The sequence below is a fragment of the Dipodomys spectabilis genome, unplaced genomic scaffold (assembly GCF_019054845.1).
Source record: "Dipodomys spectabilis isolate Male_0828 unplaced genomic scaffold, ASM1905484v1 ptg000073l, whole genome shotgun sequence".
NCBI lineage: Eukaryota > Metazoa > Chordata > Mammalia > Rodentia > Heteromyidae > Dipodomys > Dipodomys spectabilis.
The window spans coordinates 3,896,127-3,968,215 of record NW_024870750.1 but is presented as its reverse complement, the minus strand read 5'-3'; positions in this window follow the sequence as shown (position 1 = coordinate 3,968,215).

The window sequence follows — 72,089 nt, the reverse complement described above, 5'->3', positions numbered from 1 at the left end:
AGTTAAATATTTTACTACTTTTTTCTCCCATCTTATCTCTCTATGTTAAGCATATTAGTGATGGAGAAAGGTGTTTTATTTTCAGCTAATCCTACTTTTCAAAAGAAAAATAAAAGCTGGGAGCTGATAGCTCATGCCTGGAATTCTAGCTTCTCATGAGGCTGAGATCTGAAGATTGCAATTCAAAGCTAGCCCAGGCAAAAAAAATTCTTGAGATTCTTATCTCCAATTAATCAGCAAAAATCCAGAAGTGGAATATGGTTCCAGTAGTAGAGCATTCTTGAGAGCATAGGCCCTGAGTTCAAGCCCCAGAACCTGCACAAAAATAGACTTATACAGATAGATAGACAGATAAATAGACAGCTGGACATATGCACTGACAGATAGATAGGTAAAAACACCATAAAAAAGTTGTTTTTTAGAAGCATACACTTGGACATAATAAATTATACAGGACTCTAGACATTTATACAATGGGACCAAAAGAGGATATTCTTAGCAGAGGATCACAATAGCTCAATAGCTATTACATACGGTCCTATAAAATATCTATCGAAATGAACTTCAAAAAAATAGAAACAAGGATTTTTTGTTATTTTGCTTTTTGTGTTTTGTTTTTCCTTTGTAGCTGCTTTTTTTCTGTATCTTTTGTCTTGTGTGTAAATTTATCTGTTTGGAGGAATGTAAAGGGGGGTACAGAAATGGTGGGGCAGGGGGTGAACAAATGCAACAGTGATACTCACTAGACACTACGTTGAAAATGAACTGCACAACTTGAGGGGGAGTGGGGCCTGATGGGAAAAATTGGGAGAAATTGAGGGAAGAACTGACACTGTTCAAAAAGAAATGTACTCACTACCTGACTTATGTAACTATAACCCCTCTGTACATAACCTTTACAATAACAATAAAAAATAGTGTTGAATTCATTTTTTAAAAAGTTGTTGTTTAGAATTCAAATTCACAGATTACTATAGCTAGGTTGGGTCCAGTAGAACCAGGCAGAGGTACACTGTGCTATCCACAGGCCAACAGTGAGAACAGCAAGACACCCATAGACAAGGCTCGGGACTTAGCAGCCTCTGTGAGAAAGGCTCTAGCACTCTGGTGATGGCAGCTGAGAGCCCAGACAATGTTCAATATGCAAACAGCACAGTGAATATCTGTTTAGGCTCTGGATTCAGACCCAGCTAGGTCTGAATTCTAGATTGTAGAAGTTGTTTAATCTTCTCAAGTTTGGTTTTTTTTCTCCATTTGTAAAATGTAATTCAAAATGGCTCCAAACACATGTTATTATGAGGATTTCAATATGTATCTAGCTTACGTCCACTCCTGTGCAAGCCAGACTTGGAAACAAATTCTAAAAGCTATGCTGTTTTCCATAAATAGAAACAAAACTGGAGAGAAATAAAACAAGTTGGGTGCTTGTGATCTCATGCCTATAATCCTAGCCACTTGGGACACTGAGAACGGGAAGATTGTCGTTGTAGGCCAGCCTGCACAGGAAAGTTTGCAATACCTCATCTCAACCCATAGCTGGGGGCAGTGATACATGTCTGTTTCATAGGACACTGATTGGGAAGATCACCAGTGCCAGATCAGCTTAGACATTTCTGGGTCCGTGGAAGAAAGCTGGACATGGAGGTGTGTACCTCCATCTCTGCATTAACAGGAAGCCGCAAGTACGATCTTGGCTCAAGTGAGAGGTGAGGCACTATTTTTAAAATAACCAGTGAAAACCAGGACTAGAGGCATGGCTCAGTACTATCTCACCTGCCTAGCCAGCACAAGACCCTGAATTCAAACTCTAGTACTGTCAAAATAAAACAAACAGGAGACCAATAAAAACATAGAAATGCTAGCAAATTTTTAGCAGAAGCAGTTGCCTGCTAGAGAGTCTGACACTAAGTACTGTTTTCCATTAAAAAGAAAAAGAAAAAAAAATGTCTTAGGGGCAGGGCATGGCGGTACATACCTGTAATCCCAGGAAGAAAAGATTGGAAACGTTGCTGTTTAAGTCCAATATGGGTGAAAAATTCAGGAGATCCCTGTATCAACTAACAAGCCTAGCATGGTAGTTAATGTCTATAATTGCAGTTACAGGGGTACAATAGAAGGATTGCTAAGGCCAGCCCTGAGCAAAATCAGAATGCCTGCCCAGCAAGCACCAGGCACTGAGTTCAAAATCCCCGTATTGCCCTAAAGAAAAGAAAAAAGAAAAAAAGAAATTTTCTTAAAGAGTTATTAGCACCAAACTAAGATGTTTTTCTCTTTCTTAATATCTGAATAATAATACTTTTTCCCACTCTAACAAGACAAGTCTATCATATCTCTTTAATTTTTCCTTTAAAATTTATGAAAACATTTGATGTTCTAATAGGTTCCATGGGTTTCCAAGGAAAAGTAACCTCTTTTCCAAAAATGACAGAATGATAGCAGACAAGCATTTACAAGCCTAGTAAGTATGAAGCCATGAGTTCAAATCCTAGTACTGCCCCAAATGACAGATAAACCAGAGAACAAGAAGATGAAAAGAAATAGATCTTGTAAGACATACTAAGTATAAGCTATAAACTGAATGTGCTCCTTACCCCAAAGCTAAAATGTTGAACCGTCAATGTGATGATATTAGAGGTGGAGCTTCAGGAGAGAATGAGCTCTGAAGGATGTTTGCTCTTGGGAAAGAGATCAGTGCCCTTATAGTGACACAAGGTAGGTAATCTCTCTCTCTCCCTTCTCTACATAGGAATTCAATGAGAAAATCAGCAAGAGTGTTCCAGCAGATGCTGGATCTGCTGCTATCTTGATCTTGACATTGCCAGTCTCCAGAAATGTGAGAATTGATTTCTGTTGTCTAAGCCACCTGGTCCATGGTAGGTTTTTATTAGTAGTAGTAAAGAGCATCATTGTTAAGTAATTGCACGAAGGTGTTATAATTCCCTAGGTCAGGTTGTAGGTACAATGCTTCCTGGTTAATGTCACCTCTTCTTTCATTCTCCCTCATTTTCCTCTTGTCCCTACCCTCAACATGGTAGGTTTTTATAGCTGCTTAAACTGAGTGATACACTTGACTAAATAAACTCAATCTATAAAATACACTTTCCAGTCCAGCTCTCTCTACAACTGTGTCATAATCTGTGGCTCTAACACAGCCAGTGTGTACTTCCACAAAGAGCTTGCAGAAGTTCAAACTGAACTTTTGTTTCTATGACAACTCACAGCTAAAACAATTAGGTATGCAGAAGGTCATTACCAGGCATGCTTCAGACACACATCAAACCTTCAAGGCTGTGCTGGGCTGTAGTATGGCCAGGTGATCAAAGACCAAGGCTACAGCACGCAGTCAGAGGGGGGCCCCAGGCAAAGACAGTAAAAATGCACACATGCATGTATTCACATGAGTAAAACACTGATGACAGGGAGTCCACCGAGGATATGTAAACTATTCAAGCTATGCCTCAAGTTTACAAGTCAACCTGGAGAAAATAGAAATTCCACACTTTTCTAAACTTTGTGCTTGGTAGACAGACTAGTGCATTAAGACGCACATCTGTGAAAAGAAAAATAACATATTGAACCAAAAAATAAGTATGGAATCTACTTTATCAGCATTTTTTTACATTGGCCCTTAAAATCATATCTAAATATAGGCCTTTCATGCTGAAGTGGAGATGGATGGCCATCTAACATCCTGAGTCTATTTCCTGATGACACTTCAGTTTCTAGAGTAGCCTTCTGTTTACTCTTTTGAAACAGATGTAGGTAGATGCCTATTCCAAAACAAAAAATTTCTAATCATCACCAAATTATTCAACCAGATTAGCCAGATTGCTTTATTTTATTTTTTTGTTAACTACAAGTTCAGAAAATAAAGTAGAAATACTATGATACTGCAGGATGACTGCTTTCATTTCAAGCACTTAAAGAGAGGTAACCTAAGTATCATGCCAGAAAAAATTCAAGAGGCGTATAATTTTTCTCTCTTTGTCTTCTCCCAAACTGAGTATTCAATAAATGCAACTTTATGCAGTCAGACATGTGGAATAAATGGTGCCAGCCAAATGTAACCTGGCAAAAAGCCTATGAAAGCATTAATCAATAAGAATGGCTTGCTGCTAGCACAGGATCACTTCGGCCTCAGCATTGTTAACCTCTGCAGGGCAATTGAACTGCAGGGTACTTCATGTCTAAATTACTATTTCTTAAACGCTTGGAAACACTTTGGCTTTCTTCAATAGGCTATCACTTTCCTTTGGAATCTTGTTTATAGTCTTGTTAATAGACTTTTATTTTCCCTCAGATGTCTTTTGAAAAAAGAAAAGAAGAAAAAACTTCATGACCTCTGTACAAATTTCACAAATTCTAATTACTCAACTACAAAACCAAAGCAATTTTGCTATAATGTCTTTATGATGCCTTCTTAGAAAACCACTAATAAATCAAATGATTTTGAGGGGGGAAAAAAGTGCATCAAGAAGCTTGTTAAAAGAAACCTTTGATCAATCCAAGAACTTTTGACAACACAGAAAATCATTGTCTAATGGACTTGTTTTCTAAATTCAGACCTTTAGTAATGGAATATATTTTAAAGGAGACACCTATAATTTGGGCTTATTAGGATATCATACATCTCTTTGCTTGCTTTTAAAATAAGCTTTAGGAATATGAAAAAAATTGAAAACTTCTAATATTAGAACTTTTAAAAGGATAATCATGAGCAATAGTTTTTAAAATTGAAAGAAAAAATTGTTACTATAAACTGTAAAGCTGTGATTACAGAAAAAAACTACAGCTTACCATTCTTTATTGTGAATTTTATGACAGTTTTTGAAATTACTAAACCAGAAGTCAGGTGCCAGTAGCTCATACCTGTAATCCTAGCAAATCAGGAAGCTGAAATCAGAGGATCACAGTTCAAAGCCAAGCCTGGAAGGAAAGTCAGTGAGATTCTTATCTCCAATTAACCAGGGAAAAGCTGGAAGAGAAGCTGTGGTTCATGTGCTAAAGGACCAATCTTGAAGGAAAGAGCCAAGGAAGAATACAAGGCCCTGAATTTAAGCCCCAGTACCAGCACATAAACATATATTACTAGACCAGAAATACCATAAACCCTAACCCTTCATTTTATCAGTTTTTGCAGTGTTAAAAGTTGAAAACAGATCCAGAAGTCATAAGACAGTAAAATTTCTTGCTAGAAGGGACAATCAGAGGAAATGATCATCTCACAGGTAAAATAAATTCAAGGGTCCCTCAAAGCTGAGCGTAGGGCTGGGAAGGTAGCTCAGTGGTAGAGCGCTTGCCTTGTATGCATGAGGCCCTGGGGTTCAATTCCTCAGCACCACATAAGCAAAAAGAAAAAAAGCTGGAAGTGGCGCTGTGGCTTAAGTGGTAGAGCGCTCGCCTTGAGCTGAAGAGCTGAGGGACAGCGCCCAGGCCCAGAGTTCAGGCCCCACGACCGGAACCAAAAAAAAAAAAAGCTGAGCATATAGCCAGGCGCACGGGCCTCATGCCTGAAATGCTAGCTAGTCAAGGATTGAAGGATTGTTGTTCAAAGCCATCTTGGTCAGTCCATGAGACTGTTATCTCCATTAAGCTAGCAAAAATCCCAGAAGTGGTAGAGTGGCACCCTTGAGCAAAAGAAGCTCAGGGACAGTATCTAGGCTCTAAGTTTAAGCCCCAGGACTGGCACAAAAAAAAAAAAAAAAAGTGTAGCACATGATCTAACAATTCTACTTCCTACTGTATATTAACAAATTAAAAAACAAATTAAAACCAGGAACCTGAACTAGATAGTTATGCATCAAGTTCATATTAGTATTACTTAAAGTAGATGAAAGGGGAAAACAACCTGAAAGTCCATTAATGACTGAATAAAGAAAATATAATATATACATTCAATATTGTATTATTCAGTCTTAAAAAGGGAAGAAATTCTGAACTGGGGATGTAGCTCATGGTAGAGGGCTTGCCTACTATAGACAAGGACCTGGATCAATACCCCTTATCACACTAATACTAATATTACTACTAATAATAAGTGAGTAAATAAGTATGTTTGACACCTTTTACAACATGGATGAATTTTGAAAACATGATGTTAATTGAAATAATTTAGAGCCCGAAGAATAAACGCTATAGGATCCATTTACATACAGTAGCTAGAGTAGCTGAATTTCTAGAGGCAGAAAGCCAATGGGGGCTGCCAAGGGGCAAGTTACTGTTCACTGTGGACAGAGCTTTAGTTTCTCAAGATTCAAAGTGTTCTGGAGGTCAATGATGGTGATGGTTGCCCAATTATGTAAATGTACTTCAAGTCACTAAACTGTTCACTTTAAAATAGTTCAAAGCCGGGGGCTCACACCTGTCATCCTAGCTACTCAGGAGGCTGAGATCTGAGGATAGCAGTTCAAAGCCAGCCCAGGCAGAAAAGTCCGTGAGACTCTTATCCCCAATAAACCACTAGAAAACTGGAAGTGGTACTGTGGCTCAAGTGGTAGAGTGCTTGCCTTGAGCTGAAGAGCTGAGGGGCAGTGCCCAGGCCCAGAGTTCAACCCCCATGACTGACCCAAAAAAAAGCTCAAATGGTAATTTTTAACTTGTGTGTATTTTACCACAATATTTTTTAAATTGTGGTGTTACTATTGTAAGGATAATCCATGATGTCTAATTTAGGAGTTTCATATAAAACAAGCTCCAGCTCTCCAGTGTTCTGATTGGTCCCTGTCAGCCTGAAGTCTGGGACACCAGTACTGCCCTGTGAAGTTGGAGCAGCAACCCAGAAAATAAGCCCCATTTTCTATTTCATCCTAGTTTCTTTCTTTCCAGATCTTTCCATAATTGACTACTTTGAGGTAGTAAGCACCGAAGTAGAAGAAATTTCATGTAGTCTAGTTTATTTTACAATAAAATTGTCAAAACAAGAAACAAAGCCCTCATAGAAAACAAGAAAGGTTGAGTTTAGAAAATCAAGAATAGAGGATTTCTGCTACAAGAGGGCAGTTTGGAGAGCTTTACTTTACACAAAATTCTCACTAGACATAACCTCAGATAAAAAAGGGAACCAAGCCAGGCGTCCGTGGCTCATGCCTAGAATCCTAGCTATTCAGGAGTCTGAGACCTAAGGATTGCAGTTCAAAGCCACCCCAGGCAGGAAAGTCCGTAAGATTCTTATCTCCAATAAACCACCAGAACACCGGAAGTGGTAGAGTGCTCCCCTTGAGCTGAAGAGCTGAGGGACAGTGCCCAGAGTTCAAGCCCCACGACCAAGGGCGGGGGGGAGGGGGAAGGGAACCAAAGTAGACATAAAATGTTAGGTCATTTACACTTTTAAGTTTGAAGTTCAACATATTTTATATTGCATAAAAATATAGACTTCACCAAGAGCTTAAATTTTGTAGAAAACAGAAATACCATGTCATTATATTCTCATATCAAAGAGACGTAAGGAATTTGTCAAGCAGAGTATTGTAATATTGTAGCTGAGAATGCAATCTAATCATCACTAAACATTGAGGACCCCTCAGAAATATATCGATTGATCCATATTTAAAGTTAAAACAGAGAGAAAAGAAGTTGAAAGCGAATATAGCACCAACAATTCAGTATCAATTCTATATACTTAGACATCTAAGGACTGTGATTGTGCAAAATGGCTATAGGCTCTTTGCATAAATTATGAAAAAACCTGCAGTCCAACAAAATAGTATGTAGTTGAAAACAGAGGAAAGAAATTGCAGTACATGCTGCTGTTAAACCCCCTGGAATACAGAAAAATGAGACTGACTACAAATGTGTAGGTCTCAGGATATTATGATTGAACATTAAACTGTTCACAATCTATCACTTGGCACCAGAATCTCAAATTATGTGAAGAGCAATTTTGAGCCAGTAATCACAAAAATATGGCAAAGAACATCTGTACCTGAGGATTACATTAAGTAATCTCTCAGCAAGAACCAACTTAGCTTTAAGAAGCATATCTGAAAATGGGAATTACAGGAATATATACAATATAAGTAAGTACAGGTATGAAATAACTGACAATACCTTACGAAAAGTTTATAGGTAAGGTCCAGTCAGGTTTTAAACCTGAACATTTATTTCAAGTATATTGCTATTGGAAACATTGCAACAATAGCAAAAAAACAAAAAACAAAAACCCTTAATTCCTAAACTCTCAAGATATCCCTGGAAAGAAATCTCTATTTCTCTACAAACATTAATTTTTTAACTACTAACTTGTAGTTGGTATGGAAAAAATTAATGTTTATAACTTACAACTTTAATGGAATTAGAGGACTCACATATGTTTTAAGTATATGCAACAACAAAACTATAACCCTCAAAATTTTACCCCAAATACAATTCTTAATTTAAAGCAATTACTCTGAGGAAAAGGAATTTAAAAGTCTCAAGCAACAGTAAAGCAAAATCAGACATTTGTTTAAACAGGATATTCCAGACAAAATAACATAGCCATTCTTGGCAAAATAATAAAATAAAAAAGTTTGTTTAGGATACAATACAGAATTATATGGAGGAGAACATCAATAAAACATCGGGTACAGCATTTGATAAAATGTTATCTAAAGCATATTTAAATTATTTTGGAATAACAATGTCAAATAAATTAAAAATTGGCTAAGCTATTTTAAACAAAGGAAATTGATAAATGGCCCCATATCCAACTGAGGCAAAATATTTGGCAGAAGGTCTAGTCTCTCTGGTCCCAATAAAAATTTTATTAATGGCTTGGAATAGAAGTGAGCACTAGGTTATTGATATTAGTAGTTCTGTTTTGAATAAGCAAGCATTGAGTTCACATTCATGAAGATGTGGAGGGATCAGAGCTACAGCCAGAAAATGGTAAGAGTCAGCTTAGAAAAAAAAATGCAAGCTACCATAGCATGAGAAAATAATTTGAAACTAATTTAATTCCATGAGAAAATATGGCAATTAGAAATGCCAAGGATTCTATAAGGAATAATAGACAGAATATTAAGTAACCACTTAAAATACGATAGGAAAGAAAATTGAGCCAAAGGCTCCCCAAGCCATTTCCAGTTTCTCCTTGTGGTAGCCTGCATTAAGGAGATATAACTGATTAGATAAGGTGAGATTGACAGGCTTTTCCTTCCTACACAGCCTGACCACTTCCATCACTGAACAGCAGGAAAAGAGAGAGCAAAATATATAGCAGAAGGAAGGCCATCATTGCTGAACCTCGCTTCACAAAGAGTCTGAATCCTTTCTGTTTTAATTGAAGTTAGATGACAGCAGAAACTAAGCACATTGCTACAGATGGTTAAGAAGTAAGGTGAACTTCATGCAGAAGCAGATGGACAGTAGGCAAATCCACTGAGCGAATTCCATCACCTATAGGCACTGAAGATGTTGAACTATACCTCTCTCTGCTGCCTCCAGCTCTGTCTCCAGGTAATTCTCTTGGCCCTTAAAAAATAAGCTACATTTTGAACAAAGAGTTGGTAGTAAACTTGTAGAATACTCTTAGTGGAAGGGGCTTAATATATATATTGGGGAAAATAATATGCAAATTCTTTGGATTCTTTCCTCCTCCTCCTCCTCCTTTTGCTTCACCTCCTCCTTCTCTTGCTTCACCTCCTTTTACTCCTCCCAGCACTTCCCCCTCCTCCTCCTCCTCCTCCTTCTTTTTCTTCCTTTTTGCCAGTGTGGGCCTGGGCACTGTCCCTGAGCTTTTCTCTACAGCACCACTTCCGGATTTTCTGTTTATGTGGGACTGAGGAACTGAACCCAGGGCTTCAAGCATGCTAGGCAAGCACTCTACCTCTAAGCCAGAGCCCTTAGGTTCTTCTTAATAATTAACATGATCTGGGTGTTTCCTATTGTTGGGACACTTTTCTAAGTACTTTGCATGTATTCTCACATTTAATGCTTGAAGGAACTATTGAATGGAAGTGTGGTTATTATCTGCCTTCTGTAAAGCAACCATGGCCACTTCTAGAGAGGTGAAATGACTTCCCCAGCAGCACACAAATAGTAAATGCTAATAATGCCAAGCAAAGTCTTCACCAGTCTACTGAGGAAAATAAGAACAATGGCAGTCAATAATGTTTATAGACTAAATGACACCTGGCCCATGCTCAGTCAAGTCTGTCCTTTGGGAAACGACACAATGAGAATCCAGGGCATAACATCTGTTGACAACTGCTTGGTGGGTGCCAGGCACAGAACTGGACTCTTTACAAATAGCTCATTTGTAATCATTACAACAACACTCTGAGATTAATGGTATTTTCTTCATTTTATTAGTAAAGAAACACTAGCCTGTCCCATGTGGCTATGTCCCTTGGACAGCTAAGCCTTAAAATGTGACATTTAGAACTGAGCCTGGGGAAGGAATATGACCAGGAAAAATTTTGTGGGTCTTGCAAAAGGCTTGAATTGCTTTGTAGTTGACAGCCTTCAAATTCCTCCCCTATGTCTGTTGGCACTCCAATCCCTTTTTCCTGAAGAGACTCTGTGTTGTGTGCACTTGGAGAGAAGGGAGAGAATTCTCCCCTGCATCATGAGTGCCAAGAGGAGGGACTTCCTTCTGCCTGTGGGCAGGGAAGGCAGGCCCTGGGTGAGCTCAGCCCTATGAACATTTCTCTTCCAGATCTCATGCTTACATGTGAGCATGTGGGGAACGGATGGGTGGTGGGGGGTGGACACTTCTCACAGTTATCCAGATGGTCTGCACAGTGGGTAGCAGCCATGGGGTCTGGGATGGCACCTAGTTGCTTTGCATTCTCCAGGCTCTGGCTTCTGTAAGCACAGAATAACCTTTACACACTTTCAAATAAACAGAGTCCATATCTGTTGACTGCAGCCAAGAAACCAAAAGGTATGAACTGCGATAGAAAAGTAAAGGTGGGTGTTCACTGAGCATTTAAAATCTAGAGAACTCTCTCAAATGGAAATGCCTTGCTGCAGATTCCCAGGTACAGAAACACCACTCCCTGATGTGTGGCTGAGTGTTGGTACCCATTTATATAATTATCCTTGAATTCTTTAACTCCCTCCTTTCAGCCTAAAAGACACAGAATGTTAGAGGACATAGTATGGCCATCAAATTTTGCAATTTGGGCTGCTTGTCGTTTTGGCATTTGACCTTCCAAAATGAAATATTTTGGCTGGCAATGCTTGCAATGTTGTCCTAGATATTGCATGCACTGATACTAATGATAATGTTTTAAAATACGTCCCATAATTATCTTGCATGAAAAATGATTGCACATTACTAAGTGAAGTCATCAGATTTCCCATGCTCTTCTATCCTTTTACACAGAGGCACTCAGAGACACATGTCACAAGAGCACCTACCCTCCCAAAAATGATTGCACTTCTGGCATGGTTTTTTCACTCCTTTACATTAACAGTAGATGCTTCTCTAAGCAGAGGGAAGAAAAGACAGTCCTTTCAAAGCATTTCATACCCTGAATTTTTATTGTCAGTATGGCAGAAGAAAACCAGCCTTAGGCAACTCTGAAAACGTTTTTCCCTATGAAGAAGTTGGGAAAGGAGAATAAGATGCTTTGAAAGGAAGATGCTCTGGAAAAAGAGGCTAAAACTATGAGGCAGGTCAGGAAGAGGAACAAAGCCCCACATACCCACTGGAGGTATCAGGAAGAAAATCCAAAGCCACCCCTCAGGGCGGCTGCTATCTCCTGAGATGAGAAATATAACTTGTTTCTTTCTGAAAGTCTTATGCATAGGAATAATGCTAGAGCATGTGTCCATGGAGAGTTGTAACTGAATGTCCTTATTTTCTATGGAGTCTCAAATAGGCCAATAGAAAAATGTTTATATAAACAGAAAGGAATATCATCTTATTCTACAATGAACCAGCCAATTCAAATTTTTGTGTGAGTGCCAGTTCTGGGGCTTGAACTTAGGGCCCACGTGCTGTCCCTGAGCTTCTTTTGCTCAAGGCTAGCATCCTACCACCTGAGTCAGAGCTCCACTTCTAGCTTTTTTTGGTGATTAATGGGACATGAGACTCGTGGACTTTCCTGCCCCAGGCTGGCTTTGAACTGCAATTCTTAGATCTCAGCCTCCTGAGTAGTTAGGATAACAGGTGTGAGCCACAGGCGCCTGACCCCACTAACTTATTTTTATTTATTTAATATCTCAAATGCACTGAACATAGTTCAGTCCTGATTATGTGTGGCTACAAGCCAAAGCACCTACAAATCACCATACTACCATTCATCTGTTCATAGCTCTCGTTACAAAACACAATCTTTTAGGCTATAGGAAATCTAGTGTAGCCCCAGTTGTACAAAGGTTTCCCTTTCTTGGGAGACCCAGGAAAAATGAGTCCAAATCTCCCGATTCCATGTCTGAGATAGGCCAGATCTCACTCTTAAGATTTCCCCCAACGCTTTATAGGGTTGACATAGTTGACATAGCTACAGAACTAGCTTTCTCACCTCTATGGGAACCACAGCCTCCTTGGGCCCTGTCCTCATTACTAAAAGCTTTTAGAGGAAGAGGAGAGGGTATTTACATCTCTGAAATACAAATGGTCAAACTTGTACTACCCATGCTAAGTGTGCCATGGCCTCTTCCCTCCAGGCCTCCACAGATTTCTCACCCAACAATCCTGTCAGGAGTTGTTGCTCTCTTGGCATCAGGCAGCTTCCCCGCCTTTGAGTCTCACCTTCAACCCAAAGTTGTCACTGACCAACCTCTCGCCATCCCTAATGCTTTCCAGTCTCTCTGCTAACCACTATTCTACCCTATACTTCCATGAGACCAACTTGCTCACATTCTAAGTATGAGTGAGATCATGCTGTTTGCCTTTCTGTACCTGGCTTATTTCACTTAAAATAACGTCTTCCTATCAACCACAAACAGAAAAGATGTTTAAATGAGATTCAGACCCTCGAGTTTCAGTCTAACCTCAGGTAGCCGTCTCAAGCCATTAATAACCTAGCTATGGCCCAACCCCCATTCATTATTAATTACAAGACAAAGGTCCCATGTGGTTTTCTCCATGTATTTTGAATCCTTGATTTTCCATGTGGTACCACACAATTGGTACACTCCTGATAAGGCACACCCACTATTCTTACCACTGTAGAATATAATTTTTTAAAGCCTTCTGGGAGAGTTTATTAGGAACTGAAAAGTGGTAAATATTTGTTGACAAATATTTATTGAGAAAGAGAAAGAGAAAATACATAAGATAATGTCTTCAAAACAATAGCAACCAGGCTTCAAATCCCAGTGTGCTGCCTTTTAATTTCAATTTGACATGCACAGAATTCCTTCTTTTCCAATGTCAAATCCTGAATGAAACATGCAATAAAAATCGCTGCCTGAAACATGGTGATAGCATTTAATCCTCTGGCAACACATTAGAAAGGCTTTCGGCTTGAAACCCAGGACTGCCACACTGCAGCTTTGCTTGTGAAATTATTTATTCATGCCTTGGTTTATAAAGTCCTTTTTTATAAGCTTTCTATCGGCTAATAATGGGCTGGAACCCTTATGTTCACAGCCTGACAGATTCCACATTTATGAGCCTGGGAGTCCAATGCCTGGCGGAGTAGCTGCGGAGAGGGAGTCATGCTGGCCAGCTGAGTGCGCTTCCACATCAGGAAGCTGCAGGACTGCGGACTGGGCCGCCACGGTGATGGGGGGAGGGGACAGGGAGGGATGATGTGCCTGGCCGACAGAAGCACTCAGTAGCTGTGTTTTCAGTGTCCAGGGTAGAGTGGACAGAAAGGGAGAACATTCCCAGGATATGGGATACACCTCACCATCAGATAGCAGTGGCCATTTATCAGTGGTCATATGCACACTAGCAGGGCTGACTTCCCTTTGTTAACGGAAAAAGGTGAAAAGAAAAATACTGGTTTGTGTAAAAGGACATTATATAAAATATAGAATATATATAATAATATATGTGTTATAAAATATATAAAATATTATGTATAGCAAAATATATGGCATATATATGAGATGAAGACACTTTGAAGCACTTTAATATAGAATACATACATATTTATTTGTATGCAATTTGTCCCTTAGGAAGGGGAAAGCTGTAATAAGGACAGAAGCTCATTACCAACCAGTCTAATTCAATCACTACAGTAGGACCGCTAGTATATAATGCTTGATTAATTTAAACCTTTATTGACCTTCCTTAAATGACTAATTCCTGCTACCATATTTTTTCATAATGAACCCTATAGTACACACCTGGAATCTCAGAAGTCAAAAGGCTAATTCAAGAAGAGCATAACTTCAAAGCCAACCTAGGCTACATAGTAACACCTTGCTAGGAGAGCATGGAATGGCATATCTGAAGCCTCAAAAGAAAATAACTGCCAACCTACATTTCTAGAGCCAAAAAAAAAAATCCTTGGTCATTGAAAATTAAAGGAGAAATAAAGCCCTTCTAATTGCTAAAGCAATTCATGCCCACCAAGCCAAAATTGCAACAGGTACTTAAAAGAATACTACACACAGAGGAAGAATAAGGACAGATATAAAGAGCTCAAGAAAGAACGAATTTCATAAGAGGAATAGATGAACAAGTGAGAATTGGGAAACCATAAAACACATTCAACTCAGCAAACGAGCAAAATGTTAAAGTGAGCAAAGGTGAAAGAAAGGAACGAGCAGCCCTCAAGTCAATCACAAAAATGATCAACACAATCACAGGAATCAAGTATCTCTCAATCAAGAGACAGAGACTAGACTAGTTGATTAGATTAGAAACAAAATCCAACCATTTGTGGTCTACAATACACATACCTCATAGGCAAAGAAACACAGACTGAAAGCAAAATAATGGCAAGCCATTTACAATCACAAGTTGAAAGCAAGCAGAAGCCTACATGCTGCTGAGAGGCTGTCCTACGGATGCTAAGTCTTCATGCAGGAGAGACATCTGCACATCCATGTTTATCATAGCATTAGTCACGACAGCCAAGCTGTTATAACATGTAATAGATAAAATTATTTTATGTAATATATAACACTATGCATAAGTATTTATATATATAATATGTACGTGTTTTATATATAGCAAAAGATGTTTGTGTGAGGGAGGTAACCAGTGGGAAGGAGGAGGGGAAAGGAACGGACAGGGAAGGTATGCATAAGATAAAATGCATTATATGAATGTAGGAAAATAGCATAATAAACCCACCAAAAATGGAGGATAGGGGAGAGGTTATAAGACTAATAGAGAAGGTGAATATGATCAAAATCCATTATATGCTTAGATGGAAATACCACAATGAAATAAATCCTTTGTACTAGTAACATATACAAGTTAAAAAAAGAGAAAAAAAAGTAAGCACACAAAAGAAAAAAATTTTTAAAAAGAATATCTATAGTACCAGAAACCTCTTATTTTCAGCACTTATCACAGTTAAATTTTTTAGTGTGTGTGTGTGTGTGTGTGTGTGTGTGTGTGTGTGTGTGTGTGTGTGTGTGTGTGTGTGTGTGTGTGTGTGTGTGTGTGTGTGTGTGTGTGTGTGTGTGTGTGTGTGTGTGTGTGTGTGTGTGTGTGTGTGTGTGTGTGTGTGTGTGTGTGTGTGTGTGTGTGTGTCAGGGTAAGGGAGACAAAAAGAGATTCCATGAAGTCTCCATGAAGGATTGTGGAGTTTCTCCCCACCCTCCTTGATCTAGCACACAGAAAGAGTCTGGGAATTCTTAAAAAGCACTATGAATTCCATAACATTAAATGCATTTTTAAATGTTTTAATTCAAACTTTCCACTAAACGTTGATGACAAAGAACAGTCAAAAACATGCAGATTACCCCAATAATAATGACTTAAACAAAGCAAAATTTCTTTGCAGAGTATTCCAAATCATGCACAATATTGAGATCCTTTTGTTTTAATGAATATTAAAATAATCATGATTATATTAATGTGAATACCCTCAATGATGCCCCTCATCAGAATTTCACCAGTCTTAAACTTTGCTGCCAAAGAAAATACATTGCTTTTTTCAGAATTTTTCTGTGGGAGTAGATCACTTTACCACCAGGCTCTCCTGGCCGCCACAGAGCCATGCTGTGGTCCACTGGCCTTTCTGCTCTTCCATCATGCCATGTCTCATGTCACTGCAGTGTTTGCCTTTGTACCTCTGCTCACAGCTGGTTCCTTTTCCTCATTCTGGTATCTCTACAGAGGTCTTTCCTGCTCATTCTCATGATGGTTAGTACTATTTAGTCTCTATTCACTCTTCGTTTTGATTTACTTTCGGGCACTTTTCCTCATCTCAGCTCATTTTATTTGTGAATTCCTTTGTTTACAGGCCTACTTTAGGGCTTCTTTAAAATAATTCTAAGGCCTCTCAGCACCCTAGGGCCTAGCATTGTGCCTGGCGTTATAGTAGGATCTCAATATTTACCAAAAGGATTCATTTATAGGAAAACAGAAGAGGGAGGGAGTGAATCACCTTTACCATGGAACAGCAAAAAAGTCTTTGATAACACTTTTGAATGGGATGAGTTCATAGTAAATGAAGCTTGATATTAAAGTATCCATTGACAGCAAAGATGTCCCAGCTGTATAGGAATGTAATTGCTTAGGTTAGCATTGCCAGTGTATTTCAGAGTGAACATGTGTGGGGTTTTTTTTGTTGTTGTTTATTTCCATAACTGTTCCGTAAGTAAGCAGGGCAAGAAAGGCAGATACACATGTGTCTTTCCAGATGAAGGAGTTGAGTTCAAAGAGGATGTTTTCCAAAGTCATGCAGGTCACAAGCAACCAGATTTCATCTCCAGCCTTGTCTCCTGTAACTCCTGCTAGAGTAGCCAATGCCTGATGGTTTTATTCACAAACAAGTCATTCAATATTTGTTCTTTTTATTAGACTATGTTAGGCATCTATGACTATAAAGGACTCTCTTAGGCACTCAGGAGCACACAAAGACATCCAGCAACTATTTTTTGTTTCTCTGAAAGAGCAAATACACAAAAGGCTCACCCATCTGAATGTATCTGAGTGAAGGAGCTAAGGCACAGAAAACTCAGAATTAGAAAGGTAGGAAAACCTGGTTTGTGTAACTGTGGGATGAGCCTTTATAATAAAGGGAGTGAATTGGTAGCTCTCCCTAGAAAAGTGGATAGGGATTTCAGTGAATGGAATGAAATAAGGAAATGTGATGTGTTGTCAGAAACTAATAGTTAACTGAAGGAAATGTTAGGATGGAGGGGAAACATCGAAGGTAAAACTGGGATTAATACTAAGTAGCAGCAGCTATTTGGTGCTTTTAATAAGTCGAAAGAGTCCTTTTGATCCTTGCGAAGTGCTAAGACAAGTTGCCATAGAAATACACAGTCATGTGCCATAAAAAAAGCTGGACATCCAGGTGGCAAGCCGGGACAAGGAAATGGTATCTTGGTGCCTCAAAGCTCAAAGTCTGCTGATGAGAAGAGGTTTGTGGCTAAATTTATTAATGTTAAAAGTTCAAAATTCTAAGCCAGGCACCTGTGGCTCACACCTGCAATCCTAGCTACTCAGGAGGCTGAGAACTGAGGATCATGATTTGGAGACAGCCCAGGCAGGAAAGTCTGTGACACTCTTACCTCCAATTAACCATAAGAAAACCAGAAGTGCAGCTATGGCTCAAAGTGGTAGAGCACTAGCCTTGAGCAGAAAAGCTCAGGATCGGCATCCAGACCCTGAGTTGAAGCCCCACAACCAACAAAAAAAGAAAAGTAACCAAAATAACTATCTTTAAAACAATGATTTTTTTTCCTGAACACCTACTGTGTGCCAGCAACTTAAATACTTAATTTCTAATCTCACAAAGACTTTGTAGAGCATCGATGGAAAAAAACTGAGGCTGATAGGTATTAAGAGACTTCATAACATCAGGCTGACAATAAGTGGGAAAAATGATCATGGAGTCAGACTGCAGTCACTTTGTTCTTTTTGTTTACTATGCTTTCTGTAATATTGTAGAAGCTTTGTAAGGCTTTGCTTTTATCTGGAATAATGACTCATAAATATGACATACAAAACACATTCAGATAATATAGTATTTACTGAATGGATATTAAGAAATGTGACAAATGAATTAAAATTTAAAAATACTATGTAAGACAAAGCTTGTGTAAGTAAAGAAACAAAGACAAAAATAGTTCTTAGCCAGTGGACCATCTGTTAGTCATTTATACCTGGCGCTGGTATAAATAAAAGAGAAAATGGATCCTTGGTTGTGTTGTAGTTCAAATATTTGTGTACTACTATTATCATCACTATAAAAGTAAAATAATTTTAGTTTGACTAAGCCAAAATGAATAAATTACTTTAATTCATCCTGTTGGAGTAAAAGGTCTGAACTGATGTAAAAACAGGATCAAATGCCAAAATTCAAGCCTGGAGTGGGGGAAAAAGGTACCAAGGAGCTGTTGCCTCTTGAAGATTCTTTACAATTGAGAATCACAACTGTGCAATCTTCATTTCACTGTAATTAGTTTTAGGTCACCTTTACAACCTGAAGTGAATACTTTGTGCATTACATAATTCATTTCAATAAAGCCTTCTTCACTGGCTATGTTATTTGGATAGCATTGAGGCAGGACCTCCCAGGGAGATGATGTGGTCTGGCAGTTAAGAAGACAGACTTGGGTTCCCAATCCCTACCCACCATTTACTAGCTGTGCAAGATTGCAGGCATTAGGTAACTTTCTATGCCATCATTTATTTTTTCATCTGTGTAAAGAATGATAGCAATAGAACCATACCGATGGAGCTGTTGTATATATAGCTTAGGGAAGAGAAGACTTGTGAAGATCTTTTTTCAGTGCCTGGCAAGAATAGGTCTTCAATACACATTAGTGATTACGCTTTTTATTATGGAAAAGAAGAATGTTATAGCAGAAAGCATATGAGATTTGGATTTAGACAGAGCTGGGATAGGATGCACAAGGCCACTTTTGCTTACTTAATTATTTATGGAACTAAACAAATGCAGAATGGTCTTCCAGGAGAGAAATCTTGAGTAGTTGGGTTATTTATTGAAAAGGAGTAGAAGGACAAAACACAATGGATATTGAAAAAGAGGTCTTTTTTCCCTAGGAAAACCATGATAATATGTAAGTTGTCATATTAAGTCTTGAACCGCAGCAAAGATACATAGTTTCTAAATTAAAGCAAAAAGCTCTACAAAAAGTGGAATGGATCAGAAAGCTGTCAGAAAGAAAAGAGATATTTTTATTCATAGAGCTAGAGTACACCATAAGAATCACAGCCAGTTGTATAAGTGGTTGAACTTTTATGAAATACTCTGTAATCTCAAGAAGTCTGAAAAGAATGTACATTATGAATTATAGCCAGACACCAGTGGCTTACACATGTAATCCTACCTACTCAGAAGATTGAGATCTGAGGATCACAATTCAAAGCCAGCCCAGGCAGGAATTAGCCAGGGGGGAAAAAAAAAGCTAGAAGTGGAATGAAGACTCAAGTGGTAGAGCACTATGCTTGAGGAAAAAAAGGTAAGGAACAATACCTAGGCCCTGAATTCAAACCCAAGTACTGAAGTAGCAGCACAATAAATGAATGAATACATGAATGAATGAATAAATAAAAAATAAATATTACAAAGAACATGAGAATTTACCCTACTTGCAAGCTAACAAGTGAGCCTTTCACTATATCTCAGGTGCTGGAAGAAGACAACCATCAGGGGTGAATGACAGTTATCCCTCACAAAAACAGCAATAACCAGATTCTTGATATTCATTCTCCTCAGTTCTTCAAGCCCCAGTCTCCCACTTCTGAGGCCATTTGAAGAGGGGAAGATAAACCTTCTCTTGAGTTACATTCTAGGAAAAGGCTCACCCAGGACAAGTTGTAGTGATGATGTGTCTGGCAAACAAGCCTGTCCTATTTTCATGAGGAAGGCTCCATTTCTCACACTGTACAGTATGCACACCTCCCTTTTGCTCACAAGAGAGATGATGCCTGCCAGGCTGATCACTGTACAAACATTGAAAAGACCATCTGGAACAAAATGCAACCAGTATCTCCACTTATAAGACATGCAAAAATGTGAGCGAGCCACAGAGAATGGTCATTCTGCAAGGCAGCAAGAGCTTTGGAACAAGTCACACTTAGGGAGAAAAAAATGAGCCACTCAGAATAATCTCTTTGAGATTATATATCAGGGCTTCATTTTCCTACCATAAGTTCCTAGGACCTAATGCTAGATTGATGACAATGGACAGCAGTGCCAACAATCCACTGAATGTCAAATTTGGAGCCAGAAAGCAACCTTTTCGATCTGCCAGATGGTTTGGGGCCTGAAGCTCTGCATCCTTGCAGCTGCCTAGATTGTGTTTCTTGGAGTGGCTGAGTGATACCCTAGATAATGAGAAAGAACTGGCAATTTATTACACCTGAACCCTCCTCTCTACGAACACGTTGTAAAAAATCAGAAGACCACTGTGTCAAATCCACTGTGCCTACTGCACACCGTGTTGTGGGAGGAGCAGTGTCACAGTTACTGAAGTCCCCACATGCTGCAGTGGCTCATTGAGTTTGGGAAGATGGCAGAAGAAACAGGGAGAAGGCAAGATCCCTCAGCCTGCTCTTCAGCTCCTCGCTCAAATGGAAGACAAGGCTAGTGAGAAGCAGTTTTGTCCTGTGGGACTCCCTCTCCCAAATCCTGTTTCAAGGGACTTCCCCAGCCCATCCCTTGGGATCTCCTCTTAGACCATCAGCTATTGAAACATCTTAACCTTAGCAAGGATTTAAGTAATAGCTTTTGAGGAGATCATTTGGGTTTTGGTCTGGGGTTTTCTGTTGAAACTGAGCCTCACTATGTAGTTCAGGATTGCCTTGAACTCAAGAAACTCAGTCTCAGCCTCTGAAAGGCTGGAATTACAAGCATGAACCACCATACCCAGTTAAGACTTGATTTCTAAGTTGTTGTTTTTATTGTTGCTGTTATAACATACTCAGGGCCTCGTGCTTCCTAGGCAAGTGCTCTACTATTGAGCCATATTTTCATCCCTGATTTTTATTGATTATTTTTGAGACATGGGCTTGCTTCCCACCCAGACACATGCCTGGATCATTATCCACGCATTTTAGACTTCCCAGTATTACAGACAAGCACTTGCCAACATATTCCCTCTAGTGAGATGAAGTCGTGCAAATTTTTCTGTCTGAAATGGCCTAGAACGGTGATCCTTGCAATCTTAGCCTCCCTCATAGCTTAGGATAACAGGCACGTGATAGGCTGCCTCGTTACTGGTTGAGAAGAAGTCTCACAAACTTTTCTGCCCCAGCTGGCTTCAAACTATGATCCTCCCACTGTAAGCCTCTCTGGTAGCTAGCAAACCACTAGCACCCAGCTCTAAGCTTATTCTTCTAATACAGAAATGTTACTCTTCAAATAAAAACAATCATAGAAATCTTGCCATGGCATTTTCCAGGAGCCAAGTGCTATTCTAGGTGAAGTTGTTATCTTTATATTAAAAACAGGCAAGTACAGAAATATTAAATATCTCATCCAAATGACTGGTGTTCAAAGTTATACAAATAATCACTGCCAGAACAAGGATTTGGGCTCAGGCAGTCCAGTGGCAATGCCCAGGCTCCAAGCCATTAACCAAGAGAGACTATGGAGAACAGAGTGCTACCCATAAGTGGCTGGCACCACCCTGCAAGTTAAACAAGTAGTACTTACTGGTAAATGAATGGCCTTCCAATGTGTTCAAAGAAATAGAAATGGAATTCAGTTCGAATGGATGAAAGATATACCAACAAACAAACACAGCCAACTGCTCTTTCAGCCTAGACACAAGAAAATAAAGACTCCCCACTGAAAGGGACTGGCACCAAAACCCTTAAAAATAAATACGTACTGAAGTAAAACTGACTTCAATTTTTCTCAAAGGTTGAGAACTGTATTCCCTAAAATCAGGACACATTACTTCTCCATCAGGCACACGGTAATTGAGCCCAAGGCTCATAAATCATCATCAAGAGGCCAGAATGCCATATTGCATCTGGCACATTCCCATCTGAAGAGGCAGCGGCGGGGAACTCATTGTTCCTGTTTCAAACACAAGACACCAGTCAGCTCATAGAAAAGAGCTGTCTCAGAGCCAGGGTCCTGGATCAATCCTATGCCCTAAAATCACCTCACTTCAGAACATCCTACACCCCAAACACTGATTCTCTTTATTTTCCTAGACTAATGTTTTAAAACCTTTCTTTGTCTCAGTTATACCTGTGTTCATCAACAAAGTCAAGAAGTAATTTGAGGAAAACAATCAAAAGCTGCATTGCTAAGATGTCGTGACCTTCTATGCCATGTATTCACTGTTTCTGTTTGTGGGCCACCATTTACCTGGCAGCAGATGGAGAAATGTTCTGACTGCCCACATTCTACCATCATCTCCTGTGTGTGTGCGCGCACATACAAACGTACAAGCTCACACACATTACTTTAAATCACAGAATTCAAAAGGGCCCTGTAAGGTTTAGATAATTCGGACTACACTGCTCATTTTCAGGGGAAATAATGATGTTCTGGGCCATTTTACATTTAGTTAGTCATTATATTGTTTGGATTTCTATCTTAGTCTGCTTAGTGCTGCTTATAAAACACTCAGGTTTAGACATTTACTTCTCAGAGTCCTAAAGGCTGGGAAGTCCAGGATTGAGGATTTGATCTCTCACCAGTGAGTTCAGTGTCTGGTGAGGAGCTGGTCTGCTTCCAAGATGATATTTTGAGTGCTACATCCTCTCAAAGCACTAAAACCCTGTCTGCATACAGGGAAGGGAAGAAAGGACAGAAGGGCCTCACTGGTTTCCTCCATACCTTTTTAAGACATTAATCCTATCCTTAGGGTGGGGCCTTTTGCCCTATGCACCTCCAAAAGGTCTCACCTCTTTACTTCTGTTGCCAGTGAGGGGGTAGAGGGTGTTCAGCCTCAATGTGAATTTTGGAATGGTCACAAATATTCAGAGCGGACCCTCCATTGCCAGCCATAGAACTTCCCCTCCCTGTAGCAAAAGCAAACAAGCCAACAGTTACCACAGAGATATACAACCAAGGCATTGATTTTTCTTGAGCGTGCCTTAGGAAACTCAAACGTAGAAATGCAACCAGGCAGCAGAACCAGATGGAACCGAGGGTGGAGCCCTGCTGGAGCAGGGCTTCCTCTCGCTCTTACACCAACACTGTGCTCGCTTATTTCTCTCTTAACCTACTTCCCCTGGTCAATTTTACTAATACCATTGCTGACTTAGCCTAATTCACATATCAATCTCTTGATCAAATCGCCCATAACCTAGGAACCTACAATGTTTAATGTCTTCTACTGAAGCAAAGGGTTGGGAGGAAATTTTCCCAGAAAATGAGTTTGGGACAAACCATTCCACACAAACCCACGCTGACCTTAAGAACGCCTTACTCTTGGTTGAGTTGCCTTTTCTGCTTCACCTCTCATCTTTTTGGTTGCAAATGAACAATTCAAATACTGTGTATATAGAATCTCCTTTTATAATGTGCTGGTAGGTGGCTAATTTTTATTAAGAGGCCCTATATGTACTCTATGTGCTTAATAACAACATGATTGCATTTAATCTTCACAGTAGCTTGGAGGAAAAGGTAATCTTAACTCCATTCAATAGGCTTAAATTATGTGTTTCAAATAGGTGAATCCAGCAACTTAAGAGTTAAGAAGGAAGAAGATGAGAATGAACACAAAGCAACACCATCCCAAGTTGGAAGAAGAGAACAAATAAACTCTCAACTCTGATTTCCCAAGTGAAGGTATTATTTCCTCATTCTCCATCATATAAAAGTTAGCATCAAAGTAGTCCTGAAAATTCTGCTAAATTAAGAAGTTAGAGCAGTAGTCCAGTCATTGCCTCTTCATTCACATGCGGCTTCTCTGGGCAAGACCAGCTCCTCTGAGCTTATGAGCAACAACTGAATAGAAAGAAATGAGAGAATAACAAATGCTAGCATCTTAGAAATAGGTACAAAGCCAGCCTTTTTCACAGTGAGATTTGAAGGATGTAGCTCAACGTTCCCAGACCCGAAATTATTCATTGTTCCTTTTATCCTTACTCAGCCGTAGTACAGAGTCCTTGAGAGGTATGCCCAGAAAGCACATTCCTGAAGTCCCTGGTCTCTAAGCTTATAAAACACTTTGAGATTCTGATCAAAATTTTCTAAAACATGTTCATCTACCAAAAATACACCAATTTTTGCATAATTATTTTGGAAGAGTTGGTCCGGCCCACCTGCCTTGAGATAAAGTCTTAATTGTCACTTAGCAACTCAGCAGGAAGCAATAGCAGGCAGAGAACATGGAGCAGAAGGCAACAAATGAGAAGACGGAGTCCACTGGACCACCCCTGAGGGTAAGAGTCAACCAACTGCCATCCCAAGTTGTAAGAAGAAACTCTGAGGCTCCCAAAGTTACAGATTGGGATGGGGAGGCGGAGCAGTTGGGAGTGCTCTTAGGAAAGAACTTTGAAGTGGCTACAGATCAACTCCTTGGAAATCTTTTAGAACCAAATTCTGCTCTTGTGACGATTTCTTAAATTATACATTCTCAGACAGTGAATATCTAAGATGTGGCTAGAGCTATTTAGAAACACTTTGGAGCATGTGAGCATAATTTCACCCTACATTATAAAGAATTCTTATGAAATGACATGATTCATCTTTCTGAACCCCAAGCAGGAAAAAGTGCCCTGAAACTTATTGGTAAGCCCCGATTATTTTGGCTCTGGCTTGGTTTTAACAAAGCCTTCAGAAATTAAAAATAGACTTTAAGGCCACGTTAATTGGCTGAAACAGTTCCTGATGTGAAGAAGGCTTTTGTCATTGGATGGCTTCACTTGGCTAGGCACAACATTCTTTTTATCACTTCAGCATTTTTCTGTCTGTGTAAATATAGCATGTTTCTGAAATTTTGCTCCAGTGTTTCTTCCCAGTGCCTCCAACTTCAGTAATATTAAATCAAAAAGCTGCCCTTTGAAAACGAAGTTCATCAGTAGCCAGAAGGCTTTGGGAAGCTGGTGAAATTGCAGGCTTTTGAGGCCAAACAAACTATTCTTTTTCTTTCCTTAAGCTAAGACCAGGATACAGCATTCCCTTGAGGAATCCACCACTTGGCTCAGTCTTTTTGACAAGGGTTCGTGATACACAGAGCAGGGAACTGACCCAAGATGGATCACCTCCCATGTGTGTAAGACAACAACAAAGGTGTTCTGTGAATCCATTCAAGAATAGTGTAAGGGAACTTGGACTCCCCCAAGGATTGCCATTCTGGCCAGCTGGGTGCTCCTTTACAGGTACCATGGATCAGGCATCAACTAGAGGTCCCCCTGGTAGATCAGGCAAAGACTGCTCCACAGCACTGTAGTCCCCTCTTTGTGTTATGCTCTGGCAGAGAGATCCCTAGGCAGTTTGTCACTGCACCCAATTTATCACAGGACATAATAGCCCAGCTTGTGCTCACAGCTTTCTGTCTCCCAGGCTCAGAGCCGCTTCCAAAGGCTAAGCCCTGAATTAAAGTTCCTAACAGCCCATAGGCTGGATCCAATCTCCTTCTCTCTGACAGGTAAGGATTTGATATAAAAATTATTCCTCCCAGAGGGTATTTCTCACAAGGTCTCCCTCTTCCATCATCAGCTCAACTCATTGCTGTGGATACAGCTAAGCTCCAGCTGAGTTCCTTGTGCCTGGACAGTCACCTAAACCCTAGGGAAAGTTCTCTTCCCTTGGAGGTGATCAGGCATTATCTTTAAAATAAAGTCATCTTGATGGGAGCAAACAAATACTTTCCCTTTTATTTAAAAAGAGAGAGAGAGAGAGAGAAAGAATTTAATTGGGGTGAGGGAAGACCACCCAGGACAAGTAAATAAGCTAAGGCAAGAAGAACAGAAAAGGAAAACAGGAAGGAAACATAGAGTGGTAGGTTCATGCTAACATGGGGTTCCCTAGTGATACAGTTGACAAGGGTCAAAAGCAGCTTTTCATTCCCACAATGATGCGATCGTTCATGCTCAGTTACACCAGAACCCAGGCTCCACTCCAAAGTTGGGTTCTGCATGAAGGGCACATTTATGTGACGTGACCCGCTTGCAACTGTAATCCAGGAAAGTCAGGGGAGGAATAATGATAGGGGAAAGAAAATTCATTACACCATTTACCCCCCTTGGCCTCAAAGTCCCAGCTGTTTGATTTTGCTGATCATAACAGGCTGTTGTGTGGTGTTGGGGATGGCTGTAGCCCGTGCCAGCGTTGGGACGTTTCTATGGGTTTAATTATTCTCTGGTAATAGCATCTCCCCATTTCTATGAAGAACAGATGATCAACAATACCAACCCAGGGTATTGCCTACCATGCAAGAGGGAGATACAGCTTTCTTGCCAACACAGTTTATGAATGTCATATCCACCTTGTGATGTTCTCACTATAAAGCTTTACTATCAATAATAACTGTCTTTCCATGACAAATATTTAAATCAGTGCTTTCCGTGTGAAGCAGGAGTAATTATTATCAATATTTGGGTGAACCAGAATTCCAGTGATAGCGACAACAGCTGCACTCAGCTTTGGCTCTGAACTGAAACACAGAAAGCTCCCCAGTGAGAACAGGGTCAGGGTTTGCTGAATTCCACTCAGCTTTGCAGATACAGATTATTAAAAGATGAATCGTAAAACTGGCACAAGAATAGTCATGCACATTCTTTCTAGCCAGCACTGTCCCTAAGGTACTGATAGTCACAGAGCAATCTTCAGATCAGAAAAGGATTCAGGTCTAACTCAAACAGACAGTGTTGGTAAACCTGCCATACACAGTTAGCATGTGTACGTCCCTTGACAAGGACTCCCTTACTTACCACAGCCAGCTATACAGGATGGCTGAGGGGACAGTGACAACTTGGAATGACATAAGAATCACCCCGTTCTGTTCCATGAAACAGGACTCGAGGGGACAAAAGCAATAGGCTGGGTTTGCAGACGATTTAACCAGAAGCCATAAATGGACAGCAGAGCTCTCCACATTTTCCTAGCCAGACAAAGGGTTTGGGTTAATAAGTTCTTGTAGATTCTAGGTGGAAGTAAGTAGAAAATACTGAGTGTATTAGGATATTGAATATTTCCAGTAAAACATACACTTTCTATTTGTTCCCCTTCAGATTGCTTAGTCAATTAGGATTCTCCAAAGAAAAAGAAGTAATCACACACACACACACACACACACACTCAACACACAAATTTTAAGGAATTGGCTCATGTGACAGTAGGGGCTAGCAAATTACAAATGAGTAGAACAAGCTGGGAATGGGGCAGCAAGTCAGCAAGAGTTGATAGTACAGGCCTGACGTTGAAATCTGTGAAACAGGCCAGCAGGCAGGATACTACACCAGAATTTCTGCATGGCAATCTTAAAAATCAGAATTCTTAGGGAAATGTCAGTCTCTCTGAAGGCCCACGCTGATTGAATAGGGCCTACTTATATTATGGAAAGCAATCTGCTTCACTCAAATTTTACTGATTGCAAATGTCAATCACATCTAAAAACGACATCACAGAAACGTCTACACTGGAGTTTGACCAAACCATGAAGCATATTACAACCTAGCCAACTTGAGACATAAAATTAACCATAATGTCACCATTGCTCTACATGTAATGGCTGAAGATAGGCTGTGTGTATTATGAGAATCTGCAACATTCCAGCTGAGAAGAGCACCTATCTCCTGCCTCGCGTTAGCACACAAAACATCCGCCAGGGGACAATGGCAGCAGGTGTTCCCTGTTGGATGTGTGTACACAGGACTCCTATACCAGCCTCCTGCGACCCCTGCTACTGTGGCTGACCCTTTTTGTACTTAGCAGCAAGAAGGCTTTGACTTATGTCCTGTTCACCCCTTTCAAGATTATCGTATTTGTCACAAGTCTACTTTGAGCCTCCACTTTCATTGCTCCTAGAAACCCCTTGAAAGCTAGAAATATGCTTCTCTCTGGACATAAAGCTACCCTTACCATGGGTAGAAAGGGCTAGAGGATGGGAATCTGTCTGTCTCCCTCCCCTTCACTCAGCACCTCACCCAGCACACCAGGGGATATAAATGCCAACAGACTTTGCTGAAGCTTTGGAGCTAGCTAACGGATGCCACAACACAGGAATAAAAGTAATGTGGAACATGATTGTTTGCTGGCCACCACCACTAACCAAGGTAAGCCTTAGAGATTCTCCTTATTATACCACCTGATTTCAAATCTCAGTTCCCTAGGATAAAGCTTCTCTTTTTCTTTTCTTCCGAGGGTTTTAGTTACTTTTGTCTGGCTATGACCAAAATACCTGGGATAACAACTTAAAAGAGGAAAGATTTATTTTTGGTTCATGGTTTCTCCTGAGGTTTCAGCCATAGTCTTCTGACTCCATGCCCTTAGGCAACTCTTCCCATGACCAATCCCAGCTCTGTGTGTGTGTGTGTGTGTGTGTGTGTGTGTGTGTGTGTGTGTGTGTGTGTGTGTGTCTGTATCTGTGTGTGTGTGTGTCTGTATCTGTGTGTGTGTGTGTCTGTGTGTGTGTGTGTGTCTCCCTAGAACCAAATCCAACTATTAAGTAAACAAAATCTTCCTTTCCCAATATCACTAGCAATGAAAATAACCAACATAAAGATAGTTTCTCAGACCATCAACAGGAAAGTCCCACAGGCTAGACTCAGAAGTTAGTGTGTAGTCAGTACATGCATCTATTATACTGGGCCTTCAAATTTCAAGGAGAATTTCTTTCTGGCTTTATTTATGAATCAATATTCCCATGTCAAGAAGCTGTGGTCTGAAAAAAAAAATTAACCAGAGTGATTGACTACTGCTTTTACAGAGGAAAAAACCTCAGATTATAATCTAGGAAAATGCCTTCTGTCTTATGAATTGTATTCACAACCTTCTTGATATACATGAAAATTCCTGTTTTTTGTTTATTTGTTGGTTTGTGGGTCATGGGGCTTGAACTCAGGACCTGGCCACTGTCTCTGAGCTCTTTTGCTCAAGGCTAGCACTCTAACACTTTTAGTCACAGTGCTATTTCCAGTTTTCTAGTGGTTAATTGAAGATAAGAGTCTCAGGGACTTTCCTGCCTGGGCTGCTGGCTTCAAACTAGGATCCTTAGATCCCAGTCTCCTGAGTAGCTATGATTACAGGCATGAGCCACCAGTGTTCACTGGTGTGTGTGTGTGTGTGTGTGTGTGTGTGTGTGTGTGTGTGTGTGTGTGTGTGTGTGTGTGTGTGTGTGTGTAGGGGGGTGCATGCATGCATGTGTGTGCATGTGTTTATGTCATTGAGGAATACGAACAGTACCTTTATCATTCTTCATTGTGTCCAAGTACCTAGCAGCATGCTAATGGTAAATGCTTAATAAATATTTATCAAAACAATGTGCTCCACAATTTGAAGGATGACTTTTAGTTTATTCATCCAAAATTTAGGGAAATGAAATTCATCCCACTTGTCAATTATAGTCTAAGGAGATTATCTAGCAGGAGGCAGCTTTCTTGAAATAAGATTCCACACAGAAATCCATCTGTCAACTAATGATACAGATATTAAGAAATAAGAAGTCTAACAAAATTATGAAGTCCAACCTCCTGCCTGTGTAGAGAAGCAATTGAAATGCCATTATCTGCTTATACCACAGGACAAGAGTCCTTCAACCCCTTCTCTTCTCCACCTGCAGAATCTGTTGAGAAAGCAGGTCCTCCCACCAGGACGTAAAAAGACACTCACACACTGTTTACTCTATAAGACTTCCTGCTGGTCAAATTCTCCTCCCAGAATTCAAAATGTTTCTAGACACAGTTGCTTTTATCCTGAAATAAGGCAATAGTTCATACAATGCAAATAGTTGAGCTAGAATAAACAAATCTCAATTTTTGGAATAAGAATTTCTTTTATTCTTAATAATTAGACCAGAATTGAGGTGAGGCTTATATATTTATCATCTATAGGCATTTTAAGCAAATGCATACTATAAAACAGGTATTATATTAAGATTATAGAAAACCACATTAATCCTACTTGTGAGAACTAATTTTTTTAATACTTTCATAGTACCTATTTGCACATAAAAGGGTTTGGGCATTTTTTAATGAGTCAAATATTTATTAAAGTATGCCTAACTGGATTTCTTCATCAATGCTTTGTTGTATTCTTTTAATGGTTTCTGTAATGTTGAACCAAAAACATGCTAACACTGAAATATTCTTAAAATATTCTGTGATATTTCACTTTGATAATAGTTTAATTTTAATTAAATTAGCGAGATAGTATTCTATGGAAATACTAAGTGGAAAAAACAGCTTTTGGCCACCATTAATATTTTGTAACAAAATACATTTTAAAATAGAATGTTTTCTTCACTTAAACATGCAACTTTTTTACAAGTATCTATTTTTGTCCTTTTTCCTTGAACAGGACCATAGTAGAAACGGTAACATGAGTGACACAATGAAGAGAAAGTAAAATAAAGGAAATGTTTGTTTATTCTCATTATCTCTGTTCTGATATTTGTCTAGTATATCAGCTACTTGCCTTGTGGAATTTAGAGCCTAAGTCACAGGGTCATAGAAAAGAAAACACGAGTCAGACTATGTATCTGGCAGAGAGAGAGAGAGAGGGAGAGAGAGACAGACAGAGAGAGAGAGAGATCTATGTTGTTCTTAGATTCCCTGGAATACAGTCCTCTGACGTTACTTAGCATTTATTTTATGCAGACTGAAAGTTGAAGAAGGCACCTGATAATCTAACACCAGAGTTACTGATTTCTAAATTTAAACACTCAGTGAGCATTTATTATGTCACTTGTTATATGCCAAGTGCTGACATATAGAGAGAGAAAAAGGCAGCCTTCACCCTGATGAATTTACAGTCTAGTGAAGGAAAAAGACTTGAACAAATCACGTTAGTGCCTCATAATCAGGATTACAACAGAGGTGGATACAACGGAGGACCAGATGGCTCTGGCTGGGCACTGAATAAGATCATGTGGACAGAATGGCAGCTCATCTTGCTGTCTGAAAAATGAGGCGTTACCCAGAGGAAGAGGATGAAAAGGAATGCTGATGAGAAGAACGGTAGTGCAGAGACATGCTAAGGGGAGAATAGTGTACAAATGATAGTCAGTAGGTCAGTATGCTCAATATTCCCAGAAAACAATGTCATGAAGGAATAGGTGAAGCTGGAAAAGTAGACACAAATCATAAAGGCTTTTTCACACTTAGGATAATTCTGATTCTCATAGTTCAGACCAGTGACTTCAAATCTATATTTGTCAAAGGAAATATCAATAAATGGGTGAAAACATTTCCTGTAGAGAGAATATCTTCCCTAACCAGATTCTCAGACCTTCCAACTACCAAAACACAACTGTTTTTGCTGTTTCCGCCTCTTGGTATGACCTGACACTTGAATCCAAAGATCAGGACGCCGCATTCAGACCTCAAAAATACAGAAGTCAGTCTGAACTGGAAAATCTCAAGAGACAGGCGTCATGACTCAGTCTCCCTTTTCCTCCTACTCATCTTGACCTTCACATTCACGATGTAATCTACTTTGCCCATATTTCTCTACTCCTCCACTGAAGCTGCACCTACTTTAAAATTTATGCTTCCTCCTTTATTTTCAGCCTCAGTTAGAAACACCCACCAACACTAATACCTACAGTGCTCTGCAGCTTGTGAGCAGATTGCTCTTGCCTAGCACAGAATAAGCTATTTCTATAAGTCCCCTCTTCCATACTATCTACAGTTAGCTTCCATGTAACCATCTCTGTGCTAAAAATAGCTATAACTCTAACCCTTCTTCTCAAATCTTGTTTTTCTTTTTTTTTTATAATTCCCATTGTCTTACTGGATCTTCTATGTTTCTATATCAGGCTAAAACTAATAAGTAGATTAATTAGCAGTTCTTATGATTCAATGTTCTGTACATATATTCCTTCATCTCAATTAACCAATTCTACAATTTGGTTACTATTGGAAATAGAAGTCATGCCCCCATGTCACTTGTTTTTTTCCAATCACTTTATCCCATGATAAAAAAAAATAAAAATAAAAATAAAAAAATACCAAGCAGCGAGTTATTTCCATGGAGGAATAACAAATCCTCAGCATCTGTGTACAAGTCAAGGTCAGCATTCTTCATGGCCTTACTCCTACTCAGGCTTCCACTGCTTCAAATATCTCCAAGAAATCTCAAGAAAATGTGTTAGGAGGGGCCCTGGAGACCAATAAGGGAGACTTATTCTTGGAATAAGTGTGGATATCTGTCAGAATAAATCACTGCCCTTCAGGGTGAGAAGAGTTCAATGTAGTCAACTTGTGGCTGTGAGACACAGGGTGGTCTCCACCAGTCCTTATCTCTGCTGCTGGAAACTGGACTTGTATTTGGGCAGGGCAGATCTGCCATGATCAATAGGGATCTACCATGGTCAGTGGGAGTCATCACTGTTGAGCCTGCGTGTTGCTCCATCTCTAGCACCATGATTCCATGATTCAGTTTTGTGAGGGTGAGAGATTTTGAGTTCATACAGTTAAGCTCTGAGCTTTCATGACTGTATAGAAGGTTTATTTTTTTTTTTGTATAGCTAGTACATGTTGGGTGATGTACACGAAACAAAGTCATGCTTCATGTAGGTTACCTTCTTCAGTAAGGATAGGAACTCTACTTCCTAGAGTTGCAATATTTAAAGGAATTAATCAACTTTGAGCACTTGAGATAATACATGACACGTAGGCAGGGATTGATATGTTTGTTGGTCGTTGCGGTGGTGCTGGTGGTGGTTGTGGTGAGTGTATGTGTGTGGGTGCATGTGCACTCACATGCCAGTCCTGTGGTTTGACCTCAGAGCTGGGCACTATCCCTGAGCCTTTTGCTCAAGGCTAGTGCTCTACTCCTTAAGCCACAGCTCTACTTCTGGCTTTCTTGGTGGTTAATTGGAAATAAGGAGTCTTATGCACTTTCCTGCCCAACCTGGCTTGGAACCGTGATCCTCAGATCTCACTCTCCTGAGTAGCTAGGATTACATGAGTGAGTTGATTGCTAAGTCAAAAGTTTGCTCACTGAATTCCTTGATGAGCTTGGTGATACACATCTATAATTCCAGCTCTCGAGAAGCTAAGTCAGGAGAATGTTCTTATTAAGGCCAGCCTGGGATACATATTGAGACTCTGTCTCAAAAGAAAAAGAAAGTTTCCTTATTGAATATCTCATATCTCTTGTGCCTGCTATTTATCTTCAACATCCCATAAGGAGTGGGTTTTGTTGTTGTTCTTTTTTTGTTTGTTTTGCTTTAGTCAGCTCTCAGGAATAGTAACTCCATTATTTAAAACAAGTCAATTAAGAGTTCTAAACAGGACCCTGTTTTTTCTTCCAAACAAAAACATAGTCTCATAATGGTCTGAAACTGGAGCAAAGGAAGATCAAACTGCACAAGGAGAAAACATTACTTGGCAAAGGACAGCCTAACCCTATCGCAGATGTGAATTCCCTTCCAGGAAATAATACACTTCTAGAAAGCTCAATGGGAAAAAAAAAGTGGTAATAAAAGTAAAATCAATTTGCTCTTTTGCACACATTTCCCCCAAAAGAACAAAGGCTGGGCATCATTTTGTGCCGGTCATTAGTCAGCTGATTGTTTTTTACACATTCTTTCTGGAAGCTTGTTTTACTTTGCAGGCACAGCTCTGCCTGGGCTCATGATCAAGAGAGCCTTAAGCATTTCTTTCTGTGAACTCTTCATTGATTCACGTGCAGAGGTAAATCATGCAGGCCAAAGAATGGAAGCTTTGACCTTACACAGAAAAGGCTCTATTTTTCTTCACCTAGGTAACTGCAGATAGCTCTTTCTTACATTGATATGAGAATTTTAGAAAGGTGGCTAAGCACAACTCAACAGCCCATGTGTGTTTCTTGCATTCCCATGGGCATGACAGGCTCTGCCCAGCTCTATGAGGAAGATGAATAAGAATAGAATTCTGTGGAAGGGATAGCATTGATCAAGATACATCATACTTATAAACTAATACGTTGAGTTGAAACCTCTTTGTACAACTACTTAAAAGTAATTTTTTAATTTAAAAAAAGATTGCATTGTTGAAGGAAGGAGAATGCAGAAGTCTTGCATTCTTCAATTGGTCTATTTGGAGATGGGTAAGTCTGATATGAGAGAAAAGTAAAAACATGGGGAAATAAAAGTCATTGTAATGATTTTCTGTAATGATTTTATTTGTTATGGAATCATGTCTAGAAATGAAAAAGAAATCCCCTCCTACACTTTTCCAAGAGAAAAGACTATTTCAAGATCTGTGTGTTTAGGAAGGATGTAAATAGGGTGGACATTCTCAAAACTGTGACCCTGAGTTAAGTCAGAACCATGGAAAGTTTGCATGTTTAGGGATATGATAAATTTCATCATGACTGAAGAACTATAATTTCTACACTCTTTCCTAGGTCATTCATTAAAAGTTGGATTTATATCAGGTTTTCTACTATGCTTATGAAAGAATCTCTTTTTTAAGACCTAATTATGAAATTGTATTTCAATGAAAAAGGCTACAATTTCTTTTAATTTTAAAATATTTATCATATTAAATATTCAGGACCCCTTGAAATGAAAACACTCATCCTCATTGGTTTTGTAAAACAACTTTATAAATGCCAGAAATTTATAATAGTTACCTGAAATTTTATGTGTCAAATATTAGTCTTTATTCTTGTTAAACAGCATTAACTATACCCTTCCATCCAGACACATAAGTAAATATAGCTCAAGGTCATTCTCCCAGTCTTCTCAAGAAATTCTGCTAGAGCTGTTTATATAATTGAAAATGCCTTGGAGTATTTAACAAAGTTGAAAATTTCGGTGATAGAGTTCTAGGCCTAACAGAATAATTTTCACAAATTATAGATACAAATATGTGAATAGTCTAAATGGACTTCACTTAGCAAACATTTTTAAATACTTGCTTTTTAGATAAAACATACAAATAACAAATATCCTTTAGCTTTTGACACCAAATTTTTGGTCTATTAGTGATTACAAATGCTCAATCAGGAATCTTTTGAAAACAGACACCCATAAATTCTCATGTATTATTTTCTTATAAAAATATAGAACTTTTAATATTCTAACTTTATTTCCATGCAAAATATTGAAAATAACGTGTTCTAGCCAAATACTTAGCTATTAGTAGCCTAGCTGGTAGACTTAGGACTACAGGCTTTAATAAGTTTCCATTCCTTTTCATGCTTGGTACCATTTAGAACAAGGATTTTATTGGAGAACCCAGAAAAAATTATAGCAATACAAATGGTTCAGAAAATGTCATCCTACTTTTCTTACAGGTCATTTGTTTTAGTCGTGTTCTCTAAAATACAACAAAAATACAGCAAATGTACAACTTGAAGAGTACTATCTCAATTTCTTCAACTTCATGTCATTTTCTACATGCTTCTAAAACACATAGCATAACATTTATCTACTCTGATTCCCACTTCCTTGTGCTCTGGAAGCACAAATAGCAAGCCTTGGTCATTAGGACTTCCTAGGACCTAGCTCTTAGAAGACACTCAAATATTTACTCACATAATTTACTATCTTTGTTACTTGAGCCAAACAAGGATTATATCTGAAAAACTGTAAAATAGCCTGGTGCCAGTGGCTCATACCTATAATCCTAGCTACTTAGTAGACTGAGATCTGAGGATTACGGTTCAGAGCTAGCCTGGGCAGCAGAGTCCCTGAGACTTTTACCTCTAGTTAAACACCAAAAACCAGAAGTAGACCCATAGCTCAAGTGATAGAGAGCCAGCTTTGATCAAAAAAGCTCAGGGACAGTACACAGGCCCTGAGTTCAAGGCCTCGGACACACACACACACACACACACACACACACACATACACACACACACACACACACACACACACACACACACACACACACACACACACTTCAAAAATAAATATACCTTTAGCTGGGCACTGGTGGCTCACACCTATAATCCTAGCTACGCAGGAGGTTTAGATCTGAGAATTGCAGTTCAAAGCCAGCCCTAGCCGGAAAGTTCATGAAACACTTATCTCCAATAAACCACCAGAAAAACCATAAGTGGCACTGTAGCTCAAGTGGTAGCGTGCTAACCTTAAGCTTCACTTCCAGCATTTTGATGGTTAATTAGAAATAAGGATCTCACCAACTTTCTTATCTGGGCTGAAGAGCTGAGGCACAGTGCTCAGGTCCAGAGTTCAAGCCCCATAACTGCCCCAAAAATAAATAAATAAATAAATGTACCTTTAATATCAAAGTAACAAGGCAAAAAAGAACAATACTAGAAAAATGTCTAGACCAGCCCTTTACAACTAGGATTCTTTAAGAGAATTAAGTTACATGGGTAATTTAAATAACTGCTTTCTCAATTTTCTCAGAAGAGATGCATTCTACATGCACAGAACAGAAGTTAATTCATCACAGGTAATAGATGCCTTAGGGCATTAGGGTTTTATTCACACACTGGTTGAGAAGAGTTGATACTGATTATTACAATAAAAATTTAAGCTGTAAGAATGAGAAGAGCTTAAATCAGTTTTTTGTCTGTGTCTATTTCTACAACTATAACAGAACACCCCTGGTTAAGTTCCAAAGAATCACATTTTATCCAGCTCACGGTTCAGAAGGCTGGCAAGTCCAGTATCAAGGAGGCTGCATCTGGTGAGGCCCTTCTTGCTGCATTATAACATGACAGCAGGCTAGTGAGCATGCTCAAGATGGGAATGGGGGAAGGGATGCTCAAATTAGAACAAATCCATTTTTTAAGACATTTAGTCCATGATAATGACTTACCACCTCAAAATGTCTCACTGTTTTTCTAGTCCTAGGACTTAAACTCAGGCTAACACTCTATCACTTGAGCCACAGCTTTACTTCCAACATTTTGATGGTTAATTAGAGATAAGGATCTCACCAACTTTCTTATCTGGGCTGGCTTTGAACCATGATCTTCAGATCTCAGCCTCTTGAGTAGCTAGGATTAGCGGTGTGAACCTCTGTGTTTGGCCAGGTCCCACTTCTTACTAGCTCAGTGATGATTAAATGTTGACATTAATTTTGGAGGGCCCATTCAAAGCACAGCCATGCAAACCACAGGAAGGATCATATTACATATTGATGAGGCTGACATATTAGCAATCTGAATTAATACTGAATAATTTGTCTGAGATCCCAAACCCAGGCATCCTGGAAAACACAGTATGATGGGCTGGGAATGTGGCTTAGTGGTAGAGTGCTTGCCTTAGTATGTCCTAGGTTCTATTCCTCAGTACCACATAAGCAGAAAAAAGCTGGAAGTGCTGCTGTGGCTCAAGTGGTAGAGTGCTAATCTTGAGCAAAAGAAGCTCAGGGACAGTGCCCAGGCCCAGAGTTCAAGTCCTACAACTGGAAAAAAATAAAATGAAAACAGAAAGAACAAGAAAACACAGTATGAGACAAGGTTCTCACACTTTGATTAGGAGACATAATCCAAGAGGCAGAAAAAGAAACCAGAAAAAAAAATGCACTGGTATTTAATGAACTTTTCTAAACCACTCCCCAGGCACACAAGAGGCAGGAAAAGCTGGAGCAGCTCACTTGGCAGTTCACACCGGGAACTTTTGAAGAAGGGCTACAAGAAGGAATTGCACCTTAGAGTAATCCATTGCCCTTATCTGCTCAGTTCCTTCTTATCTCCCACTTCCCATTAGCCAGAGCCCACTCTTGGGGGGCCAAACACCCACTTGCCATTTAGTTATATGTAATCCAGCTCCTTCAGAGTTCCTCCAGACTCCATATCTCACATCCCCAGAGCTGGATTTTATCAGTGCCCCAAAGCAGCAAGCAGATGAGGATGAGCATCAACCAAGACAAAGAAAGTAACCATCTCAGGACTCTAAGAAGTCATACCAGCTCTGTGCCCCAAGGCAGTTTCACTAAATCTTATTCTAGACAAAGAGCTTAACATCCACACTCTCTCTCCCTGAAGACCAAAGGGTGCTGAGGCAGATGTGAGGAAGATTCCATTTGTAAGAAGGAAAGATCCCTTCAAGTCTCCCTGCTTTTCTTTATGTCTTCTGGAGAAATGGCTCTGGTCCAAAATATACACTCTCCTTTTACTTTATCTTGAAGAGCCCTGGGCACAAGTCCAAGCTACTATTATTCCGTGTCTCCCAAAAGCTAAATTGCTGGTTCTGGGTACTGACAGGAACATAATTCGATGGATTATTTAGTTTGCTTTGTTTTCAATAAATCTTATTCAGCTATTTGCACATCTCTTGAGACAGTTTGTGTTACTATCTAAGGTTATCATCTCTTCAACCAGTCTCTTGGCTATCTCATTTGCTCTTGTTAACTCCAATCAACTAAGACAGGTTAGTATGACCTTTCTCTTAAATAAAAATAAATAGATGCCACAACTCTTAAACTGTCTCCTATCGCCTGTTCTTCTTCTACAATATAATTGGATATCTATGAACTGTGGAATACACACATGGCTAAGTGCTTTTATTTTGCCAGCAACATAAACTGTGTTTACCAATCTTTCAAGGCCTTGGTCTATTCCAATCATCATTTTACATATCATTCATGACCTATTTTGTAAAATAAATCTGCCTATTGATTATGGCACTCATTTGAAAAGTTAATTGTTGAGACTCCTCTGCCCAAGTTAGCTTCCCACACACACTACTAATGATTTTGGTAAAGATCATCAACAAGTACACAGAATTTTATCAAGGGTTACTAGTGTTTGAGATTTAATAGTCAGTCTCCTTAATCTCCTGTTAGAATGTTAATCCCAAGAGTAATTGCCCACTTTGGGAAATTTAGAATAAGGAAATACTTAAGTGTTTCAAATCCATTCAGCAAGGGGAAAAAAATCCAAGAACATTGAGCATTTTTCTAGTTAAAGCTAAATAAAGTGGAGTTGAGCCTTGGAGAAAAGAAAGCCACTAAATCCCATGAGTAAAGAGTAACTCCATTGTTTTTTTGGCATCAGGTTCTACTTTTGATCCATTACTCTTCATCCATCTGAGGGCTCATGACATCATTGGTGCATGCTCTCAGTACTGAAGGTTTCCTTTTGCAGAACACTTAGCCATGTCGAGTCATTTATCAAAAACATCTGGCCTCTATCCATACCCTGATTTAGTCTCAACTATGCCTTAGAGTTCTACAATTGCTACAGAGACTGCTATTAAATTTCTCTTGAACTTTCTGCTGGGATGAGTGATTCATAGCTAATTCTTTCCCCCTTGACCCATTTTTCCCCAGTAGCTCCTCCTTCTATGACAGTAACCGTTTTTGTTAGAACTCTACTGTACCCAAAAGTTTGTGTCCATCTTTATTTGGGGGGGGGGGGCAGTCATGAGGCTTGAATCCTGGGCCTAGGCACTGTCCCTGAGCTCTTCAGTTCAAAGCTAGCGTTTTACTACTTAACCCACAACATCACCTCCTATGTCCATCTTAATTGGACTAAGAACAGTGTGATGATCATGTGAACCAAAATATGGCCCTCAGTGCCAATCTTAACAATTCGCTGATGCAAACTGCCAGTGTGGTCCTACCACAGGATGGGTATGCTTTCGCCAACTGAAATAGACTTGTAGAACTAAAATGTAGTTGATGAAAATCAGTATAGTCTCACCAGTTGTCAATCTATCGAAATGGTTGTATATTCCTTTATAAGTAGCTGCTGCTTATAAGGCTGAGTCCAGCTTTACATCTCCTCTACCCATGACACTCTGGGCCGTTCTCAGATCTTGGAGATCTTCCTACCTCCTAGCAACTAAAAAAGCAAAATGAATCCAGAACTCTGTTCTAGCTTTTCAGCTGGTATCAATTCCAGTGTACCTTGTTACATCACTTGAATAGCAAACCAGAGGACCTATACTTAGACGCAATGGCCATAAAACTAGAGCACTGAAGACTCTAAGAACACTTGAAATGACCACTCTCAGGTTTCTTTTCTTTGAATATCTGTTTTTAGTATTTCTTGTCACTTAGGCAATCACTATAGGTTGTTTCCCCTAGTTGGCCTTGTCCTCATTTCCACAGTGTCTATGGTGATTTCAGTCAGCTTCTCAAATCAGCATGAGTGTTAAATCAAAACCCTCTCTCAAGCAATATAATCACTTAAAAAATATTCCATCAAGCTGAGTGCTGGTGGCTCACGCCTGTAATCCCAGCTACTCAGGAGGCTGAGATCTGAGGGTTCAAAACCAGTCTGTGCAGAAAAATCTGTGAGACTCTTATCTCCAATTAACGACTCAAAAACCAGAAGTGGAACGGTAGTTCAGGTGGTAGAATGCTAGCCTTGAGCACAAAGAGGCTCAGGAACAATGCCCAGGCCCTGAGTTCAAGACCCACAATCAACCAAAAGAAAAAAAAACCCACCAAAATCCTGAGATTTCCAGTAGGGCAAAATAGAGCTGCAAGAAACTAAAAAGGGTATGGATTCAAGTCTAAAACTAGTTTAAAAAAAAAAAAGAGGAAATCTGAAATTGGTTCCCTACACTGAGGCTATACAGTAAGAAGAAATGGAGGAAGCCAAGATGTGGTATCCTTTTCCATAACAGAAGCGGTAAGAAATCTCTTCCAAATACAGAATGGTATCTAGGAACATGGTGGTTTGAGCTCACATGGCCACAATGTAGTAGTGTTCTGTCAAGAGGGCTGGCTAAGCCAGGAGCCAGTAGCTCATGCTTGTTATCCTAACTACTCAGGAGGCTGAGATCTGAAGATAGCAGTTCAAAGTTAGCCCAGGTAGGACTCTTGTCTCCAATTAATCAAAGAAAAAACCGGAAGTGGCACTGTGGCTCAAGTGGTAGAGTGCTAGCCTTCATCAAAAGAGCTCAGGGACAGTGCCCAGGCTCAGAGTTCAAGCCCCAGGACCAGCAAAAAAACAAATAAAAGAGGGCTGGCAATTGATCAGACATGAAATTGAGTCACTGTCATCAAAGCCAATAGCAATATTTCAATAGGGTACATTTTGAAATCAAAGAAAGTCTACAAATCTGGAGGGTATTATACTACATAGGCATAGAGAGAAAGAGTTGGTAAAATGCCCAAGTTCTGGGGGACTCAATAACTCTACAGAAAAGAAATCAAATCAATAATCGTCATGTGCTCATGAAGAGCCACCAGGTCTTTCAAACTCTTGGCTGAGTTCTCTCCATGAACAGACTCCACAGAGACAGATCAGAAGACATTCGTCTAGCTCTGATGATTTTGCTTGGAAACTGACTATAAACCCACATAGTCATACAATCCCAAAGTTGTGTACACCATGGCCATATGCCTGGAACAAAAAGGCTATGTGTTGCTTTCAAGACATTCTAAGATCTAACTTGCTGTGTTCTTCTCTGGTCCCCCTGGAAAGGATGGATCTAGATTCTCTACCCTGCACTTTATAGGCTTTCCAAAGTAATTATGTCACTCAAATATTGCCTTGAGGCTTGATTCCCTACTTCTCCTGTCCCTACCAAGAAAACACTGAATCCAGGTGATTACAATTAAAAGATTACATATTGCCAACAGTGGAATGGCATAATGCATGATGTGATTGTCCCAACTACAGCAATGATCAATATTTATCAGTCATTCCACAAACATTTAGGCAACGCTTCCTACAGTCCATGAGGGTTGCGTCAATGAAGGTCTGGAATGAATATTCTAAAATGGAGGAAACAATGTTAAAGTAATACACGAAATTAAAAGGCTATGGATGTAGTTCTGTGGTAGAACATTTACCTAGCATGTGCAAGCTCCATCTAAGCACTGGAAAACAAACAATAACAAAAATAAGCAGACAAGTCAGACTGCAATACATCCTATCAATTAATCATAGAAAACGTGGTGATGAAGATGGGCAACATGCAGGGGAAGTGGTCCTCCTAGAGCTGGGCAGGTATAGGAAGGCCTCTCTGTGGTGGAGACATTGAAGATGCTATCTGGAGCCACAGATGAGGATGAAGAATTTTGGGCAAAGGAAGAAGCAAATGAACACGCCCTAAGATGAGAGTAACCTTGGCTTGTTCTAAGACAAAACAGGCAAGTGCAGTTGGAGTGCACTGGGTGAAATAAAGTCAGAGGTTTATGCAGGAGCCAAATCAGCAAAGGCCATGGAAGAAACCTGTGCTGTATGTTGTATACTGTATGAATTGGAATGCTAAAGGTCGTAAAAGACTGACTATGGCCAGTGAAGAGATCACAAGGAAACAAAGGTTGAAGAAGGATAGCTAGGGAAGCTGGGCGCTGGTGGCTCACGCCTGTAATCCTAGCTACTCAGGAGGCTGAGATCTGAGGATCACAGTTCAAAGCCAGCCCAGGTAGGAAAGTCCGTGAAACTCTTATCTCCAATAAACCACCGCAAAACCAGAAGTGGCACTGTAGCTCAAGTGGTAGAGTGCTAGCCTTGAGCTGAAGAGCTGAGGGACAGCGCCCAGGCCCAGAGTTCAAGCCCCACAACTGACCAAAAAAAAAAATAGCTAGGGATTACTATTGTAGAAAGTTGACAGTGGACATGGAACAAAGTTGATAAATCCAAGATTTATTAGGTAGAATTGAAAGACTACTGCCTCTGGAGCCGGCACACTAGTCGAAATAAACATTTGCATCACCATCACATTTAATGCACTCATTAAGCCCATCTTAAAAATGGGTAGAGAAGCCGGGCACTGGTAGCTCATGCTTATAATCCTAGCTACTCAGGAGGCTGGGATCTGAGGATTACAGTTCAAAGCCAGTCCAGGCAATAAAGTCCATGAGACTCTTAGCTCCAATTAACCATCAAAAAGCCAGAAGGAGAAGTGTGGCTCAAGTGGTAGAACACCAGCCTTGAGTGAAAAAACTAAGGGGCAGCTCCCAGACCTTGAGTCCAAGCCCCTGTATTGGTAAAAGAAAGAGAGAGGTAGGGGCGGGACACAGAGGGAGAAACTTACCCATTTTCAGTGGGCTGAACAATTAAACAACCCCATGCCTAACCAAGACATCATGATATAATTCTACAAAGGTTAATAACCTGCAACTAAGAAAACATTTCAGAAGTAGAACTGATACTTTCCTATTAGGCACAATGTTACTGTTTCATTCACTCTTCTAAAATATAAGCCTACAAGTAAGCTTCCAATTAGTCACATCAGCAGGTTTAAATGTAATATTTTATTCATAGGGCATATGTTCCCCAGTAGATGCCTCAAAGTGTGGACAATATCAGAAACACACACTATTATTTCCTACATACATAACTATGAAGAATGTTTAATTTAAAATTAAGTAATGGTCAGAGATTAACAACAATAACCAATGATAAGAGTTAAAAATTCCAGCGGCAATCTGCTGTAACAAAAGTTACAGCCTCTCTTTCCATCTCTAACTCTCCCCACACCCAACACATTTTATGGCTGCTGTTTGGTATCTCCAAACTGCCAACATTACTATGATTAATCAATTTTTTTCTGACTCTATAACTCTACTAACCGACTCTATAACTCTCCTTTTAATATTTTTGAACTGAAGTTGGCTGTGCGTATGTGAGGTGACAGAAAGCAAAGCCAGGGATACTGACTATGGTCCTATAATCAGAGCTCTTGAAGCCATTCTCCTAGTAGCTAATACCCATACTCACCCCACCTTTCATTCTAATATACCCTCTCCCCATGTCCAGCCGTGTTCACTTTCTTATGACATGCTTCAACTAAGCAAATGTGGCTGGGTTTTTTTTTTTTTTTATGGTTATTAAGCCGCTGGGGAAAAAAATCACAATTTGTCCAAAGTAAGTTGCCTGAATTCTGGGGAAAGTTGTTGTTGCTACCTATTACCTAGGACTTGGGCTTATGAGAGCTTGATTTCAGAGCTCAGGTTACCAGGACCCTACGAGATGGTTTGGCCAAATGAGGCCAAATCAAGTAAGAAATGTGAGCCTAAGTGGGTCCATGAAAAAAAAACATGAAATGGTAGGTTCTCTTCATAGAGCCCACTCTGAGATGATTAATCTATGTCCCCAAAGAGAAAATAATCAGGCAGTCAAGCTGATCGCAGATAGAGCACACAGTAAAAATACAGTTAATTTTCTGTTTTATATTTTTTACAGTGGTTTACAAGGGTCCTGATGCCGAGAACTATCCCTTTGCCAATTAGTAAGAAATAACATTTTCTAATCTTTAGTATTTCTTTATTAGAGATTTGATGTTATAGGTCGTGTAGCATGAAGTGGTATGGTGAGATTGCCATCTAGTTAATTACTGTGAGGTTGTAAAATGTTTTATAAGTCCTTGTTCATGTATTGTGAGTATTCTGCATGTAATTGAGTTTCATATTGCTTCACAATTCAGTTTTCCCTATAATAAAAGGAATATTTACCAAGAACTTATTGAGGCTTCTGTAATTTTAGATATCAGTTTTTCCAATCAGAAATTATCAGTTGACAATCATGTTCATAAAACTAAACCATTTTCAACTTCTATTTCCCTTATACTTTAATCAAGTCTATTAAATAATTTGTACTCAAAATAGACTTGAAATAATCATTTTCTAAATCCATTTTCCTTCTTCTTTGTTACATGGAATCCAATTTTCAATCCAAACATTTTTTTTTCATTTAGTTGTGGATCTTTACATTTCACTAGATGAATCCAGAACTCCATTGGTCAAAGGTATACTTAAACACATGTAACAGTGACATAAGTATTCCCCAAACCACTTGCTTCTCCCTAGTCCTTTCTAACTATCCTCTGTATCTCAAATAATGTACACCAAATCTCTCAATTGAATATAGAAAGAGGGATCATTTCTAACACTTCAGTATCACCAAACAAGAACAACCAGTAGCTATTTCATAATAAAATGAACTGAAAGTAATACACTAGTAAATAACTATGAGCCAAAATGACTATCCACATCCTCACATACCCTAATCTACCTTAAAAAGGAGAGAGGAAAAGGTGATTCTAATTTGTCTTTCTAGTTAGTACATGATAACCATTTCCATGTTGATATCTTGGATATCAATCACTTCCTTCATTAGTCTATGAATTTGTATGCCCTCTATTTATGCAGTAATAAGTTTCACTCTTAAAATGAAGATTTAGCTTTATTATCTTATCAAGACAAGCTTAAGAGGATCAGATGAGATTATTTATGAAAGGCACCTAATACAATGTTTGGTACAGAAGCTAATAATGGTTGACAGTGTTGGCAACAATAGTGGACATGGCAAGACAAAGATAAATATTACTTTTTTTGTCCTGGAGCTTGAACTTGGGGCCTGGGCACTGCTTCTGAGCTTTTTTGCTCAAAGCTAGTGCTCTACCACTTAGAGATATGGTTTTCTGTGGTTAATTGGAGATAAAACTCACAGACTTTCCTGCCTGGGCTGGCTTTGATCTGCCATCCTCAGATCTCAGCCTCCTGAGTAGGATTACAGGCATGAGCCACCAACACCTGCCTAATAAATATTACTTTTATTAAGCTCTAGTTGTCCAAAACCTAGTAGAGCACACAGATGAATGGCTATAATAGGAGGTATATGGTAGCATTATAAACACAGAAGAATCTTCTAGAATAACACAAATTTCAACTAGTCTACTCCCATTAAAAGACTTGGGGTTCAATATACATTTGATTATCTTATTCATAAAATATGGTTCCTACAACTATAACAAAATACAATTGAAATAAGAGGACATTGAAGCCAGACACAGGGATGCACATCTGTAATCTCAACAAAAGAATCATATGTTCAAGGCCAGCCGACTGCCCAGGCAAAGTTAGTGAGATTCTGTCTGAAAACAAAATGCAAGCTAACAGGCTAAAGGCATAACTCCAGGTAGAGGGGTGGCCTAGTATGTACACCAGGCCTGAGTTCAATCCCCAGTTTAAAAGACAACTAATAAATACATAAAAATGAGAGAAAGAGCAAGAGTACATGCACGCAAAAGAGGGTATGTGCAATGAAGAGCATTAGAAATTTTTAATTTTAACATGTAGCTTGGGATAGGAATTTTATGGCAAAAGATAAGGTAACAGAGAAGAAACAAAGCACTGCCACACTTGGAACGGTTCTGAAAACAGCAAATGTGTCGATGACAATGGGAGGAACAACTCCACTACGGTACGTATCAGGAACATGTCTTCAAGTGATATATTTCCTAAAGCTACTTGAGAAAAGGAACCCATGGCTTCCCACACACAGCTTGATAGGAACCAACGACTAAACTCATGGTATTTAGCTGCAAATTCCCTTGAATTATCCAGTACTGTCACTTCTGTAAAGTCCGTGCTGTCTCACTTTAAGGCTCATATTTTGCTGTCAGTAACTGGGTATGAAGCAGCTCCTCTTCTTCCTCAGCAGTTCAGTGTTTATGGTCTTAAACACTGGCTAAGTACTCCATGTCTCTACTTTACTGAACAAGAAAGCACTATTAATGGAACTGACCCCCAAGGAAATGTAAAATCCATCCTGATTTAGTAAAGACATTGGCTAATGGTATATGACCATTGGTTAATTGATTTATTTTCTTTTTAAATTTTGGATATGATCTGAAACCACTTGGAAGCTAAAGAAGGGCTCCCAATCATAGATTTTTCCCATGAAATAAACAATGGGGTAGTCTATGTTCCTGAGGAAAGTAACTATAAAGCATTAAAGTTTTTTATTATCCAACAATATAAAATAGGGTTGTCTTGGATCATGGAAATAGATGTACCATAATATATGCTACTGTCCAGATCATATCCTCAACTCCTACATTTGAGAAAATAGAACATTCCCTCTCCACCAGAACTAGGAAATATTTGGAGATGATGTGTATCCAGCAAAATTTATAGCATCCCCAACTGCTCTTTAGCATTTTAGTCTGAAGTAGCTCTTCTTGGCAATCCAAGAAGTCTGACTTTAAGTGGAGTTAACAGCACCACCTAGACCCAGCACAGCCCTTCATGACTTTAAGACTATACCTTTTCCCATCTGGAAGGGAATAGAATGATTTTGAGTCAAAAGAACATTTTGACACTGTTCTCTCCAAGTATATTTATAGCTCAACATTGACTCCTCCATCTTCCTCAGTGTTTTCCATAAAGATAACTTAAATGCCTATAGTCTGTGCAATTTGCCCTGCATCAGCTGAGCCAATAGTCCCTATAGCAGTCACTATTAGAAGCCACAGTAAGGAGCTGCTAGGGTTTATAAAACTAGAGGAAAGCCTTCTTAGAGAATAAACTAAATAAAAATGAATACACAGAAGTTTGGACAGCGATAGGAGTAAACTCCCTATAAAATAGCTTCACAGTGCTGCTTCTGAAACCAGAAGTATCAGAATTTGTCCTTAGGAAAACAGCTGAAATACAACTGATATAGAAAACCTTTGCTGAAACTTAATTGGAATTTGGCAAAGATAACTTTGGTGACATTTTAAAAGATGACATCCCAAATGCTCTTGAAGGGAAAATAACCCTAATGTGAAGAAACACCCACTCCAAAATGCCAACAGCCATTGCTTTCATTATGTGTTGACCAAGAGACAGCCTTCTAACTTAGGTATCTCACCAGACAGGAGACTCTTAAAACTATGTATGACTGCAAATAACTCACACAATTTTTGTGCCATCATTTAATAAATAGGAATTATGGCTTTTGTGTCAGTCAATGCCTTTGCAATTTCATTAGCAAGAACTAGTCTCCCATGGGCTGCTCATCTTTGTATAGAACTTTGTATAAAACTAAGGTTCTGAACCTGAGAAGTTGAGGACCATCACAGCTGATGCCTTCTCCAAGGTACTGATTCCACAGGGTAGTGCCCATGTGTGCTCGCTCACTCTCTCTCTCGCTCTCTCTCTCTCTCTCTCTCTCTCTCTCTCCATTATTTCTATAGATTCTTCCATACAGTGTTCCAGATAAATGCCTCTCAAACTTTAATGTGCTTTTAAGTCACCTAGTAATCCTGTCAAAACCTGAACCCTATTGACAATCAATAAGCCAAGCAGATGCTCTATTCTTGTTGCAATGAATCCTTTTTCTTATCTGTAAAATAAAGGATTTTTTTTGAGTTCTTTGTAAGGAGTAGGTTTGTTTTCCTGAGACATTTATGAGGAACTGTTCATGACTGTGAGAATGTTATCTTGGGAATGAGTCTGAAGCTATCTTAGAAAGGGACAATTGATTAGTAATCTCTGCCATGTATTTAGGATGGTTGGCATGTCACATACTTGAAATTTTTATGTAGAGAGCTCTGAATGTCTTAATTTTTCATAATTGAAATTTATGGTAGAATTTTAGACATTATAAAAAAACAAAATGCCTGGAATAATGAAAACAAACGATCCTGAACTACAGTATTAATATTAGCATGTTTATATATGTATGTGGCAGGAACAATTGTTAGGCCTAGACTTCTCAGTTCCTATTTTCTCTAGAGAAGTTCCAAAAATAATGCATACCTCCAGCCTCTGCCAGATGGTATTAAGCTTTGCCTATGTGGTCAGGAACAAAAGCAAGGTGTCCATTACACTGCCAGAATTTCCAAGTGCTGCTGTGAAATGAATTAGTTAAGTTTTAATGAGACTTGGAGGGAACCCAGGTAAAACATGAGGAGACAAAGTTTCCCTTTCCTTCTTTAACTTCTCTTGTTCTTGTTCCTATCCAATTCAATTTAGTGCATAATAAAAACCAATACAATCTGGTCACCTAGGTGTCTACGGAGAAGCCGCTTTTGCTCCTCTGAGAACCACTGTACTAACAGCTTTAGCCATGAGTGTCTTGATGACAGGAACTTTCTTGCTGTAATTAAGAGGCAGAGCTTTGAAAACATTCAGTTTCCTATAAGTGGCAAAATGTTAACTGTTATTTTGGAACAAAACATCCACAGGTTCAATGTCTGACTTTAGCTACTATCTGATAGCTCCTCCTCCATACCCCAAACTCTTACTGTGTCCCACACTCTTCCTTCCCTCCCTGCTTCAGTCCCAGGAAACAGCTTCTCAGTGTTGCTACTTCTTGACATCTTCAAAAGTGCTGGTTGGTCCCCTTAACCCTCCCATTGCCCTGTAAACTATTCATTTGTCAAATTGTCTTCTAAATTTCAACTGAATAATGTCCTCAAGTAGGTCATAGGCAGCAATTAATTTAAAAAGTCCTGCCTGTCTCATGCCTTTAATCCTAGCTACTCAGAAGGCTGAGATCTGAGGATCATGGCTCAAAGCCATTCAGGACAGGAAAGTCCCCAAGACTCTTATTTCCAATTAACTACCCAAAAAAAGGCAAAAGTGGAGCTGTGGCTCAAGTCATAGAACACTAGCCTTGAGCAAATAAGCTCAGGGACAGCACTCAGGCCCTGGGTTCAAGCCCCAGTACCAGCACAAAGAAAAGAAAGAAAAAGAGAGATGGGGGAAAGGATGGAAGGAAGGAAAAGAATGAAAAGAAGGAAGGAAGGAAGGAAGGAAAGAGAGAGAGGGAAGAAGGGAGGGAGAAAGGAATTAAGGAAGGAAGAGAGAAAAAGAGAGAGGAGAGAAAAGAGGACAGGACAGGACAGGAGAGAAGAAGAAAAAGAAAGAAAGGAAAAGAAAATCCTGGCAGTACTAATTATTCGCATTTCTTTCAGTCTTGCTCAGAACTTTCTTTAAATATTACACACCATTGTGAGGAGCTGATACAAATGAACTAATACTTTATCTGAGGATATGTTATCTTCTTAGTATGAAATTTAAACCAAATAATTCTCAAAGCTCAAGCTTAGCTATGAGCTACATCTTAAACACAAATCTGACTTCATAAACTTCAGATACCATTGTAGCTATTTTGGGGTTTTGTTTGTTTGTTTGTTTTGTCGTGGGGCTTGAACTCTGGGCTTGGGCGCTGTCTCTATGCTCTTCAGCTCAAGGCGAGCACTCTACCACTTGAGCCATTTCTGGTTTTCTAGTGGTTTATTGGAGATAAGAGTCTCACGGATATTCCTGCCTGGGCTGGCTTTGAACTGCAATCCTCAGATCTCAGCCTCTTGAGTAGCTAGGATTACAGGTGTGAGCTACCAGTGCCTGGCTTTAGATTTTTTTTCCCACAGTACTAGGGTTTGAACTCAGGGCTTTGTGCTTGCTGATAGGTGTTCTATGCTTGAGTCACCTCCAACCCTTTTTGCTTTGGTTATTTTTAATAAATGGTCTCATGGTTTTGACTGGGCTGAACACAAACATGACCTTCCTGTTTGTACTTCCCATGCAGCTAGGATGAAAGGTGGGTACTACCATGAGAAGCTTTTTTGTTGTTGTTGTTGATAGGTCCTGCTAACTTTTTTGCCTGAGTTAGCTTCAAACCATGATCATCACAATCTCTGTTCCAGCTCCTATAGCTGAGATTACACGTGTGGGCCATCATGCCCACTTACACCTAATTTTAACTAGGGCCAGGTAAGAGTTTTCTACAGGACACTCACTGGAAAGTTGTTTCAGAAATTATCTTTAGGCTTCAGTGTTAACCTTTGAAATTCCATACCCACTGCAAATGCTAAGATATCTCCTACTATCCCTCATTTTTGAGGGTGTCTCACCATAATTCTGCTCTAAGGTCACTACCTCCATTTCCCTGGGAAGGTCCTTTCCCTAGCATCCCACCCAAGGTATGACCACTAGGACTTAATCCATTCTCCAGAGAATTCACTAGGTCACCCAGCCCATTTTAATACCCCGAGAACAAAGCATGCCACCTGGTGGAAATACCTCTGATTTCTTTTTCTTGTATTTTTTTTTTGGACCAAAGTGTGTCTTGAATATACAGAGGAAAATTTACATAAAGCTTAATCAGTAACAGACAGCTACATACATATGCATTCTGCTGATGATAATATAACACTAAATCTATATTTATTCACCATAACCAAGATATGGAACCAACCCAGATGCCCCTCAGTAGATAAATGGATCAAGAAAATATGGTATATGTATACAATGGAACTCTATGCTTCTATCAGAATAACATTGTTCCATTCAGAAATGAAAAGACTTGAAAAAAATTATATGAACTGATTTATTTTTCCCCGACGATTTCTGTTGAGTATGATTCCTCCCTTCCTTGGGGAACACCATGTTATTATATGCTCAGTTGTCCTCACCCAGGGAAAGGAGAGGAGCATTGCCCTTTGTACCTCAAGCTTGTGTCTCCCAAACAACCCTGAGTGAATATACTGCTTAAACATAAACATGACCCAGGAGGAAGTGAGTAGAGAGAGGACCCCAACTCTGAAGGCAAAGCAAAAAAAAAAAAAAATCACACCGATGGGAAAGCCACACTGATGAATGGCATTTGACTTGGTGTTTATTTATTTTAAAGAATAGTTTGTTCACTAGGAAAAGAAATCAAGATGTTTTCTTTCCTTTTCTAACCATAAAGAAGCAGACATAAACATTTTTTGAAGCAACAGAAAGCAGCTCACCAAATCAAGAAAATATGGTAAATCTGTGACTAAATCTATGCTGAAACAGCCAAAAAAGAATATCAAATTCATTCAGGTTCCTTTGTATAAGAAATCCAGGCTGCAAGTCATTATGTCCTGTATATTTGCCTCAAATATTCAGTTCTGCTGCACAGAATTTGGAATAATTATACAAAATTACAGAATAGCAGGCTCTAGCCAAGCATAATATCATCAATTTTCAATGTCACTGACACAGCACAAACTAAAAGAAAGAAAATTGGAGAAGTGCACATACTTTTCCTCAAGTTTTAAGTCCCTCATTTTATATAAATTACTGTAACATTACTTGCTAAGGGCAAACCCATAACCAAGCAAGTGAGGGTACAGATGAGTACAGCAGGCTGGAAGGTCCAAGCATTTGATCAGCCAACTGCCGTAGTAATCAGCCACATAAGACCAAGAAAGAAAATTTCTCCTTTTAGCTAGATGCTAAGTAGCATGTGCCTGTAGTCCCAGATACTAAGGTGGCTAAAGCTTGAGCTGGATTCCAGGAGTTCAAGACCATGCTGGGTAACATAAGAAGGCACTTTCTCAAACAAAGAGAAAAGAAACAAAGGAGGAAGAAGGAAGGAAGGGAGAGAGGGAGGGAGGGAGAGAGGGAAGGAGGGAGGGAGGGAGAGAGAGAGCGAAAGAAGGAAGGAAGGAAGGAAGGAAGGAAGGAAGGAAGGAAGGAAGGAAGGAAGGAAGGAAAGGAAGGAAGGAAGGAAGGAAGAAAGAAAGAAAGAAAGAAAGAAAGAAAGAAAGAAAGAAAGAAAGAAAGAAAGAAAGAAAGAAAGAAAGAAAGAAAGAAAGAAAGAAAAAGATGGAAAGAAAATTTCTCTTTTTTCTTATAAGTCAAAATTCTTGGACATCTTCCTTTATCTATTCTGTGATAAGCACATAAATAATCTGAGAAAGATAAGTAATCTGATTAGAGATTTATATGGCTGTAATCCTGAATAATTCACAGGAAATTTATTTTATGGAACAATTGCTGGACCAATGACCCACTAAGGATTTCCAGTTTTGCTAAGAGATGGTGGCTCATGCCTGTAATCCTAATCAGAAGGCTGAGATCTGAGGATTGTGGTTCAAAGCCAGCCCTAGCAGAAAAGTCCATGAGACTCTATTTCCAATTAAACACCAAAAAGCAGGAAGTTGAGCTCAAGTAGTAGAGGGCTAGACTTGAATTAAAAAGATCAGTGCACAGGCCCTGAGTTTAAGTCCCAGGACACACACACTCTCTCTCTTTCCTCTCTTTCTCCCCCCCACCCCTGACATACATACACACACAAAACACACACACACACACACACACACACACACACACAAGAATTTCCAGTAAATAGAACAATGCACAGAAGAGACTATCCACATGCCAAGTCTTTAACTTCTATAAATATTTCTCAGGTAGGACAAACCTGTAAAAAAGGAACACCTTTAGGCGTCTGTGGCTCAAGACTCTAATTCTAGCTACTCAGGAGGCTGAGATCTGAGAATCATGATTCCAAGCCAGCTTGGGCATAAAAGTCCCCATGAGACTCTTATCTTCAATTAACCACTCAAAAATCAGAAGTGGTGCCATGGCTCAAGTGATAGAGAGCTAGTCTTGAACACAAAAAGACTCAGGGACAGTGCCCAAAAAAAGAAAAAAAGGAACACCTTCATTTTTCAATGCATAATAGCAATATTAGTATAATAGTAAAAATTGATGACAATGTGAATAATAACAGCTCTTATCAGGCTAAGGAAGAGGTGTCTATCACTGAAAGTATTCACCTTACTATAAGAAATTCCAGAAAGCCAAAAAAATGGAATAGAGTTGACACATCCTTCTAAATGGGCCTTTGGAAGGTCTCTCCATCCACAGCTTCACAGATACCACAGGATAGCGGAGGAGAGGTAGAATGTTGGTTAAAGTTTTGGTCCCTGGTATAGAGAGCTTCATGTCTGGAATACAGCTTCCCCTCTCACTTCTTGTCTTATCCTCCCGAGTTTCCTTTATTTCACAGGTTGGTTTGTGAAGATTCAGTGAAATCCCTCATATAAAAGACTTAGGCCAGGGCTGGGAATGTGGCTCAGTGGTAGAGTTTTTGCCTAGCATGCATGAAGCCCTGTGTTCGATTCATCAGTACCACATAAACAGAAAAAGCAGAAGTGGCACTGTGGCTCAAGTGGTAGAGTGCTAGCCTTGAGCAAAAGAAGCTCAGGGACAGTGCCCAGGCCCTGAGTTCAAGCCCAAGGACTGACAAAAAGAAGAAGAAGAAAAAAAAAGACTTAGGCCAGTCCCTGTTCTATATTAAACACTCAAATAGTGTCATTGATATTGTTACCCACACATTGACTTAAATCTTCTCTTTCTCCACATTTAATATTTGTGAGTTGCTCTGCAGAAAGCCTCCTTCAGCTCTTGAGAGAGCTGTCCTGGGAACAGAATTCTGCCCATTCCTTTCCAGAGCTATTTACTATTGATGTTGGCTACATGTGCAACGATTTGACACTACCCGCCCTCTCTACACAGTCTCCCCCTGCGCCTCCCTTGACAAGCCAAAGTAGTCCAAGCTGGAAAATGAGGTAAAACGTAAAAATCCGTGAAGTCAGCTGTTTTCAATTATAAATATAATACAATAATCATACCCACAGTTTCTTTTATAGGGAGCAATGAACTGAAGGAGAAAATTGCATGTGAAAATATTACAACATGCAGCAATAAGAATGAATTGCTCTATTCCACTTTTAAAGAAGAAAAAAGAAGGGGAAACATATACTGCAGCCATGGGAATTGTGGCACAGCGACCCAGCATTAGCTGGAATGGAATTCTGAGATGCCAGTGTACAGCTTGTTTGGAAAACTGAGCACCATTCTATAAATCAACACCAGCTGGAAGATTCAATTGAAAACAGATCAGGCCACGAGAAGGGAAAAATCTTAAGCTGACTTAAAAACACTGGCTCTGTCAGCCTGGCCCTGAACTAGCAGAAGACACAAGGTGGACCCTTCTGTGTCAGTCTTGACTTTTCCATCTGGGTTAACTTTCCAGGGCCTGTGGTCCTGGTCTATCCACCTTGACATTTACTTTAACCCTCACCATACATGGCATCATTTGCATATTGGGGCTCAGGTTTGCTATCAGACAACATAGCCATGGATATCTTATTTCACTTTGAATATATATAATATTATGTATAATATATGTACATATGTATATTTGTATATATGTGTGTATATATATGTATGTATATATATATATTATATATATATATATAATATATATATATACACACATATTTGTAAGCCTGGCACCAGTGGCTCTTGTCTGTAATCCTCCTAGCTACTCAGGAGGCTGAAATATGAGGATCACAGTTTAAAGCCAGCCAAGGCAGAAAAGTCCCTTTAAGACTCATCTCCAAGACTCCAAGACTCAACAACCAGAAGTGGCTCTGTGGCTCAAGTGGTAGAGCACTATCCTTGAGCACAAAGAGGCTCAGGGATAGCATCCAGGCCCTGAGTTCAAGCCCCACAACTGATGATAATAATAATAGTAACAGTAGTAATAGTAGTAGTAATAATAATTTTGCTTCTAGGGTTCTTCATCTCTAAACATAGAGCTGTTGTTAGGTCTGCCAGGGAAAACAGTTCCCGCTTCCTCTCACCTGCCTGAAACCAGTAATCACCTATCAATCACCTGACTGTGAGTCAGCAAAAGATCCCAGACTTTGAGGTCACTTCCTTATCCAGTGAGGTCATTTCCTGAACTGCCTTGGTCACGCCTCCCTTGGGCAGTGAAATGTTCCCCAGGCTCAGAGATCAGAGCCTTTCCCTATATAATCCAGCTCAACACAAATCCCCTCCTATTTTCTTCTCTTTTTCCTTTCCTTCTTTTTTCACACACCTTCATCTCCTGTTGGCCGGCAGTTTGTTCTCTCCTCAATAAACTCTTTTCTGCCTGAACCATGTGGCAGTTTCCTTTCAGTGAACCTTACAATTGTACGGATTAAATGACTTTAGGCACATAAAAATAGCTCTTGGCATCTAAGACATACTTAACAAATGTTACCTATCCCAAATCCTTGCTCTTACTGGTCTCATTATTTCAGTCCTTTATTTTGTTTTAATTATTTAAGAATAGAAAAATGCAGTGTTGGAATGCTGGCTTTCTCCCTACTACAGACCCTTGAGTCTGAGCAGTGGCTACCCACCCATCAATAAGGAGCAGTAGCTTCTACTTAATGACCTTCCAAATGCCTCTGCAAATCTAGTGTTTGCACTAAGAAGGCAAAAAGAGGACCAAGGTCAATGTTCTTAGGGAATGAATTTTCCTGTCTGTGTTCTCAAGAATGCTGACCTCACCTGCTTTCAGAGAATTCTCCTCACTCATCCTCCAAACTTGTGGATGTTTTACACATTGTTCTGTTCCAAAGCACTGGATGTGTTTTTTTTTCCTACCCTAATGCAAACGGTTAAAAAAAATTCACAGCCAAACTGCAATTAGAAACAACCAGTAGAAAGGCAAGGATGTTCTCACAGCAAATTGCTTCATTTTCACTTCTTATTTTTTGATGAAAAACAACCAGCACTCCTGGGGGTTATAGAAGCATCAACAAAACGTGTTATAAACACCTTCTTCAAAGAAGCACATGAGAGACTGACTGCCTGTAAAATTTCTCCCTCTGATAATCCTCTCCCCGCCAGTTCTGGATAATCGTGGAATTATTTTCCATCTTCCCAGGAGTCCAAATGGAAGACTAGCATCAAAATGTGCCTAGAATCTTTCTCATGGAGTCTGTCAATTACTTTGAGGTTTAGTGTAAATGCAACAAGTATTTGGATAAAAATACAGAAGGCCTTGAAGTGGCAAGAAAGGCACAGAATGACCAACACATGAACCAACCGTCTCTTCAAAAAAAAAAGAAAAGTACATTCAATGTAAAAGAGTACTCTCTGCCTGTACTTTTTTTTTTTTGGGGGGGGGGGGTCGGTCATGGGGCTTGAACTCTAGACCTGGGCAGTGTCACTCAGCTCTTCAGCTCAAGGCAAGCACTCTACCATGAGCCATAGCACCACTTCCAGTTTTCTAGTGATTAACTGGAGATAAGAGTCTCATGGACTTTCCTGCCTGGGCTGGCTTTGAACCATGATCCTCAGATCTCAGCCTCCTGAGTAACTAGGATTACAGGCATGAGCCACCAGCGCCCAGCATGTACAATTAATTTTTAAAAATGTTCAACATGCAAAATTTGCTTTAGTGTTGTTGTTGTTTTCTGTAAGTATCCTGGTTTCTTTATATCTTTTTCTTTTCTCTAGTCATGAATTATTTTTGTTTGACCACTATCTCTTAATCATATTTCTCTTCACTTTATGTATTGACCGAAAGACCTGCTTTTTACTCCTGTATCAGTCTTTACCAAGCTTCAAACAGATCTGGGTGCTATGAATTTGGAAGTGCAGGGCAGGGGGGGGGGCATTGCTTGTACATGGCATAGACAGTTTGAATGTGGAGTGTCCAAGAAGAAATGAGTATACCACTAGCTGCTTTATAGAAAGTTCTATACACCCCATCCCTGAATCAAGAGTTGTCTCCAGTCTACAGCTTGGGACCTACCAGGAAAGGAGAATAAGTAGGTCAATTCAGACTTCCCAACTGACAAATCTATTTCAATCCACTAAATTCTTGAGACTCTCTAAGAGACTTTTTCAACTATCAGTCTGGCTTCAGAGTAACTGGGCACTTAGGGGAAATGAGAGGATTTCCCTAGGTGCCTCCCAACTCTGGAAAGAACTCTTCTTGAAGTTAAGAATCCAAGGCAAAGATGCAATAGGATGAGATGAGAATAAGAATGAGAGAAGTAAAGTAGGAAAGACTGTGCTATTGTCTCCAGATACACAGATACACAGTATCGTCTCCAGATACACAGATACACCAGAATGGCAGCAAGGAGGTATAAGCAGTGCCCACAGCCCACTCAGAGCCTCGGGACAGGGCTATGATCTCCCTTGTGAAGCATAGGATTCTCAAATCACTGAATCCTGCCTATACTTTCTCCAGCCCACACTGACCAATAGGCCGCAGCCCCACCTCCTGTGATATATATGGGTCTCACTGGTAATGCTTTCTTGACATCTTTTGTCTCTCATAGGAATTCAGGTGCCAGTGAGAATCCGCAAAGAGCCAGAAGCCACATGCAGAATCTCCAGATGAAGAGGCTATTGCAGTGATTCAGATGAAAAATGATGCTGTACACAAGGATGGCAGTAGGAGGAAAGTGCGGTCCAATACTGTGATTTTGGAGACTGAACATCGGAACTTAAAAGTGGATTGGAAATAAAGAAAAGGAAGGCATCCAATGTAGATGCTTCATACTTGTAATCCTAACAACTCAAGAGGCTGAGATCCAAGGATCATGGTTCAAAGCCAGCCCAGGCAGAAAAGTCCATGAGACTTTAATCTCCAACTAATCACCAAAAAGTTGGAAGGAAAGTTGTGGCTCAAGTCGTAGAACACTACCAGTAGAGCAAAAAAGCTGAAGGACAATGCCCAGGCCCAGATAGATAGCTAGATAGATACATACCTACATACGACAGACACATATATCCACATATATCATGAACATCTCACATGCGGAAGGACCATTACAGTATATTAACTTAGAGGGAGGCACTCTACCTTCAAGTGATGGTATCAAGTTGGTAGCTGGATGTGTGGGTTTGGATCTCAGAGGAGAGGGATCTTTCTCCACATCTCTTTTCCAATTTGCTGCTTAACATAGATGTGGAGTTGGAAAGAAGGATCAAGGGTTGAGGATCATGTTCATCGAAAAGAGGAACCATAACAAAACATCAGTATGTCCACAGTGAAGCATCTGGAGCTGGTAATGATATGCTATTTCATTTTTTATTCATCATTTTAATAAATATTTTCTAAATTACTGAATTGTGCTAATGGCCAGGAGGAAAGTACTACATACAAAACACAGCCCCTGCCTTGCCAGAACTTAAATCGGTGGGATAGAACAGATTGAAAAAAGAAAAAAAAAATCTTTTATAAAGGATTAAAAAAAAAATAGCACATTTGTGAACTCAGAACAAAATCAAATCCTAGTTCTGCCATTCATTAGCAGGTTCTCTACCACGTGCATGATGCCTCCAGCCCTTGACATCTTTCTGTGCTCTATTCATCTCTAAACTAGAGGTAAGACTTCCTACTTCACAGCTGTGACAATTCAATGGAATAATTGTGTATAGACCTTAGCACAGCAAGCACTTGAGTGATGTTAGTTGGTGCTGCAGGTGTGATAGAAATCACGGGGGAGTCTACTGTGAGGGCCCCCAATGGGAAAGAGCTGGGCAAGTGTAGGGAGACAGCTATGGTAGAAAGGGGAGACCGCATATGAAGTTGAGTGGAAAGCCTTTGATGATGTGTGACCTTCCTGTCCCCACCTCTCACCTCCATCTGTGCTTGCCTGCTGTCTGCCCCCATTCCCATACCCGGTATGTGCAGAGATAGTGTTTTCTTCCAGACAATTCCTTTCCAATCTGTGAGAACTCTGCACTTTCAGTGATGATCTAAGATGAAGGATGTGAAAACAGAAGCTGAAAGTATCTGCTCTGTTAAATGGACTGCTGGCTCTTGATAACTACCTCTCCACATTGACTGTTCGGGAGGTGAGTGTGCCATGCAGAATTTCTAGGGGAGTGTGGGTAGGAAGAACTCAAGAGAATCAAAGGTTTAAGTATAGCTCAAGTGGCAGAACCAAGCTCAACGAACCGAGGTTCACCGATAACAGTACAAAGAGGAAGAAAATGGGGGGAAGGAGAAAGAGGGGAGAGGAGAAAAGGGGAAAGGAGGAAGAGAAAGAAGTAGGAAGAGGAAGAGAAGGAGAAAGAGGAAGAGAAGGAGAAGGAGGAGGAGAAGATTATTTCATCAAATGATGAAATTTTATTTCATTGAATGATTTCATGTATCGAATTATTTCATGCTTCTTATATAGCTTGTGGGCCAGAGGTTTCCTACCCAGACTGAAGGCTCAGGTTGACTTAAGTGAGTCAAGCTGCAATGATTCATCATCAATCTGAGTCTAGCATTTCATGGCCCCATTTCTTTTCAACCCTCAGAAGAGAAAGCTTGCACTGTATAAACACAAGAAGTATCTTATGTGATCAGGAAAAACCCAATTCCAACATACAAAGAAAAAGGCACACAAGACTCTAGCTGTCTTAGGCATGTAGTAAGAAAAACTTTAAGGGCAATTGGAAAAAACAGCATGAGTTTTATGATTTGAGGTTTTAAACCCTGGGGCCATTAACAGAAGGCTTCTTTCTGTGATTCCAATCTTACATTATTGCCTATGGGATACTGCGTGGCAAGACTTTGTAAATGAGAAAGACAATTTTTGTGAGAATCACCAGTACTTACTGGAAAATTTCAGCTCACTTGGGAGAAATATATATCTTAAGCTCAGGATGACAGAAGAGGCATTTTTGAGAGATGAAGCCCTGAATCTTCATTCACAGAACCAGGATTTCACTGTGTTTTGAATGTAATCACATTCCTGGGTCTACACACACCAAGAAAATAAATTAGTGGAGCAATTTGATGACAGAGGTCTCTTGCATATGGAGTTCAGGAATGTTCCAGGAACCATTGGAAAGCTTTTGCTGAACTGAGAAATAAAATGACTCAAGGCTGGAGGAAAGATGGAGAGGGATGTGAGTTTCCCATCATGCACTGTTAAAGACTACCCTGTAATTTGCGCTCTCCCTAGGTTACTATCACCTGTGTCCAGATGGGATTAAAGGTTGGGGCACATGACAATGGTAACAATATGATATTCGGTGACACAGAAGAAGGCCTTTGGATAAAATGACACTCATTTAACCCATTCACTTTGAGAAAATTTCAGAGACTGTGAGGGGGTGTGAGATCTGTCTTCCTATTTATTTTCTAGTTGGAGTCCTGGGTAATTGGTGCCTCCCTCTGTGATCAAAATCCCAGTATTTGACCTACTCTTTTGTCTGCCTTGTCATCCATAGCACTGACAAAACTCTTCTTAAATTCTCAAGACAGTCCTTGACTGTGCAGCAAATTGCAATGCATTTCCTTTTTTAAAACTTATTATGCTGTTCTTCTAAACAACTATCACGTTCCTCTTTGCCATCTTCGTGTGTGTGTGTGTGTGTGTGTGTGTGTGTGTGTGTGTGTGTCCATCCTGGGGCTTGAATTCAGATCCTGAGTGCATATGGAGCTCTACCCTTTGAGCCATAGCTCCACTTCCAGCTTTTTAGTGGTTAATTAGAAATAAGAATATCTCAGACTTTCGAGAGGGGGGAGGCTGGGAAGGGATGTGAAGGGTAAACCAAAGGAGGAGGCTGCAATGCTTGGTAAGAAATGTACGCATTATCCTGCCCATGTAATTGTAACCCCTCTGTACAGTATGTTCACAAATAAAATTAAATTAAATTTAAAAAAAAAAGAATATCTCAGACTTTCCTGCTCAGGGTTGGCTTTGAACCTTGATCCTCACATCTCAGCCTCCTGAGTAGCTGGATTAAAGGTATGCGCCACCAGCCATCCTCATTCTTATAGCACCTGACTTTACTTCTCAATTCACAAAGGAAAAAAAAAAATCAATGGAGACCTTGAACATGCTCCCATTTGGCCAGTCCCCTTTCTTGTTTTACTCTCCTTTGTAAACAGGCACCACTACCTGACTTGTATTCATTTGGTCGCACATTCCCCTTTGCCCTATGAGTTTATAAGCACCATGTGAGTCAGGACTTGATCTGTTTTGTTTATAACTATATTTTTGTACCTAAAGCAATGCTTAGAATATACCAGGCATTCAGTGTGATTGTTGAGCGCATGCATGAAGATACTTGTATAAAATATCAACAGACACAGAGAGCATCATTATGCTCTTGAAGATGGTTGCTCTGGTGCATTTTCAATGGAAAGCAGGTCACAATGTAAAATGTAGAGTAAGAAAAGTTTGTAAGATGCCCCAGAGTTCTGCACTCCCTCAACTTCCTCTGTCTTGAGCCTAGATGAAAATATAAAGAAGACCAGGATCTCTGCAGTTCTTTGCGAAGAAAATTGATATTCTTCTTTTAGAGACTCTAAAGCACCCCCAGCTGGCAGCTTAGAAAGCACCTGTTACCCTCAGAGTGACAAATGGTATGATGTGTTTATACAGGTCAGTAAACAATTCTGTAATAATGCTTTAAATGACCACAATTTAAGATATTCCACAAAAGGACGGACTCTATTAAGAGGCTCAGTCATTCTGAGTCTCTCCAGAGGGAATTCAGATTCCATCGGGCAGTTTGAGGTCAAAGGTCCTGGTGCTTCCTGGGCCCTCGTCTTCACTGAAAGGACCACACTTCTGCCTTTTTCGGGGAGAAGCCAGGATGTAGGTTCATTATGTGAAGAGGACCGTAGGTTCATTATGTGAAGAGGACCGTAAACCAACCAAACCAGTCCTAAAACCAAATCAACAAAATACAGAAAGGAGAGTGGAATAGCAAGAGAAGAAGCCGCTGACTTTCAAGTTTTGTGGGTTAACACTGAACCCAAAGTACACTGAGGCCTTAAGGCCTTTGTTTGAGAAAAGCAGTTCACCAGAAAAAAACTGGAACCAATCCAATGGATCCTAAGTAAGCTCAGTGAGAAAAAGGATGCACTGAAGGCATATTCAAGGTCTCAGATTGTAGTAATGACTAGTAAACATGCTTGCCATGCCCTCCTGATCCCTTAGCATGTGTGTCAGATTACGAAGCAAAATCAAAGTGTGGTTGGTTGAGATGAGAGACATAGTTTACTCTTCCAGGAATGTCAAATGTGCAGTGTTTAGCATAGGAGGAGGTTTTTCTCTCCTGGTAAGATACAACAAGTAGATATTTCAATGCAAATGTAATTAATTAATGATCTATTAATAATCCACTTTCAACATTTGCTAAAGACTTTTCTCTTATTTTTTGAAGACTCTTCAATGATAGAAGCTCCACGTTATCTGCACGTGGTTGCTGACAACAGACTATTTATTCATGTACACAGTGGCATGCTACCCATTTCCCCTTCAGAACCAAGGCACTCATTTTCACTCTAGATTGTCCAAAGTATTTTAGTGACTAGAGACACAAAGCTTAGTTCTCCTCCAAGAGCTACTGTTGCACCATGTAAGATTACATCCCTTCCTTGTGGGCCTGCATCTAACAATTGGTAAATCTTGGGGGACTCAATGACAAACAAGTGCATAGGACACTCTCATTCCTCAGACTCCTAACATTCATCTACTCAGTTTCTTTCTCTGCCCTATACACTTCCCTTCCTCCCAGGTCCTTGCCCAGGGACCCCTACCTAAGAGATGAAGTCATCGTGATTCTCTGGACACTAGCTAACTTCTAGAATACAAGATGAAGAAGACAAGGTCTTAAGTAACCTGTAACGCCAAAGCATCATCAAGACACATGCTACAGAGGAACAGAAAGAGAGAGGAGGAACAGTGCCTGATTTAGGAGCTTTCCCTGGGGGCAGTGCTGCTTGGCTTCATTCCAGAGAAATGAGTTCAACTGATGGAAAGGTGAGGGAGCAGATCAAATACACTGGGCAAACACATTAGCGTTTGTCAAGTCAAGAAGCTATGAAAGAGTGTGGTTTGTTTCGAGTTACAGTAAATCTGACAGTGAGGCTGAAGGGAAAGGGGAGATAGAAGTGTTTGTATTGCAACCGGCAATCAAGGTGGCAGTAGGCTACTAAGGAATGCCATAAAACCTACAAGCTTGGGTTCTAACATCAGGCTGCCTGGGAAGGAATACTGATTCCAAACCTTTACTGAAGAGCTCTCTAAGCTTGTTTCCTCATTTAAAAATTAGTATGAAGGGGCTGGGAAGGTAGCTCAATGGTAGAGTGCTTGCCTCACATGCATGAGGCCTTGGGTCAATTCCTCAGCACCACATAAACAGAAAAAGGTGGAAGTGACGCTGTAGCTCAAGTGGTAGAGCACTAGGCTTGAGCTGAAGAGCTGAGACAGCACCCAGGCCCAGCGTTCAAGCCCCACAACCAACAAAAAGAAAAAGAAAATGATACTATACCCTACTTCATAAATACTGATGTGGAAATTGAGATTATAATGTATGTAAAGTGCTGAAGACAGAGCTAGGCTGAGTGGGCATTTAAAAGGTTGTTTGCTAATGTAGACTTTCCCTTACAAGGGAGACAGGATTATTACGAACATAGGACACAATCATAATACTGTCGTTCAGATATGTAGTTTCCCCAAAGGTTCATGGGCTAACGGTTTGATTGCCAGCCTGTGGCACTATGAGGAGGGGGTTATCCCTTTCAGAAGCCGGGCTTAGTAAAAGGACTTCATGCCATTGTGGAAATGCCCTTGATGGGGATATTGCATGCTTGGCTCCTTTCTCTCTGGCTTTTCGCTTCCCAGACACCATAAGGTGAATAGATCTCATTCCCCCATGCACTCCTGCCATGATGCACTGTTATCAGAGACTCAAAGTGACACCGTCAATGGACCGGAACCTTTGAAGCCATGAGCCAAAATAAATTCTTCCTTCCTCTGAGTTAATCAACTGAGATATTTTGTCACAGAGACAGAAGGCTGACACAATAACCATACTTGGACTTTGAGAAAGTTACTCTGGCGAGGTATTTCTTCTTTCAGGAAGGAAGTCAAAATTGGAGAAATGCAGTACTGTGCACGTGAGACTTGAAGCTTGACTAGAATTTGAAGCGGGGCAGTGCAGGCAGAATGAGAAGGGACTGAGTAAGGGAGGCAGCCAAAGGAGCAGCAACCAGAAAGGCAGGACAGGAAGCAGGACACATGGCTAGGGAGGCCAAGGAGGTCTGCAAGCAGAATTAGAGTCCAATTCCCAATCTTTCAGAATTAAAATAAGCCTCAGAGAGCTAAATAAATGGTATTTCCAGTGTTGCCACAAAAACATGCTATGAAAGCAATCCTAAAAATGGATGTGCTATCCCTGTTCATTGTCGCACTGTTCACAATAGCCAAGTTGTAGAAACAGCCCAGATGCCCTACAATAGATGAGTGGATCAAAAAAATGTGATGTTTTACTCATCCATTTGAAATAATAAGATTAAGTCATTTGCAGGGAAATGGATGGACCTAGAGTAGATCATGTGTAAGTAAGGTAAGCCAACCTCTGAGAGACAAATGGCTCATGTTTTCTCTCATATGTGGAAGCTAGGTCTAAAATACACTTGGACATGGGCTGGGAAGATGGCTCAGTGATAGAGTGCTTGCTTTGCATGCATGAGGCCCTGGGTTCAATTCCTTAGCACCACATAAGCAGAAAAATCCAGAAGTGGTGCTGTGGTTCAAGTGGTAGGGCGCTAGCCTTGAGCTGAAGAGCTGAGGGACAGCGCCCAGGGCCAGAGTTCAGGCCTTACAACCAACAACAAAAAATAAATAAATAAATAAATAAATAAAATACACTTGAACATGATATGGGACTCCAGGTATTCACACATGAACATACTAAAGGAAGGTACTCTTAGGGAAGGAACTCAAAAGCATAACTCCTCTAACACTTAAAATACCATTTATCAAAATGAATCCCAGGAAATGGAAACATGGTTTTTTTTTATTGGTGGTGGTAGTGGTAGTGGTGTTTGTTTTTGCTTTTGCTTTTGGTTTTTTCTTTTTGTGTGTTTGTTCTTTTTTCTGTCTTTTGAGGGGAGCAAGGGAAGATGTAGAAATGGGAAGAGGAAGGGTGAAAAACTGCAGGCATGGTACTCAGCAGACGATGAAGAATATGAACTATGCAACTTGTAAGCAGGGACAGGAGGGAGAAACTGGGGGAAAGTAAAGGAAGGGATGATGATATCCAACATGAAATGTATTCACAACCAGACTTATTCAATTCCTAATGGTAGCCGCTCTGTACAACACCATAATAATAAAATTACACTTTAAAAAAATGGATGTGCTTGGTGACTTTGTTCATTCAAATACTACATCCCCAAGGTTCTATTTTTATCAAACACTATTTCCCAAAACATGGCCTAAAACCTAAAATGCATTCTCCTCAAAAAATTACAATGGAAATTCTCATACCACGCCAACACTAATAGAGATAATAATGATTTCACAAAATATATATTTAACTCAGCCTCTGGATCATGGGCATGTATTCAATGTTCCAATCTATTTCTAGAAAATGAAATGAAAGTTTAAAACCAAGTTAAAGATAATGATAGAACCAAGTCTTGGAATTTAAAGAAAATTTGTGATAAACACTTATCAAAATTAAAACTATATTGAGATGCCACTATCCATCCACCAGAATGGGTAACACTTAACAGACAGGCCGGGTGCCAGTGGCTCATGTCTATAATCCTAGCTACTCAGGAGACTGAGATCTGCAGGGTCATGGTTCAAAGCCAGCAGTGACAGCAAAGCCCATGAGACTCTTATCCCTAACTACAAAAAAAGACCCAAAATGGAGCTGTGGCTTAAGTTGTAGAATGCTAGCCTTGAGCAAAAAAGCTTAAGGGTGGGATGGAAAGGTGGCTCAGTGGTAGAGCTCTTGCCTTGCATGCCTGAGGCCCTGGGTTCAATTCCTCAGGACCCCATAAGCAAAAAGAAAAAAGCCGGAAGTGGTGCTGTGGCTCAAGCGGTAGAGCACTAGCCTTGAGCTGAAGAGCTGTGGGACAGAGTTCAGGCCCCACGACTGGACCCCCCCCCCCCAAAAAAAAAAGCTTAGGGACAGTGACCAGGCCCTGAGCCTCAAGCCCCAGGACCAGCACTGGAAAAAAAAAAAAAAAAGATGGCACCAAATGTTGACAAGTATATGGAACAACCAGAACTCTCACTGGTATATTGATAGCACAAACTGATAAAGCACTTTGAAAAGAAAGTACTAACCATTTCTTATAAAATGAAAATGAAGCTTATATATACTTTATAATTTAGCAAATCTAATTTTAGGTATTTCACACAAGAAAAATGAAAACATATGTCTACTACATGACTTGAACAAGAATATCCATAGCAACTTTTTTTAATAATAGCCAACAAGTAGAAGAAGCACAACTCCAAAATTGCAAGAATAAAAATTACTGTGAAACGGGGGCGGAGGGAGGCTGGGAAGGGATGTAAAGGGTAAACAAAGGAGGAGGCTACAATGCTTGATAGGAAATGTACTCATTATCTTGCCCATGTAATTGTAACCCCTCTGTACAGTGTTTTCACAATAAAAAAAAAAAATACTGTGAAACATCCAAACAATGGAGTATTATTAGGCAGTGGACCAAAGCTAACTATCAATAGATATGACAATATGGATAACCCCAGAGATATTACTAAATAAAATAGGCCTTACCCAAACACAATATAATACATGGTATTATTTTCATGAAATTTTAGAGCAGGCAAACAATGCATGATAGAAAATATTCTCAATAGTTGTTGCTTTGGATGGAGTAGAGGTGGCTATTGAAGGCTATTGACTAGACAAGGGAATGAAGGACTTTCTAGGTGATGTCTGATGTTTTAGGGTTTATTTTACACAGATGTGTGCATTTGTCAGCTCAGGGAACATAAACTGAGGAAGCACATCTCCTCATATGGAAGATATTAGCGGATTGGGAAGATCTTTCCAATTTTCATATTTAATTTTTGTCTTTTCTTGGCATATATTAATTGTACAGCAGACTTACACTGTAGTTTTCCATACACATATAAAACGTAATTTGATCATATTCACCTCCTCTATTATTTCCTTATCCCCACTCTCACCTCCCCTCCTCTTATTTCTTACAATTTTAATGGGTTTCATTATGCTATTTTCATACATATATATAATGTACTTCAGTCACATCTACCCCTCATCTTCCTCTCCTTCTGTTCTCCAACTGGTTCCTTCCCACAAACTGTCCTCCCCCCTCTCCCCCCCCACACACACACTTTGCCATTCATCTTCAAATGAACGTTTTACACCAAAAAGCAAAACCACAAACAAGTATCCAAGGGTGCCTAGTGAACTCATGAGGGCAAATATGCCAAGATCTGCAACCTACTTTGAAATGTGTCAAAAAAGAACATAGATAGGCTATAAACCAAATGTAAGAATGGTAGAGTTACAGGTGGAGTTACTGGTGCCCACTGTTCAAAAAAAATAAAAAAATCTTTCCACTTTAACATATGCTTTGAAATGTTTATGATAAAACATTGGAGAAGTTATTTGGGAAGACAGCAATTCAGGTCCAAGGGAAGAAGAGCTCAACCTCGCAGATGCCACAAGCCGCTTTCTCTGGGTGAATCAGGCATCCTTGTGTTGGTTGGAGAGTGAAGCCCCTGACAGGAGTGCAGGGTGGGGGTGGAGGGGTGTGAGGTAGGGCTGGGGCAGGACCGGCTGGGAATAGGTCAGTACTGTAGGTTTCCCTTTCTTGCTCAATCAGATATATTTGTTAGACCAAATGAAATCCAGTTCTTAACATCCCTGTTAGCCTGGGGACTTAGACCTAGCAGACAGTCTATGTGCAACTTAAATAAATAAATGAGCCCGTAGGTCAGAAGGCGTTTCCGGTGGTGAGCAGTAAGTGACCTCCACATGCAGACCAGAGGGGGGCTGGGGCGGCCACTCCTTCATTTGGTACAGACAGGCAATGCCACTGTGAAAATAAACAAACGGAAGGATCCGGATGGGGATAGGGCTGCCGGGCTTGCTTGGCTGGTGCCTGGGCTAAGCCCCCTGCCCTCTGATCCCACACTGTTTGTGGAGCCTGAGTTGCTGTCTAGCAACAGGGTCTGTTTTTTTATCCTGTGGTGCAAGTGGATGCAGCTGTCCAAGGTTGATTTATAAGAGGAAGTCACCACCAGGAGACCCAGGAGGCTCTCCTGGCCCACTGGCTACACTTCCCCCTTCCAGTGGATGGCGGCCATGGGAACTCCCAGGGCCAGAGAATCAATAAGCCAGGTTGTTCATGGCCTCCGGAGGAGATGCCCCTCACCCCCCACCCCAGAAGTCCCAGGGCTAGTCATTTTCTATGCAACTGATTGGATTTAGATGCTGTCAGCCACTCACCTTGTCAGTCCCTCTCTGTCCTCAACTCCAAACAGGTTGTTTCTAGACCTCACTGAGAGGAAAGAACACTGGATCATAGGACGAAAATGGAAGGGCTTTCTTTCATTTTGTCCTCTACCTACATTATTTATTCTGTAACCCTGTTAGAGACTAGCAGAGTAAATCTAAGCCCAGTGAGGGCTGTCTGGGCAGAAACCCTGACAACAATAATGTGGCAGGCTTTAGAGAATACTCAGATAGTACCAAGGTCCTATTTCCTTAATCTGTGGGGAATGTCTGTCTTCTTAGAAGTCTATCAGATCATCAGCATCTTATAGTACCAGGATATAAACACACACACACACACACACACACACACACACACACACACACACACACACACACACACACACACACACACACACACACACACACACACACACACACACACACACACACACACACACACACACACACACACACACCAGCCTTACAATGTTCTATGGAATCTGGTATGCCTCACAGGTCATCACTCCACAATTTCTACAAAGTCTCCTCACTTTCAATGAGATACGCCTAACTTCCCACCATACACCACTTCCAAACCTCAAAGAGGCTCAGCAGCCTCTTTGTCACCCTGCGTGAACCGCACAGCCCACCTAGAATACAAAGGATGCTGGCCATGATGCATAAAAGAGATGGAAAACACATCATTCTTACCTCCACAGTTTAAGCAGTGCTCTGATCATTGATGAAAAAATAAAGTCCTGATCACATTCAAGGCCATCCCTAGGCAGAAAGCTAGCACAAACTGTGAGAGCATTGTTCTATATCCCTGTTTGCTTCCCAGTCCCTGGTCCCTTCATCTCAGTAATACCCACCTTCCCACCATTATCACTTACACCAACAGACAAGTCCAAGGCTAGCCCAGCCTAGGTCATGACCCTCAAGGGGCTAAGTGGCTCTCCTCAGCTTCCTTGAATACCAAAGAAGATTACTTTTCAGCCTTTTTTATATATTTTATAATGTTAATACAACATTTAATTCCTACCACCACCCTGCAAGGCAGCTATTACAATAATTAGATCAACTGAGGCCAAAAACTGGAGTAATACATCCACAGCAAGTGATGCCAAGAGTCAAAGCTGGGTACTCCCTCCTCTAAGTGAATGTAGGAAGGAGGGTCTCTGCTAACCTGCCGAGGGTTCTCCTTCCTGTGCTTTTCTTCTTTCCAGCAGATTCCTTTCTGGAGAATGTAGAAGGAGGTAACAGGATGGACAGATGGATGGAGGCTATTCTGCCACAGGAGGAAGGAGGCAACCTCCTGGCTTCAAGGGGAATGGCACATGGAGGCAACGGTGAGTTAGCACATTGCTCTGGCCTGGAATGGGCCTCCCAGCCCTCCACAGACACTGCAGCTCAAGATGGCCTCGCCCCCGGGTACTCTCACAAGCAGTCCAGGGAGACGCTCACCACCAGGAGACCCAGGGGGCTCTCCTGGCCCATTGGCTACCCTTCCTCCTTCCAGTGGATGGCAGCCATGGGAACTCCCAGGGCCAGAGAATCAATAAGCCGCTCTCTCAGGGCCACTCTCAGGCAGTCATGCTCTTCACTTGGCCCAGTGATGTGTCTTCTTCTTAGGTCTTTTCATTGCATTAAATCACAACATCAAAAACCGATTCTGTAGGCTGGGAAAGTGGCTTCGTGGTAGAGTGCTTGCCTAGCATGCATGAGGCCCTGGGTTTGATACCTCTGTACCACATCAACAGAAAAAGGGCGCTGTGGCTCAAGTGGCAGAGTGCTAGCCTTGAGCAAAAGAAGCTCAGGAACAGTGCCCAGGCTCCGAGTTCAAGTCCAAGGACTGGCCAAAAAAAAAAAAGAGAGAGACTTATTTTTTGCTTCTCTTGAAAAACAGGGTTTGACAAAGCAGGGCTCACATTCCTAGGTGGCCACATCTACTTGAAATGATCACAGTGACTTCTTCACCGGCCGCATACTCCAGTTTGCCGAAGTCACCACTATTCCCTAGTGTCTTCCATGCACGCATCTAGTTCATCCTTTTTCTGGTCCTAGGAGCTTCTGATTTGGCGGCCTCTACATATATACCAACTCACATATACTTATTCAACAAGCATTTTGTTCCCTTTTCCAGCAAGGCACAAACTGTTCTAAGAGATGCAAAGAATGTCTCTTTGTGGCTCCTGCTTCCCAGAGTGTGGGCCAGTGAGAAGGTGAATGAGTACATGTGCCCGCTAGAAGGCAGGACTGGACCTGCTGTTCACAGTTGTCCCCAGCACCTGAAGAGTACCTGATACATAGCTGCCTAAGAAAGAAGAACACAGGGAGAGATTTCAAGAAGGAAGGGAGGGAGAGAGGGAGGGAGGAGGGAAGGAGAGAAAGAGGAAGGGAGGGAGGAAAGGAGGGAGGGAGGGAGAGAGGGAAGGAAGGAAGGAAGGAAGGAAGGAAGGAAGGAAGGAAGGAAGGAAGGAAGGAAGGAAGAAAGGAAGGAAGGAAGAAAGGAAGGAAGGAAGGAAGGAAAGGGGGAAGAGAAAGGAGGGAGGGAAGGAGTGGGGAGGACAGGAGAGGAAAGGGGAAGAGGGGGTTGTTTCAGTCCTTTTAGGGTATCATGTAAAGATGACAGGGAGTTTGGCCTGCAGAGAAGTCAAAAGTTAAGTTCACAGAAAAGAAATGTCCACCTACCACTCTGGGAATACAGAAGAAGAATCGGTTTTATGTGACGTGGCTAAGGAGGAAGGCTTTCCAGAGGCAGAAGAGTTGTCTGGGTTTTAAAAAATGTCCTTCCCCCTCCTTTAGCCAAACAGTGACCTTTTGAGATTAACCCAAAAGGAAGCTCCAGGTCTAAACCCCACATACCCACTGACATGCTTTCTTCATCAGAACAGACCCTGGTCAGAATCAGAGCTCAGCCTGGGCTCCCAGGCTGCAGTTCCAGGGAAGAAGATTATGGACAGCAGGGGGAGGGGAGGGTAGACTAGTATTGTGGCAGCCCCGTGCACGAAGTCCACCTGTGTGTCACTGCACACACACAAGAAGAGATGCCTTCATTTCAAAGCAGAGCTGCGCAGAAGCTGCCAATTTGAAGTACACTGATCCCAGACTTGTGATCTGCCCAGCGGGCAATTATCCTGTCTCACCCAGAGCCATTCATTCAATGACTGACATGGTCCTCTAGCCGCCCCCTCAGCCCCAGCCTGGCTGGCTGCAGCTTTCTCTCCCAGGACCACTCTCTCTCCACAAGGTAGGAACCTATCAGTCTGTTGAATCTTTAAGATCCTGATTCAACTCCAACAACACGCTGGGCTTTCCTGAGGCCTCCTGGTAAGAAGACACTACTTATCTCTATTAACCTCTGACCCAGCTAGGATGAAACCCGCTCCTGCCATGCCCTCTTCCCTGAACTGAAGCAAAATGATGTGTGGGGGTGGGGCGCAGGGACTGCTGCCTTCTTGGGGGAACGGCTGCCTCCTCCCTCTGGCTAGTCCTGAAGCCTGTTAATAGAGGACACTTG